This window comes from Impatiens glandulifera, chromosome 6 (assembly GCF_907164915.1).
Source record: "Impatiens glandulifera chromosome 6, dImpGla2.1, whole genome shotgun sequence".
Lineage (NCBI taxonomy): Eukaryota > Viridiplantae > Streptophyta > Magnoliopsida > Ericales > Balsaminaceae > Impatiens > Impatiens glandulifera.
Genome location: NC_061867.1, coordinates 50,857,037 through 50,929,125, shown reverse-complemented (window position 1 = coordinate 50,929,125; position 72,089 = coordinate 50,857,037). Strand labels below are relative to the sequence as shown.

The window sequence follows — 72,089 nt, the reverse complement described above, 5'->3', positions numbered from 1 at the left end:
TGGATTGAGGAAGTCATGTGCGAGCATAAGGAGGCTCTCGAAGTGTTGAGCACGGTGGTCAATAAGGTGACGTTATTGGATGAGGTAGATGAAAAGTTAGAGAACAAGGTCATGGGGATCATTAACAATTCGAATCATAGCATTCGTGACGAAGTACTGAGATCGGTGCAAGGGGAGATTAATGATATCCGAAAGGAAGTACTTGAGACAATAAGAGGAGAAGCCCATGCAATGATCGACACTCTCCGAAGGGAAATGAAGGGGAGGCTCTATGCGATGGGAGGTCAGATGGGTTGAATGGAGGGGAACTTCGGGGTGCGACACCTCATCGAATGGATGTTTCCAAGACAACTCCATTCAAAGGCTCAAGGAGTGCAAGGGAAGCTGAGGACTTCCTTTGGAACATGAAACGGTATTTTCAGGCATCATTGCACCAAGTTGCAAACGACCTCTTTCTTCCTGATAGAGATGAAGTTTTTTTTTGGTGGAGAAAGCGTGAAGAAGACATTGAACGAGATATGTTGAGGTTGGATACATGTGAAGACTCTAAGACCGAGTTTAAGTGTCAATTCTTCTTAGAGAACGCCGATTTTGAGGCACGAAAGCGGCTAAGTCGACTTGCGCACAATAGGACCATCAAGAGTATGTGAAAGAGTTCCAAGAATTGATGCTCGAATTACTTAGTCTAACGAAACAAGAAGCTTTGTTTGCGTTTGTTAACAGCCTAAAAACTTGGGCACAATTAGAGCTGCAGAGAGCCAATGTGCATAACGTCTCTGATCGAGCTCAAGGTGTTCGTGGATAGGCCGAAGTTCATCAGAGATATTGAGGATAAAGTGGGGGAGACTGTCCTTATGATAAGGAGAAAGGTGGGAGAGACCACCCACCCGAAGAAGTGGCGTGCACATAACAACTCAAGGAGGTAACCCGACAAATTGGGTAAGCCAAAAGTTTGTCATATTTATGGTGTTCATAATCACATAAAGTTTATGTGCCCATTTAAGGGGTAAAAGGTTATAGAGGTTAAAGGAACCAAGCCCTCATAGGAAGAGGAAGGGACTCGAGTGGGATCCTTAAGATTACTCTATCTTGTGAAGCTTAGTGTTACAGAACCGATCAAGGGAACAATGAGGGGCTCGATGTTTGTGGATGCCTTGATCGAGGGAATTCACATCAAAACACTAGTGGATATTGGAGATACTCATAATTTCATGTGTGAAGGAGTGTCTAAGGCGTTGGGTCTTTGCATCCACCCAACGAGAGGGACAGTAAAGTCCGTGAATACAACAGCCAAACCGGTGACCAGGGAGGCTAAGAAAGTGCTCATCAGGATCAGAGACTAGAAGGGAATAGTCTCATTTACGTTAGTCCCTATGGATGACTACGATGTAGTGTCAGGACTACAGTGGTTCGATCAGGTACGTGCTTGTATAATGTCTTATTCAGATTCCTTAATCATTTTGGATCACAGGAAGACTAGTGTGATACCAACAAGAAGAGAATCATAAGGAACGAGCATGTTCTCGGCAATGTGGTTCAGCCGAGGTCACAAACGTTGTAAAGAGACATTTATCACCTTTTCTAGGATAGATGATGGGACGGGTCCAAGAGAAAAAAGGAAGTACCCGAGGAAGTCCAGATAACGTGTATGGAGGCCTTCGAGGGGCTCAAGGCCAAAAACACAACACAACCATCAACTCCACAAAGTTTGACCACAAGTTACATTGGTCAATGTCAGTCTTCCTTCACTCTCGTTAAATCTTTAGGAGAGGAAGTAGATCTTGCTCGGGAATCTTTGGACGAAGACACCAAAAAAATGAAGAGTATCGGTCCAAGGTTAGGCCGAGGACGGCCACGACTTAGGTGGGGGAGAATGTTATGGCTCATTACTGTCACGACCCTGAGTCTTTTTTAATATTTTATTTTATTAAATAGAATATTTAAAAAATATATATATTATTAACAAGGTTGTTGAACTTACATAATCAACTAGTACCACTTCTAAATATTTTTTTACTAACAAAAGTTTGAATTTTGTTAAATTAAACAAATTGATGACTTATACAATAGAATGAGACTCCTCACGTTATGTGTATCGTCAAACCAAATTATAGAACAAGAAATATAATCTTATTTTAACCATTGCCGATACAATTACTATAAAAGATTTTTTCTCCTTTAGATTAACAAAAGAGAGAACACTTTGCTCTACATTGATATAGACTATGTTATCCTCGATACTTATTTATACATTATATGTAGAATTAGTATGTCCAACGATTGTAACAGTTCTCAAAAATTTAATAGTAAAATATGAGATCTTATTTACTGAGGATGTCATTGCCGGGTAATGGAGATCTTTTGGAGACATTTTGATCCCTTTCAGGCACTTCTTTTTTCTTTTGAATGCCCTTCTCAATTTAATTCCTTGGGAACCTAAACCACAAAAACATTTTGAGTAAAAAGAAACATATATGAAAAAGAAAAATATCTAGAGTATAAAAAAACATATATGGAAAAAACAAATATCAAAGTTGAAAGTTTTACAACATTCTCTAAATATTTTAAAGATAAGTAATGTAGACACCTCATTATTTAAACCCCAAAATTAAAATAAGTCTGTGCGGTCTAATATGATGATCATACTAGATTATTGGGCCGGGAAAATAAAAATTAGAAATACTTTTCAGAATTGGCTCAGAATGACCCTTTAATAGCAGTCCAAACACCAATTTCCAAAAATACTTAAGTTTCAGATGATCTAACACCTTTAGATGAACTGTTTTGGAATATCGTAAACTTTGAGTATAATATTGTTGTTAGAGAAAATGTACAAAAACACTTATTTTTAGGCTTGTTCTTGCATCCAAACGTCACTTTTCATAAATAAAAAGTTTGAATTCAGGAGACCTGATACGTTCAGATTAACTAATTTGAAAAATTATAAATTCTGAGTATAATATAGTTGTGTGCAATTTTGTTTAGGCTTTTAAAAGGGAAAATGTGTCAAAACCGAGTTAATTTGGTCGGGTCAAGACCGAGTCAACGAAATTCAACCTAATGAGCTCCCACGCGTCTAGGCTCCTTTAAAATAAATGGGTGACGCCATGTTGACGCCAAGCGCACCATATTTGAAAAATGCCAAAAATGCATGTTTTTGCATTAGTTTGTTGAAGGAAGTTCAACTAAGATCAAAAACTTCAAAAATTCTCCTAAATCGCAATACTCAATGGATTTTGATGGTCTTAGATATTTTGGAAAGCTTGAAGAGTCTTCTATAAATCCCATTTAAATTCAAATTTGAATCGAAGCTCTTATTTCTAAGAAATCAGTATTGCAAGACAATGTGACCAGAATAGGATCAAACTCAATATACTTGCGGTTAGAAATTCATAAATTGAGCCATAAGGATTCATAATTGGATTTCTACATATAGTTGGAAATCTAAGACACAAACCGATCGAATGACATCGGTTCCCGCGTATCCATTCGACAATTAATATGGTCTACACTCTACACATCTCGACAACTTGACGTAATTACACCAACTTCAATCTTAGAGCAAACTAAAGCTTGGTGTTGCTTTAAAAGTTCATATCAAGAACTACTAGTGGAAATATTTTTTAGTGGGCTTTCTATTGATAACAAGCAATACTCATGGCTCTACCTACAGTCCACGCCAGGTCGCCCGTACGCTAGACTATTCATTTAAAGACCAATGACGTTCCATCATGAATTGCATTGAACTATGTATTATCTTGAACGTCTTGGGGGAAAACAAAATATTTAGTCAACCTCAATACCTTTCCAATGCACCCTAGTTCAAGCTCAAAGTTGATATGAGTCAAAAGTTATAGCCATTTGAAGTTTTAATTGATCAAAGTTGGTTGAAAACAAAACTCAAGAAAGACTTAACTTTAAAAATGTGTAACTTGGCTTACACTTGATCATTTGTATTGATTCAAAGCTCAATGTGTAGCATGACCGGTTATATACAAGTTAGAAATCAACCCAGACTCAGGTGAGTGGACAAATAAGTTACCAGTTTTCTAAGATCCTAAATTCCAAAGTTACCCTTACCCAAGCGTATTTAAGGATATAACATCATTCATTTGAGGCACGGTTGATCATTTCCAAAGTTTAAAGACTACACTAGAGAGATATTAGGCTTGAGAGTAAAGTAACCAATTTAAGAACATGGATAAGGTGATTTCGGCAAGAGATCTTCTTCGACGAGTCTGATTCAACTGTTGCTTCTTCTGGTTCTTCTACTCATTTAGGTAGATCTCCCTAGTTCCTACATTTTGTAATACATTAAAGACGTCGATTCTATAAATCGTCGTCGCTTCAATCATCAGTTCATTCAATTAAATAATTTATCAAATTGTGTTTTTATATTTTCATTTTTGAATTGCGTGCTGACTACTTCATTTACCTTAGCGGCTAGTGTCATAGGTAGATTGTGCCTAGTTTAGAAAGAGGCTATGTCTTGACTAGCCTCGAATCTTAGATTCTAATCTTCGCTAATCTACACATTTTGGTCGTTAGAGGAAGAATTGTCGATCAATTCTCCAAGCAAGCCAAACCAATATTTTATGTATCGAAGGCTTAGTTGGAGTTCACGAATGTAGGGAAGACATTGTCTAAGTCTCTAAGACTATGACGAGAAAGCCTCGACGAGCGACATGCTGTAGACAAAAATTGTCGATCAATTTCTCGATCCGCAGGGGAATTGTCCTTCGATTCCTATACAATTCCCATTCTAATAACGACGGTAAATTACCGTCGTTATTGGTTATTTTCCGTCGCTAAAAGGTATTGGTGACAGCAAACTATAAAACTAGCCCGGATAGATTTTTGTAATAAAAAATTAGTCTGAGTAGGTTTCAAATCCTGGCTCCGCCCTGATTCTAATGAATCAAAATTACTATCCACGCTCTCCAATACCTTGGCGAGTCTCTATAGCGACGAGCTCCAATAATTTGATGCGATGACGAGACCAAATGACGTCTCTAACGGAGTAACGAAATCCATATTGGAAAATAGAGCTTGCTGTTGTTCTTCTCATTTGAATTCTATTTGCATCCAGACGACTTCTTAAACAACGAAGAAAGGATTCTGAGGCGATTCTTGACTTAACAGCGTCCAACCCTCCAAACCTCAGGTAAATCCATGTGCAATGAAGCAAACAGGCGAAGTCGGAAGCAGTAAGGAGGAAGGTGGCCTATAGCATTTTCCAGAATTTGTCCCTTCCGAATTCCCGAACCTTTGAAGGATGTTCATTTAGGCCCTCAAAGTTTCTAATCTTTATAAATAATCTGATAACTTTAATTCTAAATTAATTTATTAATTTAGAATTAAATTGGCCCTCAAACTTTCTACCTATGTTCTATTTCAACCATAAAATTCCAATTTCGGATTATTTTCAATAATTCCGAAACAATTCGACTATTGAACTATTTGTTCACGTCTAATTCGACCCCCAAATTTTATATATGTCCAATTTTGTCTATAAAGTTCCAATTTCAACATTCTTTTAAATTCTTTAGTTCTATTTTCACACCAAACAAATTTGTTTCATAAATTGGAGCCTCTAAACCATTTTATAAAAAATCCAAAATTTCAGGGATGGTTCAAAATATTATTTTCTACAAAAATATTATTTTTTTCATAATATTTGCCCGTATGGAAAATGACATAATTTGAAATGCTCATATCTTGAGATATACAATTCGGAAAATTACAAAATATCTATAGCGGATTCAAAAAATTATTTTTGACCTTCAAAATAAAATTCAGAATTTTTGGAACACTTTTGGAATATACTAATTCTAACGGTGTCATATCGAGAGTCTTGCTATTTTGAAAATCAAAACTCGAGTGCAATGTATTCCTAAATATATGGTCGACATGCACAAAGACTTTCAAATTTTTCCAACATTTTTGAGAAAATTCTTGATTTCGCTTGTTTCACTGACGAGACTCCAATTCTTTTGTCAATCCTTAATCCACATTTTTCTACATTCTCCTTTCCTTTTACAAGGATTCATAATTCTACAAACAATCTTGAAGCAACATGCAAATTGGAAAATTCACATTGAGGTTGTCATGTTCCCGAGAAGCATTTTAGCGTTTCATTATATTGTCTTTTGTCTAGAGAAAATATATCAAGAGTTTAAAGTCACCTTTGAACTAAGCATATGGTTATTCTGCGATTAGACTCGAGACATGATAATGAAAACTTAAAGAATTCTAATGGCTTGATGTCAACTCTCGTCTAAATCTAATTGAATCTTAGAGTCATCATTAAGGAATGAATATGGTTAATCACTTAGATTATACATAGAATTAAGATATACACGAGCAAAAGAATTATGAACTCAGAATGTAACGTGTAACATACCTTTACAAATAACTGGCCAACTACATTCGAGTAGAGATTATCCATCGGGAATACGTAACCAAGCATCGAATCTTTAATCCGTGAATATTATGTTTTTTCCTGTAATGTATTTGTAAAGTAACTAAAGTGAGGACTATTAAAGTCAAAAAGAGGTGTAGGTGAAGAGCTTAGTGTAGATGAAGTGTAGATGAAGAGTTTTGTGTGGACGAACAAGATTGAAGATATTCATGAGGTGGAAGAGAAAATCCATATAGGTAAGTAAGAGATGAAAAGTTTTGGAAGGGATTCTCTAAATATTACCACTAAGGTTTATGTTATTAATTAAAAATTTACAATTATAATCTAATGGTAGATTAAATAAGTTATTTGCATTAAATATTTTTATCGTATAAAAGCTTATGGATATAATCCCTTAGACTTAATTAGGATGTAAATACATGTACAATTAGAAAAGTTGTGTAACTTACTTTATAAATGACAGTTTTTTCAAATATGCAAATAATTAGTCATATGTAACATAAGTTGCTAACCAAAAGCTTAACAACTTTTCACAAATTATAATCAAATAATTATTTTGCATCTTCTATGCAATTTCTGCTCAACCTATAATCAAATCATTACTTTTGCATCTTTTATGTAAAGTTACATTGCGAATTCCGTTACAATTTTATCTTCCAAATTTTGTTACAATTTTATCTCTCAATTTTTTAATATTCAAATACGTTATGGTTGTATGTTTATTACGCAGTTACAACCTATTTAGCATTAAAAAAATGATTGTTGCAAACAAAATTATAAATTATAAAAATTTATATTAGTTAGCGACCTTATTTGCATTAATTGTTATATTTCTGTTTTTTTTTTGTTATGTTTTATTTATTTAAAATCTAAAAGAGAAACTGAAATACATTTTAAAAACTACTTACTCTTTTAACAACATTTTCACACAAAAATTGAATTTTTAGATTTGTATCATTTGTGTTGATAAACAAATTACAATAGTGTACTTACAAATTACTTAATTAATTACAAATCGTAAAAATATGCATTAAGCCCATTTTCGTTACAAAATAGGTTGTTATTCAAAAAAAAAAATTAAGTCACAGCAATATTTATTTTTAAGAGTTTAATGTAGAAAGTAGACAGTGTTTGTTAACATTTATAACTAGTCAATTCATTAAGAAAGATAATTAAATATTAAATAAGATGTATCCAAATATATATATATATATATATATATATATAATATATTCCACTAAGTCGAGAAATACACAAATAAAAAATTATGAGATTTTACGAGAAAAATTATGCGACGATTCTTTGTCGTGAGATTTATTCTTAAAATAAAAAAGAGTTAAAAAGACCTATATTAAATCTACCATCATATTCCCAATTTCGGTTAAGATTTGACGAGATGGTTAATTATGAGATTTAACTATAAAGACTATAAAGTCTAAACTTGTTTTAAAAGACTTTTTGTTTCAAAGAGAATAATCTATGTAAGTGCAAGATAGGGAAAAAATCGTGAGTGGTTATATCGCGTGCACAAAGTTAAAAATTAAAATTTTATTAAATTGATCCAAATTATGTTTAACGAGTAAAAAATATGTTAAGAATGTAAAATTATATTAATCGGCTACAATGGTATTGTTCAGGTTCGGGTACTTATCGGTTTCGAATAGATATTTCACGTATGTAACCCCCAGAAAACCCTTGTGGGCCCGGAGTGGCGGGAGGTTCGATAATTTCAACATTGGATTGCGTGTCAAGAATCTTTTTAAAATAACACATTATTTTAAAAGATTTTGAATAATTCCTGACAATTTTTGAAATTAATTAAACATAATTAATTTGGGGTTTAAATTTAAATAATCCTGGGATTTTAAATAATGAAATAACGATTTAATTTTATGAAAAATCTGTGTTTTAAATTAATTTAAAATAATTAATTAAAAAAATTATTTATTTGAATAAAGAGTCGACAATTGATTTTTTTTTTAAATCAATAAAAATGCTTACGTGTACAACCGTATTTTTAGTAGAGTTTCGTTTTGGTTCGAGTTTTGTGATAATCGAGAAAGGGATTTTGCGCTTTGTCCTCTGTATCCGTTTAAAACGGTCTCTACTTTGTAAATTTGTTTTTTGAAAACCGATTATATAACGTTGTATTTTAACCGATTATTTTTTTGATCCTAGATATGTGTAAGTTTGTGCGTATTTAAAGAATTTTAACAACAATTATTTAAATGTTGGTACATGTTGCTGATGATGACTAGGGAGGAAAATAGTTGAAGAACATCAGTATATAAAGGCATTAAGGTTTAAACATAAATCTCAAACAAGCCTCTAACAAAATATTTTGTATGAAAATATCCCAAAAATATTTTGAAATCATTTTCTAATTTTTTGGATTTTTAAGAAAATGGTTTAGGGTTCCAAAATTACAAAAATAATTTTAGATTTTTAAAATGGGAACCAAAAAGGCCTTAGGACCGGTGTCCTAGGTCTTGGGTTCGTTTTCTCGGTCGGGGACTAAGAAGCCCTCGGTCTTGGTCGGAGACCCCTCGGTCTGGATTTAGGATGCTCGGTCGGGGTGTTAGGGCCTCTCGGTCCTAAGCTAGAATTCTAAGTTGGGTGCCGGAAATCTCGGTCGGACGCCTTACTCCTAGGTTCAGGAGTTCTTGGTCGGGTGCGAGACTCCTCAGTCCTAGGTCTGACTTCTCGGTCTGATGTAAAAATCTTCAGTCGGATATCTCAGTCCTAGATGAAGAACATCGGTCGGACGTATTGATCCTCAAGAACATCAAAATTACAGGTTTTACAATCTTGATGGAGGCATCCAATGGCATTGGCAACTTCACAAAGCTCCTAGGAACATTTAAAACATCCCAAAGTATCAATCGACCTAGGTGATGATCAATTCATTCAAAACAGTTTATGATCAAAAATTGGCACGAACGGAAAGAAAGACATGATTAACACGGTATCAAGATTGTGGTACGCTTGTTGTTGTCACGGTTGCTAGTCGCTCATGGTCAATTGTCAAATCAAGAACGTGCGCACGATCCGCACGATCGGCACGATCGACATAATCGGCACAAACGACACGGTATCGGCTCATTTAGCTAGGTTGGTAATTCATCTGCAAAACTTGGTTGAAAGGTTAGAGTTTCTGGTTTACCCTATTCTGTAATATTTAGGGTTTCTAGTGTACCCTGTTTTATAATTGTTTTGCTTTGTTGATGTGTTTTGTTCTTCATTAAAATGGAAGAAAGAAAAGTAATAAGAATAAGGAAGTCAAATAATTTGCGATGGAAGGTTTAAAGGAGACAGCTAAAAAGGAAATTGATAGTATTGCTGAAAAAATTATCTAGGACAAAACTTGAATGCAAGAAAGGTAATGAACCAATTACTGATAAAAATTCTGAAGAAAATGTAACAGGAAAATAGGGGGAAAAGGAATGAATATGGAAGATTGAGTATAATGAAAGAACAAATCTCTTTGGGCTTCAAAATCAAATCACAAAGTTAGTGATGCGTGCAAAAAAATGAGAGATTGTGTTCAACAAAGAGAAAATGAAACAAACAATCGTTCAATTGAATATACACTATCTTCAAGACTATAACCTACTAGAGAATGAAGAATACGAAAAGATAGTAAATTGGTCAGTGGAAACAATGAGGGAGCTAATGAAATCACCAAAATCAAAGACATATACTATCATGAGCAATTTCATATGGAAAGTAAATAGAGTCTAGAAAAAATGCAGAAAAGAAAGCAGATCATTATGCATACAAATGTCAAATCTACATGTGTGAGTTTAAAACAAAAGTTGATATTCTCAACTCTCCTTTTGAATTTAAATTGTCCACTGAAGTGGATGAGAAATGCGTTAAAGAATGGGAAAATGTAGTTGTTCGGAACTACGTAGGAAAAAAACCGTGTATCTTTCCCAATCATCAAGGAATTACTAATGAAACAATGAGAACATAAGGGACTGAAGAAGTTTTTGCAAATATTCATGATCTCTATTTTCTACAATTCAAAAAGGAACAAACTTGGATAATATTCTGATATTTGATTCAACTGTATGAAGCTGGAGAGATTGTCTGAAGAATTGAGCCTTCTAAGCAAGTCAAAGGAAACAGCTCAAATATGGTTTAAGCTTAGGAACATCTCAGCACACATGTATAATGCAGAAGTTCTAAGTCACTTTGCTAGTCTATTTGGGAAACCATTATATATGGACCTAATTACAGAGGGAGGAGAGCACCTTAATTTTTCTAGAATAAGCATTGAAGTGCATTCTCAAAGTACACTACGAAAGAACATGACAATTGTTGATAGGAATGGAAATCCCACAGTCATGGAAATCTCATATGAATGAAGTCCAAGTATGTGTATTTTCTGTAATACTTTCAAACATGTTAGTACTAAATTTGCAAAACCAATTGAGAAAAGGCAGTAAATCCTAAAAGCCTAGGAAGTGAAAAATTAGGAATATGAAAGGGAAGAATAAAGAATGAAAGAGAATATTGTGGAAGTCAAGGATAGTGATAAAGAAGACGAAAATGAGGAAAATACAGAGGAAAAATGCAAGGAATAATCAAATAATGAAGAAAGTAATAAAATTGAAGAAACAAATGATGTTGAAGAAGTTCAATCTGAAGACAATGAAGAGGAACAAGTAAAAGAAGAAAGCAAAGAAATAATAGAGGAGAAGAATGAGGAGTAAACTATGGTTTTTGATCATCAAGTCCGTAAAACTGAAACAAAGAAAATCATTGATAAAAGTAATGAAATTCTGATAAAGAATTCTTTTTATCATATCAGTACATGTTCATACAGAGGTAGGTTAAACAATGAGAGCAGACATACATCATCATCTACTACAACTCAATGACCTTTCGTGAAGTATGAGCGAGGAAAGGGACGTGGAAGAAAGCAACATGGACTACAAGGAGTATATAGAAATAACAACAAATATTGGGAACGTTAATTATAATATTTGATTGTACTGTTGTTTGATTTCTACCATTCAGAAACTCTAGGGTCGTTTTTTTATCATCTTATAATCAAAACTAGGGTTTGTTTAGTTTTGATTCTTAACCCTTCTACTTTTTGTGCTTCTTAATGAAATGATGTTAAACTGTTTTCCCAAAAAATAATGTATAAATTAATTGATCATATCTCCTTACCATATTCTTATTAATTATGACGCTTAATTAATTTAAGAATGTATATACTATAATTAATTATTTTAAATCTGAAACCATATATTTCAATTGTAATTAATTTTAATTACTATTAATAAATATAATCATTATTTTTTTAAAAATTAAAACCTAACTTTTTTTTAGTTACATTTTTATTTATTATTAATAATAATTTTAACAACCAACAAACCTTTAATTAAAAAGAAAACAAATTATTATTTTCTAATTTATTTTCAAGATAACATTTATATATTGAATATAAAAATTTTCTTGAGAAAATTTATATATAACCTATATTAACTTATAAAAATAAAATTTTGACAATAAAATAATAATAATGATTAACATATATATACGTGTATAATTTTAACTTGTCAAAATGAGTCATCATCTCTTTAGCAAAATCGCAACTCGTATTTCTGAAACATTAAAGACAAATATTTTTACGGCAAAAACTACTAAATAACTTAGCACACGGAACCTGTTTTAAGATTGTTAGATATTTTTGTCTTTAAATAAACATAAAATATATATACATATGATGTTACAAAATAATTAATCAAATACAATGCATATAAAGAATGATATTCTGAATAAGTGGTTGATTCGATACATCTGTTTAGCACATTTCTCTTAAAACAGATTCAATGTTTCCCTTAGGCTAGAGCTTATCGTAGATAGATGTCTCTCAGGATACAACGAATCTAGTGGTTATTCAACATGAGAATCACTAAGCAGGAAACTTGACAAAGTACATGAATCGATCATCGAGTTTCAATAGAAATACAACGAGTCAAGTACTCGAAGAACACTCGATTGAGTGAACAACTCGAAAAACACTCGATTGAGTGAATAACTCGAAAAACACTCAAGAAGCAAAGAAAGATTTTTCGAGTTCTAGAGAGATAATTAGATTAATGAGACAAGAGATATATTAAGAGTTCTAATGAGATAAATATATTTGGAAATTAAATCATCACAATAAATTCATTTATCAATCCAACGAATTTATCTTCTTACCTCGATCAATGGCTGACAATTCGATGGTCTTCGAGATGGTATAGTTCCATTCCAGATAGTAGGGATCGATTGTCTTGTCTGAGGAATTACAAGTGGACGATTAAGCAAGCTTCCTTTAAGGTCTTTTTTACCCATCTCTGTATAGGCTAAACTATCAACCGAAAATTCTCTAGGTTCGCCCTCTTCTCTTGGCCACTCCAATAACTGTAATTTCACCTCTGCCCCGATTGATAATCCAAAAACTTGACGACGAGATTCCTCTGAGAATCGGGTACAAGAACGTATTGTCGCTGTAATTAACGTCGAGGACTAATTCATTCAACGATTGCCACATTCCTAGACTCTTGCCATTTCTAGACTATTGGCGTTCAATCTTATCCATTGACATATTAGATCTTATTTATTTACTAACATTAAATTTTACCAAAAAATCACATTTTAATTTTGTATGAATTTATATTTATTTAAATTAAATTACATTTAATTTATTTATCTAAATTTTCATTTTCATTTAATCCTTCTACTAATAAATCATACCATTGATGTCAAATACAAGATAATTGAGCTTCTAACTCTCTATGATATATCATAAAACCATATTAAAGAATGTGTAGTGTGATTTTGGTTAAGGATGAGAATTATAAATAAGATGTCAAAAAACATATCATAAATCTTTTATTCAAGTTACCGGATAATATATCCGTTTACATAAATCAAATCAGGGACGACGCATACAAGAGAATTGGGCTTCTAACTCTATGAGTACCGTCAGACCAGATTAAAGAACATGAAATATGATTTTGGTTTAACCATTGTCCACTAACGGTCACCAAAAAAGATTTCTTCTCTTTCAGATTAACAAAAGAGAGGATGCTTGGCTTCACACTAATATGGACCATGCTATCACCCGTAACGGTTTCGGCGTGATATGTAGAGTTACTATTTCCAACATTTGTGACAACTCTCAAGAATGTAACGGTGAAATTCGAGTTCTTATGCACCGATGTAGTCATTGTTGGGTAATTGAGATCTTTTGGAGATGATGTTGTAATTCCCTTTGGACAATTATATTTTCCTTTGAACATTTTTATCAGCTTATCTCCTTCTGAGCCAAGACTACAAAACATTTTGAAATAGTCGTCTATAGATGTCTCATACACGAGTCCAGGATTTAGAGCTTTCACTGGATCTATATGCCCTGCTCCGTGACCAAGTTCGTCGTCTAAATTGTAATTTGAATTCATATTCCAAGCTACAAACCAGTCATTGAATCAAATATACATGACCAGTGTCATTACTTATTTTGATCTTGGTTAAATGCAAATTAAATTTAAATTACTAAAATTATCAATTATTTAATTATTTACCCGAAGTCATGAGCGAAGATTTGATGGCGGAAAAAGACCAATCAGGATGTTTTGATTTCACATACGCCACTGCACCAGCAACATGTGGACACGCCATGGAAGTTCCGGTCATCAAGTTGTATTTAGACTTGAATGTTTTAGAATCTGATCCGTAGGATGAAGGATTCAGTGATGGTATAAATGCCGCTAAAATATATGTGCCCGGTGCGGTTATATCTGGCTGTAAGGTATAGAAGAACAATATTATATATATGATTAGTTAGATGCACAATAAAACTAATGACAGTTGAATTGTTATGTGATCAACAAGTGATAAAAAAATTAACTAGATCCATTCTTGTATAATTATATATTATAATACCTTTAAGATTTCAGGAAAAATTCTATTAGGTCCTCTGCTCGAATAAGAGGCGATTAAAGGAGTATTATTCTCAACCATCTCACTCTTTGTTATGCGTCCCATGTGCACCGTCTTGGAATTGAGATAAGACGTAAGATACAGAAAGCTAGAGTCATTCAATATTGCTGTGGGTAGAGCTACAACCCCGTAAACTGATGTTTCATTTGTTCGAAGAACAACCCCGCTTGCACCGACTCTTTCTGCAGTTGAAATAGCTGAAAACATAGATGTTTCGAAAGAATCGCATACTATGATTTTTCCCTTTACCAAGTGAGGATCTACACAATCGGGCATGCATTGCCTATATATTATCGGCCAGATTTAAGAAAGAAGCATTTATATATATATATATTTATATCAATAATAATATAAATGTGAAATTTAATTACATGGTACTTGATTCATTGCATCTAAGGCCGACACTTGTTCCATAGACCAAATTTGTGTTGTTGCTCATATCAAAAGCATTCACGGTAGTACTCTGAATCAATCAATCAATCATGAAAACATATTAATATTATTAGTATGATAATTGTAAACATCTCACATTTAATTAGTTATAATAAATATACAGATGTACTAATTTTTCATTTAACTAACATCACTACAACACAATTTCACTAATTGTTTTTATACATATATATATATATATACTTACTTACCATGAGTGTTTTACCATTTCCAAGGATAAGCTTGTTTTTTAGTGTTCTGTCGGTACTTGCGGCTACTGTGAAAACCCATGGCGCAAAGCTGTCTGTCGTTGCAAACCCGAATCTTCCTTCATTTCCAGCCGAATTTACAGTTAAAATACCTTGTTCTATTGCATGAAATGATCCAATAGAAATCACATCATTACTCAACTTTGGTTGTGGAAAATCAGCACCAACAGAAATGGTAATAATGTCAACTTTGTCGGCAATTGCATCATCAAATGCAGCTAAAATAAAATCACTTTTACAAGCTGCTGAACACACTCTATACACAGCAATTCTTGCCGTCGGAACGCCTCCTCTAGCAGTTCCATTTGCTATACCAAAAAAACTGGCGTTTTTCAATACCCTTCCGATTGCTGTAGAGGCTGTGTGAGTCCCATGTCCATTAATATCCCTTGCAGACTTATGTTCTGGGTTCTCGGCATAATATCTCGCTCCAATTATTTTTCTATATTAATATATATAATAAACTTTTAATAAATTAATGATTACAAAATATATTGAAATAAATAAATAAATAAAAGGAACAAGTACCTGTTACATGTGAAGTCTTTTCCACCAGCACAAACACCCTTCCATTTTTTAGGAACAGGGCCTAAACCATGATCGGAAAAACTATCTGACTCGGGTGTTACACCACTGTCAAAGTGTCCAATTATAATATTACTCTCAATAATCGGATTTCGCGAAACATTTAGTGACAAACCAATATAATCCCAAGATCGTGTGGTCTGAATTTGCAGTTGTTGTCTTTTGAAAACAGATACAACCCCTTTTGTGGCTGCATGTAACGATAAAAACAGAAGTTTTTAAGGTGGTAAATTACTTAACTAGATATATCATAGCATTTAAATAAAATACCTACATTTCAATTTTAACACTTCTTCTGGGGTGAGATTCGCAACAAAACCATTAAAACTTCTTTTATAACTTCTCAATAATATTTTCCCAGCAATACTGTTGCAATATGGACATATGAGTTGAATGTCAATAATAATAATAATAATAATAATAATAATAATAATAATAATGTTTTATAGGCATCTTAAACACAAGAAATATTTATCTATTAATGGGGTATGATATGTGAGCTTACATACAAACCTGTTTCTTAGGATTATAGTATAATTAATCAATATTTCTTTTGTTTAATATATAAAGATATTAATTAAATCTAAAAGTATTTACTAAATAACATTTTTTTTTTAAATTGACAAACAAGCCAAAACATCTTAATTCATAAATCAATATAAAGAATAATTTCAATTAACACATTATAGCTAGTACACATAATGAAAAAATAATTTTAAAAAATGCAATAAATTAACCACATACATTTTGCTATGCCCTATATCTTGGATCATACTAATATGGTTGGAACGAGCTAAATATTCTCCTTCTGGAAGACTTCCCATATAAACGATGTGTACCTAAAAAAAATAAACAAAATTTTATATTAATATAATTTACATGGTTGACATTAAAATAATCTGTGCACAATAATATATGATAGAAACATAAAAGAATCTATACCTCTCTATGATCTTCCATGTATTCAAAAGACGAATCAATCATAGAAAATATAAAAAGTATTTGAATAATATTGTATAACAGATGTTTAACACAAGATCTCGTCATAATAAAATTATCTATCTTTTTACGAGTTTCAAGCAATATTATTAGTCAATTTATTTTAAATCTGTTAAATAATGGATATCTAATACTTGTATATGGAAATAATTGTTTGTGCTTTTACAAAATGATTTTACTAACAATAATAAAATAATAATTAATGATATTACTAATAATGATTTAAATTTTATTAAATATTACAATAATATTTTTTTCCAGATTAGAAAAGTCCCAATCAATATATACTATTTCATTTACTTCTTTTCCAAATTAATTAAAGAAATTAAAGTTAATTATCATTTTATTGATTTCTTACCATAATGGTATAAATTAAACAAGGAATATCTTTCCATATAATTCAAGATTTGATTTTAGGAATCAATATTTTTTTAATAAACCAATAAATAGATTTTATAAATATAAAAGTGCAAAATTTTCTCCCACAATTTAATTTGATTTTAAATTACCCTGTGCAGTGGATCTTCCCAATCTGATACAAAAAAGGATAATTTTCATCTCCTTCATTATTTTCCATCCGTTTGAGATATTGAATATATTATTTTCTTTAATTATTTTCCATTTATGTTACCTTCTTCAAGTAACTTTTCACTTTTTTAATCAAGCCATTTTAAATTATTGAATTACAGTAAGTCTTTTTTTTGGGATAAATTTAAAAAATCAAGTATAAATACAATATTAGTTTCAAACAATTATTTTTATTAAATAAAAATGTCATATTTAATTTTGTTTATAAATATTAATAATATATAATAATTGTTTCAAATATAGTTTTATAACTAATTAAATAAATGTTAACAAAAATATAAGGATTAATTGATATTTTTACCGCCTGTAAAAAAAAGTTAACTATGTTCTTATTGGGAAATTTGACGAAATGACCTTAATAATCGCTCTATTTGCATCCGTGGTCACTCGATAATTTAAATTGCTCTAGTGACCACTTTATTTTTTTTTTACGAAAATACTCTTATCGCGTAACGCGAAAGGACTTTATATAAATACTCAAATTTTTTCATTTCATTTATTTCTCTTCTCTCTCTACTCCTTTTTCTCTCTTAGACGGCGACGGCGGCGGCAGAACACATCATACAAATCGATAATACCAAAACCCTAAATCGATTTATAATGTGTTCATCATATAGATTTATGTTCTTATTTCCATTATCTTCATTTCAAACTCTAACCCTAAATAAATTTATGTTCTTATTTCCATTATCTTCATTTCAAAACTCTAAATCAATTTATGTTCTTATTTTCATTATCTTCGTTTCAAACCCTAAATAGATTGATGTTCTTATTCAAACCCTAAATTGATTTAAAATGTTCTTATTGTTCATATTGGTTCATATTTTGTTTATCTTATTGTTCATATTGGTTTTACTATTCGTTGTTCATATTGTCGATGATGATATTTGTAGATAATCTCATCGATGATCATATGGGTTCCATTTCAAGGAAGATTCATTTTTCGCTTCGCGTTTCGCTAAGTACTTTACGTTTTACTAAGTACTTCGCGTTTCGCTAAGTACTTCGCATTCCGCTAAGTAAGTTCTTCGCATTTCGCTAAGTAAGTACTTCGCGTTTCTCTAAGGGTCAAGATTTTTTTTATTTATAGTTAATCATGACTTCATTTGACAAGGTATCTACATCACTCATAGTTTTGAAGAGAATCAGTTTTAACAAAATAAACCTTAATAGATTTTACATAGAAACATTTAGATTCTTCAGAAAAGACCTTTGAAGAAGTCATCATTGAGCTCCAGGTAAGAAAAAATGGTTTAAAATCGATTTCGGTAGTCATTAAGCTAACAAAATCGATTTCAAATCATCCTCATTACGTAGAGCTCAATGATCGCTTTTCAAAGGCCTTTTCTGAAGAATCTAAATGTTTCCATGTAAAATTAATAAGATTTATTTTGTTAACACAGTTCTCTTCAAAACCATGACTTTGTTGTTGATACATTGTCAAACGAGAGAAATTATCTATAAAAAATGAAAAAAAAATTGTATTTAACGTTTCGCTAAGGATTTTGTGTTTCTCTAAGGACTTTCTGTCTCGCTAAGGAAGTCGAAGAGGCGCGCGTAGGAAGTCGAAGTGGCGCGCGTAGGAAGTCGAAGAGGCGTGCGTTTCTGCACGCGCTATACCTTATTTATAATCATTTTTGTGCGCGATGAACATTTCTTTTCTTCTCTCCCTCGCAAAGGCCTCGTCTCTCTCTAGCCTCTGTTAACTTAACTGCTCCATGCCTTAACGATTATTCCTTCTTGTCTTCTCGTCCATCATTAATCAAGTTTGTATAGTTTTTTGGTTTAAACCATCATATGTTAAGTTTTAGGGTTTTTACTCGTCTTATGTTTCTAGTTTTTGGTTACCTTCTTAGGTTTTTGGTTTTTGCTCGTCTTATGTTAAGTTTTATGTTCATGGTTTCTCAATGGGCATATATGGGTTTAGGGAATATTCATATATGGGTTTAGGGTTTCACTAAGTACTTTGTATTTCGCTAAGTACTTTGCGTTTCTCTAAGTATTTCGCATTTTGCTAAGTACTTAGGGTTTGCGATGGTATTTGTATTTGTTCTTACATTTTTGTTGTTGTTCCTTTTGTAGATAGAAGAAACCACAGTTACTGAGTTTCCTAGTAGGATTTCTTGGAAAAGTGTTCTCTGCCTCAAGAAGATTGCTAACAAGTTCGATACAATGGATCTTTTGGAGAGGGTTTATAATACCCAAATCAGATATTTATTCACAGTCTTAGTCTTGCAGTTCTCAAGAACTATTGTACATTATATGTTGCTTAGGAGGGTAAGCTCAAACTCGAAGGAGATTACATTCATGGTCAATGGGTAGGAACTTGTATTTGGTATGAAGGAGTATGCCTTGGTTACATGCCTAAACTTCGGCAGATTTCCTGAGATGAACGAAGAAGAATGTCGAGGTTGTCCACCTCTCTCGGTGAAATATTTTAAAGGGAAAACGAGTGTACGAATGAAAGAGTTGGAGACTACTTTTATGAAATGCAATGATAAGGAAGATGCATGGAAGATGAGGTTGGTATGCCTGATTTTCCAGTACCTATTTGCATTTGACCCAAGGAGGGTGGTATTTCCAAAAATCCTCCACATGGTGAAAGACAAAGAAACTTTCCTCCGATTTTCATGGGGGAAGGTCACCTTTAGAGCCACTCTCAAGGGTTTGAACAAGAACATGAAACGTTTCATTTTCTTATATTATAACAAGAAGAAAAAGATTAATGATCCTTATACTCCTTTTGCTTACAACATTTATGGGTTTGCACTGGAATTTCAAGTGTGGACATTCGATGTCATCAAAAGCTTTGTCCCTAAATTTGCCAAAAGGAATGAGCTTAATGAGCCTCTATGCCCAAGGTTGTTAGTCTATCATTCCAACAGGAAGAACACTTTGATCGAGATAAAGTTTATCCTTGAGACCACGGATCTGACTAAGATGGAAGAGTCCTCCTAGAGAAGAGACGAGTCAACTGATGAATTTTTTGAAGGATTTACAGAAGAGAAGATATGCAAAGATGAAGTTGATGATGATGAAGATCAAGAACCTACTCCTAAACCTTCCACCAGGAAGAGAAAGGCTGGAGCTACTCTCAAAGAAGCAGTCAACCTGAAGAGGAAGCTTGCTTATGAATCGAGTCCTCCCAATGCCAGCATTCCTAGTCCCCCCACCGCAATGTCATGTTTTGCATTACCTCCAACACCTTCTGTTGGATGTAAATGTGATGATCTGAATGAGGAGCTAAAAGAGTTAAAAACAGAGTTAAAGGAGGACCTCAAAGAGCTGAAAACAGAGTTCATCAAAGAGCTGAAAATCACCATCAAAGAAACTCAAGAAACTCACCATGCTTATATGAAAAAGTTGGTTATTAGTATGTCCGAACAGTTATTAGCCAAATCTAACCAAAAGATGGCCATTTTAATGCCAAATTAGATAATATGGAGGAGAAGAAGAAGAAGAAGAAGAAGAAGAGCAAGGTGGACAAGAAGAAGGAGAAGATTGAGGTTAGATATTGAAATTTGTACTTAACGTTTCGCTAAGGACTTCGCGTATCACTAAGTACTTCGCGTAACGCTAAGGCCTTCGTGTAACGTGAATGCCTTAACGATACGCGAAGGCCTTCACATTACGCGAAGGCCTTAGCGTTACACGAAGTCGAATGTTGTTCATATCTGACCACAATGTTGTTCTATTTTGCAGAAAATGATGGAGATGAAGGCGAATAAAAGTGAGGGGATGATGGTGATGAAGACGAATGAAAGTGAGGGGATGATAGTGAAGGATGAGAAGAAGGATATGAAGGTCGATGAAGTGGATAAGAGTGTGAAGGATGAGAAGAAGGATATGAAGGTCGATGAAGTGGATAAGAGTGTGGAGGGTGTGGAGATGGAGTTGAAGGATGAGGAGAAGGATGTGAAGGTGGATGGTGTGGAGAATGAGGAGAATGAGGAGAGTGTGGATGTGAAGGTGAAGGATGAGAAGAGTGTGGAGGCTATGGAGGATGGGGAGAGTGTGGATGTGAAGGTGAAGGATGAGAAGAGTGTGAAGGCTGTGGAGGATGAGGATAGTGTGGGCGTGAAGGTGAAGGATGAGAAGAGTGGGGAGGTTAAGAAGGAGAAGAGTGGGGAGATTGAGAAGGATGAGAAGCTCACCGATATGATGCAACAAGTAATTGAGAATAAGAAAAAGAAGAAGAAGAAGGAGACGAAGGTTGAAGATGACGATGATGATTTCAAATTATACAACACTCCTACTAAAGCAACAGTTGTGCAAAATAGAAGAGTGAGGAAGCCGAACAAAGATGACTCGTACACCAACCCTTCTTTGTCAAAACTGGCAAAGACAAATGATTCATTAACAATCAATCCCCTTCAAAAATTTGAAGATGATTTGTTGGTTGAAGTAAAAAATTGGTTGAAAGATCCAAAAACCAAGGATGAGAAAAAGCATGTGTATACTTGTGAAGTAGGGAAGGAGGTGTTTCTTAGAGTTCTAACCAATTTCACATGGCTTCAAGATACTATAAGTCGTGCAATTCATAATTCATTAATGTTATTCTAACAATGTTGTTTGGTATATACTCAATGTTTTCCCATTGTGTAGAAAATCGACGCATTATGCCACTTGTTGCGAAAAAGTATTGCAGAATATCCAAGACATATAAAAATTCTAAAGTAACAATAGGGGATTTCTTAAGATAAGGCGAGAGTACAACACTTTTAAAAAAGATCCTGAAAATTATTCTCTCGCAGAATTTGAAGATTACTTCTTGTGTGTAGAACATAGATATATGCCTGATTGGGCATCAATCGACGATATATACGTGCCTCTAAACATTATCAATAAGCACTGGGTAATGTGTGTAGCTCGTCTACAAAATAATCACATTGACGTTTATGACTGTGATTCTTATCTTTTTAAGAATATGGATCCATACTTGAGACCGTTGTGTGAAATGATTCCACGTTTATTTACAAAAGGAGTCTTTAATGCTCATCTACAAAGGTTTCCTAACTTCAACTTCCAAACCATGACATTCAAAAGGTTTCTACACCCCAAAGGCAAAAATACAGCAACTAAGGTAGGGGAAGTCCTCATAGCAACCGAGAGAGGGTACTGTGGTGTATTCATCTTATGTATATAGAATACTTGACTGCTAACCAAACTGTACAGAAGGTGATCTCAGATGAAATGGAGTTTTGAAGACAGAAGATTGCGGTCAGGTTATTCCATCAAATTATAGAACCATAGTATTGTAATCTTGAAGTGAATTTTGGAGAGAACTTGAAGTTACTTGTAATGTAAATGTAATGTTAAAATATTTGTAGTTTAATTTTGTGTATATTCTATTCATTACATTGGATGATACTTTGAATGACTTCACGTTTCGCGAAGGACTTCACGTCTCGCGAAGGACTTCATGTCTCGCAAATTGATAGTCTAAGTTTTATTTAAATGTAAAACATACCAAGATTCATACCAAAGAAATGAACATGAACTTTACATAACATACCAAAGAATTGGAAGATACTTTCAAGTGAAATTTCAAGCCTGCACTTCAGACTTGAAGATAACCTTCAATGTAAAACCATTGTGTGTGAAGAAACTTCAAGGCTGAATAGCAGTAAGGAAGGATACTCAAACTAAATTGTGTATCCTTACTTGCCTGCTATCCAGACTTGAAGATAACCTTCAATGTACAACCATTGGGTGTATGTGTAACTTTACCTCTATTTATAAAAACATAAAAACAAGTGTAACTTTAATTTTAACTTTAAACTTTAACTTTAAATTTAAACTTTAACTTTAAACTTCGTGTTTCGCTAAGTACTTCGTGTTTCTCTAAGTACTTCGCGTTTCGCTAAGTACTTCGCGTTTCATTAAGTACTTCGCATTTCGCTAAGTAAAGTAAAGGAAGAATACTAAATTTAAAACCTTAGGAAACCTTCAGTTGAAAACCTGGCCTCATGAATCATGCTTGAAATTCTTGTGTCATCTCTATGACCGTGCCTTGATCAGTACACGAATCAGGAAAAATGAAGTCATTCTTTGACCAAAAGGTTTACATACAAGATATACGTGATGGTGAGACAAAATTGACCGGTAAAGGGGAGTTCAACTACATGATGGCAACCACATGACTACACAACATATTTACATACATACCAATAAACAACACAAAAGGCTCATACTACAACTTACCAATAAACTTTAACATAAAAAGAAACATAATGCATGAAACATATTACAACTTATCCCAAACCACCACAATTCAATTCAATTAACAACATAAGGAACACTACAACTTATCACCACAATCTTAAATGTTTCAAGCTAAAGGCTCATACTGTTGATATGATGACTCATGCTGTTGAGATGATGATGCTCTTATAGTAGATGGTGCATACATCATTTCTTTGCATGTTTCCCTATTATATCCTAGTCCAGCACATGAGTTGCATCGTCTTGGAACCTTACGGACCTCACCTTGGGATGACCTACGCTTTGTTTGTGGTCGCCCTTTCTTAACCTTAACAGGTGGTTTAGACCTTAATTTCGGGAATATCCCAATCGTCTTCATCACCAACAGGATAACATCTCTCCGCATATGCATTCATCCAAGATTCAGTTGTGTAATACTTGTCAGCATGGAAAATAGAACAATTAAACAATTGGTTAAATAGATTGAACATGTGAGCTAGATAATACCTTGAACATAAATCATAAGAAACCAAATTGCGGTGACGGGAAGTAGTCATTGCATGCGTACAAGGAAGACCGGAAACTTCAAATACCCTACAAGTGTAGTTCATGTCTTTCAAATAGACTTTAAAATGGGACTCATTGTCATGCACATAAAACTCGAATCGGTTAAGCGATGATATTGTATAGAATCTGGCCTTCTCAAATCCCTCACGTAATAACTTTTCATAAGTTGGAGATAAAAGTTCTTGGTAGTTGGACGCTTTTTCTCTTTTATCATTAAACCAATGTTGTATTGTGAATCTTAAATACTCAGTAATTGCAGAAATGGGATACTTTCTAGCTTCCCTACTCTGACTATTAAAACTCAGCATAATTTCTTGTGAGTTGATTATATTGCTTACCGGGGGAAAATGCTCTACTCCATCTTTGGATTCCAATTTCTTTCAAATAGGTAGAAATCATTTTATCTTTAACCCTGATCTTGTCAAAAAGCCGATTAAAGTTGGAGATTGTGTACGCACGAGAAGCAAAATCAAACTCCATATGACATTTATCATTTTTGAATTTGGCCATAATATTCATCTTTATGTGATATGTGCACGCACCGTGGTCTGCTTCTAGAAAAACAACACACAGCGCATTGGCGATGCTTGGGTGTCTATTGGATACGAAGACGAGATCATTAACTAATTCAATTGCTTCTCATAGTTTTTGCATAAAATAAGTCCAGGAGTTATTATTCTCTTAATCAACAACGCCGAATGCGACAGGATATAGTTGCTCATTCGCATCTAATGCAATAGCCACCAATAGTTGACATCTCACCTTGTGCTTAAGAAAATTGGCATCAACGCACAATACAGGACGAAAAAAGGCTTTGAACCCCTAATTGAGAGTCCTAGGGACATGAACATATACTTGAAGTGGCCAAGCTCATCTGTCTGGATGTCTGTTATGGTACCCGGATTATTATTCTTCAACATGTAAAGGTATGATGACAATTTTTCATAGGAATCCTCTATCGTTCCTCGCACCGCCATTAAAGTCATTTCCCTTGCCCTCCAAGCCTTATTATAAGTCAAATATATCACATAAGTTGTTTGCAAGTCTTCAATTATTTTCTTAGGCAAGTGGTTATAGTGATGGTCCATGTACTTACTCTTCATGCACTGCCCAATAACCCATGCTGGTGTTTGCATTTTTTTCTCTAGCCTCGACAAAATCGAGCATGAGTGTTGTGGTTCAAATTTCCGGATCTCAAATATCTTAGATAATTTACATTTCACAGCACGTAATCCCACTTACATGTCTCATCCAAACATTTCACATACCAAAGATGTTTTCTTGACTTCTCCACTTTGAATTCAAAATGATTAGTCATAGCATATTTATATAGCCTCAACTGAATTTCTTTTTTATTATCAAAAAACGCACCGACTTCCAATACGGTTTCACTACCTTTTTTTGGGAAAAAGGTTTCACTACTTAATGTTAACGCAAATGAGGGGTCTGTCGGTGATGTGTCGGTCGGGTCTGTCGATGGTGTACCCATTGATGATCTTCTTGCACTAGATGGTGTACCCATTGATGATCTTCTTACACTAAATAGTGTACCCATTGATGCTTTTGCACTAGTTGGTGTACCCATTGATGCTCTTCTTGCAGTATATGGTGTAGGTATTGATGCTCTTGCACTAGATGGTATAGCAATTGATTCTCTTGCTCTAGATGGTGTAGGTATTGCACTAGTAATAGCATGCAATTCTTGAGTAAGTGGGATGTGAGGTAAAGAGTTTTCTCCTGCTTCATTTTGACTTTCAAAAACATCCGAGGGTACAACTTCTGGTACAATTTTTTGAGTAAGTAATGGTGGTAGTATACTTTCTTGAGTTGGGTATGTAAGTAGTGGTATCTTTCCTTTAGTAAATGGTGACTTCTCTATTATAGAGACACACAATGGTGACACAGTTCGACCCGAAATCAAGCGTGATAAATATGTGCTCGCATCCTCATCTTGATTAATAACAACAGGGGAAGGATTTGTGATACGCGGAATATCATACTTGACTTGCAACACTAAATCATATGTAAATTTATGCACATTAAGTCTATCATAGATGATCTCAACTAACTCGGCAAACGTAGTAGTTTGGGGTAAATCCAATATTTTGATTAAAGTGGCATGAAAATACATTATACCATCAACATCAAATTTTCACTCTCCATTATAGAAAACGAATACTTCAGCTGGAATAAAAAACATGAATGAATGGATAAATAATACTATTTAAGTGAAGTGAAAAGGGAAGTCTTTCGCGTAACAGAAATTTCTTCGCGTAACGGGAAGTCCTTCGCATAACGGGAAGACTTCCCGTTACGCGAAGGGCTTCACGAAACGCGAAGTCTCATCGGATAAACAATAAACAACAACAGTGCATGTGATTCGAAGATGCAGAAACCGAACCACAATAAACATGAAGTCTCATTTGATAAACGTACCATGTGGAACAGTGCTCGTGCTCGTCGTGCTCATTGTCGCTGCCGTCGTCGAAGATTGTCGTCGCCGTTTAGGGTTAGAGAGAAGGTGAAGAAGAGCATGAAGAGAGAGAATGAGAAGAAGAGAAATGAAAAAATATGCTGAAATTATATTAAATAGAAAGGATATTCTGAATTTTTCACACTTTTTCACTTCACGAAACGCGAAGTCCCTTTGCGTTACGCGATAAGGGTATTTTCGTTCAAAAATAAATAAAAGTGGTCACGAGAGAAATAAAAATTAAGGGGTGACCACGGATGCAAATAAGTGATTTTTTTGGGTCATTTCGTCAAATTTCCCTTTTTATCTATTTATCATATGGAGTATTTGGCTAGAGAGAAATATCGACTAAATATTTTTCGAGATCCGCATTTTATCAAATCAACTGTGACAAATTGTGACAAGTTAATTGAATTTAAGATATTTATTTTTCATACTTAACTAATTTAAAGTTTTATCATATATGTTCAAATGACAAACATTGAGCAATCTTTAAGAACGCATATTCCCTTCTTTACTGTTTTTTTTAAATAAAATAAATAATATTAAAACCTAGACTTAGGTCTGATTGAGCCTAATTAATTTATTCATCCTTATAATAAAACATTCATGAGCTTTGGACTATTGGTTGGGCTAAGCTAATTTATTTACCAAATAAATAAAAAGTAAAATGAGGCAAACTTTATAAGTGGGCTCAGTTAGGCCCAAATCAGGCCCATGTCTAGGTTTGAATATTATTATTATTTATTTTTAAAAAGAAGAGGCGCACATAATTTTTATACAGCCAGTATCTTTTTTAGAATATTTTGTTTCAAAACAAGCCTGATCCATTATATTTTTTGTGTGTAAAATTCAAAATTATCATTTATTAATACTAAACACTAGTGTCATCTTACCAAATCTAATCTGTAGATTATTTGTTAAGTATTTAAGAAAATAATATGAATATTTAGTCCAATCATTGGACCTGATCGGTGTGAGGATGGTACACATATAAACGACATACCTTTCTCAACCCCATAAGTTGGATTATGACGAATAATACATTTATCATTCTTGTCTCGTTCTCATTTGAAATTTTTTTTTATAAAATTTCACATTCTATTTGATTTCAAAAAATTCCTGCAGAATATCGTTTTATAAATTTATACTATATTTTATTTGAAAAAAAAATTATGATAAAATTATAAATTATTAATATAATATATTAAAAAATTATATTATTATAAATTTAAAACTCATATAAAATATGAAATATAAATAAGTATATATTTAATTTTGTTTATTAGTGTTTTAATCATAATTGAGACAGAACAAATATCATTCTTAGTCAATTACCCGTGAAACATAAAAATTGTTATAATGGAAAATTTTGAATAAAAAACCACATATTGGACACTAATCAACTTACCTATTCAATCATTAAATTTTTCGCCTAAATTGTCTGAAGAACTAATGTATTTTTATTAAGTTACACAATTGAATGGTTAAAACCTTCCTCATTCTAACCTTCCACTGTGAAGAGAAAGAATGGGCTTTAATTTGATAAATTAAAATCTCACCCACTATTGGATGAGGTAGATAGAAAAAGATTAAATTAATCTATATATATAATGATGCTTAATTTTTAAAGTGTCCGGATTGCCGTGTCGAGAGCTGTGGTTAATTTGGATACTTGGGTCGGATTGTGAGTTGACCCGTCTTTAAATTTAAAACGGTTAAAAATAAAATTAAAAATGCTAGAGGTATGTTTCGAACTTGCAACCTAAGAAAACAAGTACAACTCTTTAACCAACTAGGCTACAAAGACTTTATATTTTAAATTCAACACAAAATTTGATAAATGCGGGACGTTTTAATATTAATATAAGTTCAACTTTTTAACTAACTAATCTATATATATATAATGATGCTTAATTTTTAAAGTGTCCGGATTGCCGGGTCGAGAGCTGTGGTTAATTTGGATACTTGGGTCGGATTGTGGGTTGACCCGCCTTTAAATTTAAAACGGTTAAAAATAAAATTAAAAATGCTAGAGGTATGTTTCGAACTTGCAACCTAACAAAAACAAGTACAACTCTTTAACCAACTAGCTACATATACTTTAAATTTTATATTCAACACCAAATTTGATAAACGCGGGACGTTTTAATATTAATATAAGTTTAACTTTTTAACTAACTAATCTATATATATATATAATGATGCTTAATTTTTAAAGTGTCCGGATTGCCGGGTCGAGAGCTGTGGTTAATTTGGATACTTGGGTCGGATTGTGGGTTGACCCGCCTTTAAATTTAAAACGGTTAAAAATAAAATTAAAAATGCTAGAAGTATGTTTCGAACTTGCAACCTAACAAAAACAAGTACAACTCTTTAACCAATTAGCTACAAAGACTTTATATTTTATATTTAACACCAAATTTGATAAACGCGGAACGTTTTAATATTAATATAAGTTCAACTTTTTAACTAACTAATCTATATATATATATATATATATATATATATATATATATATATATATATATATATATATATATAATGATGCTTAATTTTTAAAGTGTCCGGATTGCCGGGTCGAGAGCTGTGGTTAATTTGGATACTTGGGTCGGATTGTGGGTTGACCCGCCTTTAAATTTAAAACGATTAAAAATAAAATTAAAAATGCTAGAGGTATGTTTCGAACTTACAACCTAACAAAATAAATACAACTCTTTAACCAACTAGGCTACAAAAACTTTATATTTTAAATTAAACACCAAATTTGATAAACGCGGGACGTTTTAATATTAATATAAGTTCAACTTTTTAACTAACTAATCTATATATATATATATAATGATGCTTAATTTTTAAAGTGTCCGGATTGCCGGGTCGAGAGCTGTGGTTAATTTGGATACTTGGGTCGGATTGTGGGTTGACCCGCCTTTAAATTTAAAACGGTTAAAAATAAAATTAAAAATGCTAGAGGTATGTTTCGAACTTACAACCTAACAAAATAAATACAACTCTTTAACCAACTAGGCTACAAAAACTTTATATTTTAAATTAAACACCAAATTTGATAAACGCGGGACGTTTTAATATTAATATAAGTTCAACTTTTTAACTAACTAATCTATATATATAATGATGCTTAATTTTTAAATAGATACTTGGGTCGGATTGTGGGTTGACCCACCCATAAATTTAAAACGATTAAAAATAAAATTAAAAATGTTATCCGTAATTTTTTTTTCACGGTTTTTTATATTATTAATCGTGAAAATGCACGGGCTAGATGCTAGTTCAATTAAGAACCAAATCTCACTGACTCTAAGGTAGCATTTTGAAAAGTATTATTTTGTTATAATTATCACTGTAATTTTTTTTAATTAAAAAGTGAATGTAATTTTGTTTGTACTTATTTAATATTAAAATATAACTAAAATGCTTTTTAATTTAGTGGGTGTGAAAAATTATACTTATTTATACATTATTAAAAACTTTTTAAATAAAATTTTATTGCAAATGATTTTTTTTTTCACTTTATTTAGGCTAACCGTGATTGTTCTTATTCTAATGCCAACATGATTGGTGTCCAAAATTTCTTTAAGATAGATATTGAAAAATATTGATTCTTTAATAATATTGAACTAGTTGAGTCAAATTTGACATTTTTTTTCTCAATTACAAAATAAACTTGTTTATAAGAGAATTGTTTTTATTCATTTTAAAGAATTTGACTTATTTATTTATAAATATAAATGAATTCTTTATTTATTTTTAAATATATAGGCTAGATGAATTAATTTTGCTCGGTCAAGCCCAAGTCTTGGTATAATTTATTTTTATTTTTTTTAGATGGATAGATAAATTAACTGGGCTTTGTCAGGCCCATGTCTAGGTTTGATTGTTATTATTTAGAATTGTGTGCTTCTAGATAAACATCTTATTCTGAAATAAAATAAACTTCAATAGAAAATATAATGCAATTTATTATTATTGTTAACCATAGTTACTTAATTATATTTGATTTTAATTACAGTTTATTTTACTGATTCTATATAAGCATATCTTATTAGTTTATTCTCTTATTAGTTTATATGATTAGACCACGGTGAAGTTGATTATAAGAACAACTGTTATATGTATATATGCATTTAAAATAAATGATATACAAAACAAATATACATATATAAAAATTTGAAATTTAAAAGAATTTTTTTAGAAAGACTAAACATAAAAAAAAAAATTAAAAACTAGAAAAACTATTTAATTAATTTTCTTATTAAAATTGTAAATCAAATTATTACTAAGATCAGTAAAATCTAGAAAGAAAAACAGAGAAATGAAAAATATAAAAATGGATCAGGCTTGTTCCTAAAAAAATTGGCTAGCCCTTTTTTTAAAAATAAAATAAAATAAATATTATTAAAACCTAGACTTAGGCCTGATTGAGCCCAATTAATTTATCCATCCTTATAATAAAACATTCATGAGCTTTGGACTTTTTGGTTGGGCTCAGCTAATTTATTTACCTAATAAATAATAAATAAAATGAGGCAAACTTTATAAGAATAATTTAGATAAATTGTGGCCTAAGTCAGGCCCAAGTCTAGGTTTGAATTATTATTTATTTTTAAAAATAAGGGCCCACAAAATTTTTATAGAACCAATATATTTTAGATCCATTCTATTTTTTTTGTGTGTGAAGTTCAAAATTGTCATTTATTTGAAAAAGACCCAACACTAGTGTCATTCTACAGATTATTTGTTAAGTTATTAAAAAAACAATATGAATATTTACATCCCTAATTGGTGTTAGGCGATCTCCAACACTAAACTTATACCAAAGCCACTTTTCCACTCCAATGGAACGACAAACTCAAACCCAAAACGAGTATTTCTTATTTCCCACTTTAATCGAAAAATTCATTTTCAAACTCATTTTAGTGTAAATGTCTCATCAAACAGTCAATCTTCTCCGACCGAAAACCCATTCTCAAACCCAAAAAAATATTCTTATAATATTCTTTCTTTCATCAACTTTTATAACTTTTTAATAATTACTCCATATATTACAATATTATAGATTACACACAATATTTTAATATCACCTCATTATTTTAAATTTAATTTTAAATAAATTAATAGAAATTTATTAAAAGTTCAAAAATCACAATACACAAACTAAATAAAAAACTAATGTTCATTATTATAATGTTTTTGAACATCATTGTAATATTTGAACATTATTATAACTTTTGAATATTATAATAATTTTTTTTTAACATTATTATAATTTTTTTGAATATTAATATAAATTTATGTTGTACAAAAATTATTATATAAATAAATTAAAATAATAAATTATATAAATAAGTTTAATGTATAAAATGGACTTAAATTAAGTGTAGTGGTTAAATTTAAAAAACAAAAAAAGTTTTGAGTTTCATGAATTGGCAGAGAAAGAAAATGAACCCATTTTGGGTTTGGGTATTGGTATCGGTTGGAGTGAAAATGGGGTTTTGGGTATGAGTTCGATGTTCGGTTGGAGTTGCTCTAAGATCATCTCCAACCATGCTTTATACTCAAACTCAAAATGGGTTTTCAATCATATTTTCTTCCAACCGACAACCACTCTCAAACCCAAAATGGGTTTTCAGTATTTTCTCTCTCTTGACCATTTCCAACCCATAAACCCATTTTCAAACTCAAAATGCAGTAAACGTCATATCAAACAGTAATTCAACTTAAACCCAAAAACTCATTTCCAAACTTAAAAGAATATTCTTAGAATATTCCTTTCTTACACTAACTTTTTAACTTTATTAATATTATCTATGTATTTATCAACTTCACATATTTAACTTCAATCTTTTTTTATTCATTTAATAAAATTAATTATGTATCAATAATTCATACACAACAAAATAATTCAATAATACATTTAAATAAACAAACATTATTAATAAACAATAAAAAAAATATATGTTTATTCCTAACGTAAAAATATAAAATAAATTAGATAAAATTTTAAATATAATATAATATAATGATTTAATTATATATTTAAAAATATTATAACTTTTTATCTTAAAATGAAAAAAAAATTGAAGGATCAATTTGCATTATAGATATATAAGGTTATATATATATAAAAAAAAAAATAGATTAAGGGCCATTTTGAAAAAATGGTCAAAATGGGGGAATGAATAGTACAACGCAAACGGAGGAGAGAGACATCAAAAACGTATTTTGCGTTTGCGAATGGTGTCCGGTTGGAGAAAAAAAGGGCACGCATAATGGGATTTGCGTGCTCGTTGGAGTTGCTCTTATAAACGCAAATATGTGTTTGCACTATTCACAATCGCAAAACTTTTTCTTTTTTTATAATAATGTTAAAAAATTATAATAATGAACAATATTTAATGATATTTTTTTAATAATGTTTTTTATCAAACAGTATTATTTTGTACAATATTTTTTATAATATATATATTTTTTATTATTGAATTTTTATAATTAATTTACAATCAAATTAAAATAATGTGGTGATATTAAAATATTATGATAAAATTTATAACATTGAAAAATATATGGGTGATATTAAAAAGTTATAAAAGTTAATGTAAGAAAGAATATATTATAAGAATATTCTTTTAGGTTTGAGAATGAATTTTTTGGTTGGAGAAGAATTACTATTTGATGTGACATTTACTGTTTGAAAATGAGTTTTCGGTTGGAGATGGTCTAAATTCATAAATGCGCAGACATAATAAATTTTATAAAATTTTAACATTGCCCTTAAGTTTATAAATATTTTAGTTTGAATATTTAACTTTTTATATTATTTATTTCAACATTTAATTTAATCTTTTAACTTTTAATTTAAGTAAATTTTATATTTAATTTTTTATATAATTTATTTTTATATATAATTTTTTATTTTTATCATATATATATATATATATATATATATATATATATATATATATATATATATATATATATATATATTTATATTTTTTAAATATCATAAATTTATAATAATGAACAATATTAAAAAAATAACAAAAACAATTAAGAAAAATACATAAAATGCTTACAATAATACACAAAATACAAAGTACTTCATAAACTAAAATAATACACAAATACAAAAAAAATAAAAATACACTACAAATGATAAAACAAACCATCAATATTTAATAATTCTGCAAATCAACATTACTTCCTCCAATATTATTAAAATATTGTCCAAATACATCGGTTTGAAATGCATTCGATTGGACTTGTTAAGCTCTTTTCTCAAAAATGCGTTTGTTCGGCTATAACATATGCACGAATCCTGAGATATTTTTATAGAACTCACATCTTCAATATATGCACTATGCACGATCCTGATCTTTTAATGAGTTTTTATAATTAATTTACAATTAAATATAAAATAATGGGATGATATTAAAATATTGTACTATAATTTATAACATTTAATTTATAACATTGTAAAATATATTGAGTGATATTAAAAAGTGATAAAAGTTGATGTAAGAAAGAATATTATAAGATTATTTTTTAGGGTTTGAGAATGAATTTTTCGGTTGGAGAAGAATTATTATTTGATGTGACATTTACACCAAAATGAGTTTGAAAATAGTTTTTTTATTAAAGACTCTACCATTAAAGAGCAACACACTTAGTCTCTTGATTTTCATATTCCATCTATTAAGTGTATTTAAAATCTTTACATATTCTAACATTTTAGTTTCCCTTATTTTTGTATAAATTCATACTCTTGTAATTGTAATAACACACAAAAATACATTCTTAATCTACAGCAAGTTCTTGCTTACTTATCTATTCTAACTTGGTATCAGAGCCATTATTCGGTTTTAACAAACCTCTGTATCTATGGCCTCTTCTTCATTTTCTTTCGCTTCAACCACTCATCTCTTCCACAATCTCACATCCATTAAACTCGATCACAAAAACTTTCTTATTTGGAAATCTCAAATCTTACCTACCCTAAAAGGTTATGGTCTCTATCTATATGTTACTGGAACTAATTTTGCCCCTAAAGTCTTTCTCCAAGTCGATGTTGCTGACGAATCTAGTGTCCTCACTCCAAATCATGCTTTTACCATCTGGGAGGAGCAAGATCAGAGGATCCTTTCATGGCTTCTCTCCACCCTTTCAGAATCCATCCTAGCCCAAGTGGTTGGTGAATCATGCACTACATCTAAAGCCCTTTGGTCTGCTTTAGAACGCAGATTCGCCTCTCAATCTCAAGTTCGTCTAATGCATCTTCGTCTTCAACTTCAGACAGTAAAGAAGGGCTCACTTCCAATGGCTGAATATTTACAAAAAATAAATAAAATTAATCATCGATAGTCTCGCTGGTGCTGGGCAAAACATATCTCAACAAGATTTCATCATTTATGCTTTGGGAGGACTCGGTCCTGAATACAAATCTCTCACAGTAGTGGTAACCACACGCATCGACCCTATCGTTATCGAAGACCTCCAAGGAATGCTCCTTACACATGAGATTCGTCTTGAATCACTCCACTCTAACTCTTCAACCACTAATCTTGATTTTTGATCGAGAGGGATTTCGAAACCATCCCACTTCCAACGATCGTGACGTTCGATCTCCTCTCCAAGTGATTATATTGTAGAAAATGAAACTGTCAATAGATTGAGCTCCCATAATTCCAATGGATATCAAATAAATGGGCCTTCAAGTTCATCTAAATTTTCACACTCTGATCGGGCTTCTACTATCGGGTTAGGGGGTCCTTCTACAAATGGACCTTCTATTTTGGGTCGTGGGCCTCGTGGGCCCAATATAAATAAAATATAATGTCAATTGTGTGATCGTTTTGGTCATGCGACTAAAGTTTATCGATCAGGTTTGTTTTGTAATATTTGCAACTTTACAAGTCATTCGACTGAAACTTGTCGACGTCATCAAAATCAAAATTCAACGATACACTCTTCTATGATGGCTACACCTTCTTCTGTTTATAACTCGGCCTGGTATCCCGACTCTGGTGCTACTAACCATCTCACGACGAACCTAGACAATCTTAGCATCTCAACTCCATATAATGGTACAGAAACTATTAAAATGGGAGACGTTAACCCTCTTCCTATTTCTAATATTGGGTAATCATTCATTCCATGTTCCAATAAAAACCTTCATCTATGTAATATATTGCATGTCCCATTAATAACAAAAAATCTTCTAAGTGTTTCCAAATTTTCTGCCGATAATAATATCTTTTTTGAATTTCATCCAAATTATTGTATTGTCAAGGATCAGGTCATGAAGAGGGAACTCCTTCGCGGAACACTTAAAAATGGGCTATATCGCCTAAACTCAATCGTCAACCCTCCGCCCACTCATCAAGCTCTTATTGGAACTCGTTCATCGTAAACTCTTGGCATCATCGTCTTGAACACCCTTCATTATCAACATCAACCTTTATTATGTCTTCTTTTCATTTACCTATTATTGGCAATAAGAAATTAAGTTTTTGTGAATCTTGTCAATATGGAAAAGCACACAAAATTCCTTTTCCTATTTCTCAATCTCGTTGTAAGCCTCCATTAGAATTAATACATTCTGACGTTTGGGGTCCTTCTCCTCTTTTCTCTACTAACGGTTTTCGATATTTTGTCCATTTTATCGATGACTACAGCTGCTTTACTTGGTTATATCCTATCTATAAAAAATTTGATGTCTTGCCAACTTTTATTAAATTTAAGACACTTGTTGAAAATCAATTCAACACATCTATTAAAACTCTACAATCTTATTGGGGAGGCAAATATAGGAGTCTGAAATCTTATCTTGAAACTCATGGAATCCAACATTGTCTATCATGTCCTCATACAAGTGAACAAAATATTATTGATGAACGCAAGATTCGCCACCTTACAGAAATGAGTCTCACTCTTCTTTCTCATGCTTATATGCTCCTATCTTATTGGGATGATGCGTTTCTAACAAGTACGTATCTCATTAATCTTCTTCCTTCAAATGGTAAGCATCGTCAATCTCCCTTTGAAATTCTTTTTAATTGTCCTCCTAACTATCTATTCCTTAAAACTTTTTGATGTTTTTGCTTTCTTCTCACTCGATCATATAACTCTCACAAAATTGATTTTCGAACTCTAAAATGTATTTTTCTTGGCTATAGTCCAAATCACAAAGGCTATCGTTGTCTACACCTTCCTTCTGGCAGAATATATATCTCTCGTCACGTCACTTTTGATGAACAAACATTTCCATTTAAAAGTATATTATCAAAATCTACCAATCTTTCTACACCATCAGTCTCTCCAATATCGCACTTTCCTTTTCTTCCACGGTCATCACCACCAATCTCCCCAATTTTAACATCACAAATCCATGTAGTACCATCCTTTACAACATCCGAACACTCATCATCATCATCAAACTCCAACCATCCATCTTCACCAATCAAATCGCCAACATCAAACTCCTATCAACCATCATCAGCAACCAATTCATCTTCAATCAATCATTCTACTCCCATATGTGGACTTCCCACCGTTATACATGCTCCTAAATGTTCTTCTCATCATATGATCACACGTTCCAAAACTCATGCCCTTCACAATGCTAACATTTCCACCATCTCCACCTCTCCACCCACATGTTTCTCCACCGCCAATAAAGATACTCAATGACGTTCTGCCATGGCAAATGAGTTTAATGCTCTAATTCAAAATAAGACGTGGTCTCTTATTCCTCGATCCTCGCAGAATATCGTGGGTTGCAAATGGGTTTTCAAAATCAAACAAAGAGTCGATGGTTCCATTGAACGTAATAAGGCTCGTTTAGTTGCAAAGGGATTTCATCAACAAGAAGGCATTGACTATCTTGAAACACTCAGCCCAGTTGTCAAACATATTACCATCTGAACCATCCTCTCACTTGTCGTCACTCGTCAATGGCCTATTCATCAACTCGGTGTTAGCAATGTCTTTCTACATGGAACTCTACACGAGGAAGTTTTTATGTCTCAACCGCCTAGGTTCACTCATCCTGATTATCCTAATCATGTGTGCAAACTTCACAAAGCACTCTATGGACTCAAACAAGCTCCCCGTGAATGGTATACTACCTTGAAATCCGCTCTTCTTTCCATTGGTTTTCAAGAATCCAAAAATGATTCTTCTTTATTCATGTACCACTCTCCACAAATTATATTGTTATTTCTTGTCTACATGGATGATATTATATTCACTAGTAATTCTTCATCTCACATCTCCTCAATCATCTCTCAACTTAACCACATTTTCCCCCTTAAAGATTTAGGTCCACTATACTATTTTCTCGGAATTGAAGCTCATCGATCTACCTCCAACATTTTTCTCTCTCAATCAAAATATATCAATGACATTCTTATTCGAGTCAATATGAGTGACTCAAAACCTCTTAATACTCCAATCTCTTCTGGGTCATCTTTATCTTTATCTCGCCATGATGGCGACACTCTTCCTGAACCATTTTTGTATCGCAGCATTATTGGTGCTCTCCAATATTTGACGCATACTCGACCTGAACTAGTATTTGTTGTCAACCGTGCCTGCCAATTCATGCAGTCTCCTACCACCATTCATTGGTCTGCAGTAAAAAGAATACTCTCCTACCTTCGTCATACTCCTCATCATGGACTTCTCATTCGTCCATCATCTTCTCTCGATATATATCTGCCTTTACTGACTCCGACTGGGTTGGTTGTCCGGACGATCGTCGCTCCACAATTGGCTACTGCATATTTCTTGGTGATAATCTTATCTCTTGGAATTCAAAGAAACAACAAGTTGTTGCTCGGTCTAGTACCGAGTCTAAGTGTCGAGCTCTAGCTCATAACACTGTTGAACTCATCTGGCTCCAATCCTTGCTACGTAAACTTTGTATCTCCCCACTTCAACCTCCCACTCTATGGTATGACAACATTGGTGCTGCATTTCTGTCAGCCAATCCAATTTTTCATGCTCGTACGAAACATATAAAGATTTATTTTCACTTTGTTCGCGAACGTGTTGCTCAAAAAGCTCTTTACATCCGATATATACCTATTGATGATCAATTTGCCGACATCCTCACCAAAGGACTTCCGTCAAACCGATTTGCTTTATTACGTAACAAACTCACGGTGTGTGCCTCCCCGTTTCGTTTGAGGGAAGGTATTAAAGACTCTACCATTAAAGAGCAACACACTTAGTCTCTTAGTTTTCATATTCCATCTATTAAGTGTATTTAAAATCTTTACATATTCTAACCTTTTAGTTTCCCTTATTTTTGTATAAATTCATACTCTTGTAATTGTAATAACACACATAAATACATTATTAATCTACAACAAGTTCTTGCTTACTTATATATTCTAACTTGTTTCAATTGGAGATGGTCTTAGGATGTTATATAAAAAATTATTGTGGATCGAAGAAGGATGGTACACATGGGGATTGGGGCGGGGACGAAGGCTCGAAACCCTGTTGTCATCCTTAATCCCATAAATACGAATAGCAATTAGGCGGATTATGACAAATAATGTGTTTAACATCCTCGTTCTACTCTCATTCGGGATTATTTTTATAAACATTCACGTTCCATTTGATTTCAAAAATCCCCGCGAAATATCGTATTATACTATATTTCTTAAAAAATAAAGTTTTCTATCATAAAATTATAAATTTTTAATATAATAAATTAAAAATTCATATTTTTATAAAAAATAAATTTAAAACTCGTATTAAATATGAAAGATAAATAAATATATTAGTGATTTATATATTTAATTGTTTTATTAGTGTTTGAAATATAATTGAGACGAAGAGCAAATGTCATCCTAACTCAACTACTGATCAAACTTAGAAAATTGTTATAATAGGAAAATTCAAATTGAACCCCCCCCCCTAATTGTCACCAACAAGCAAATGGCTCGATAAATATTAATCAACTTGCCTATTCAATCATTCAATTTTCACCTAAATTGTCAAAAGGTCAATGAAATGCACAACAACTTGAAATCAAAGATCATTCATATCACTTATTTAATTGATTAAACCAGAATAATATAATATTTGAAAAACTAATTTATTTTTATTAAGTTACATAGTTTAAGGTTAAAACCTACCTCATTCTAACCATCAATGTGAAGAGGAGAGAATCATGGTTTGATCGACGAACGGAGTGGATATTTTTTTTTAAACAATCATATAAACCAACTTTTTATAAATTTTTATAATAGCAATTTGATGTGATAAATTAGAATCTCACACACTATTGACTGAGATAGATTTAGAAAAATATTCTGATGACTAAAGGAAAACTTTCTTTGAATTTGCTCAAGATCTTTGAAAATCATCATGTTTCAGCAGTAACATAGCATATTGTTCCATGGGGTGGAAAAAGAAGTGTTTCCATAACTCTACACCCAGACAATTCTGTTTCACTTAATCCCTCTTTCATGGTCCCATATCTTTCTGACTAAGGAATGAGAAATCTTAAAAAAAATGCTAAATTAATTCAATTAAGAATTAAATCTCACACGGTTGACTCTAAGGTAGCATTTTGAAATATATTATTTTGTTATAATTATCACTATAATTATTTTTTAAAATTATAAAATTGAAAAAGTGGATGTTGAACCTTAACCAAGAAATCAAACAAGAATTCTAGAAAGAAATATGAAGAACAGTGAGTTATATTGATTGATGAAAATCCAAAATTTTTTGTTACATTGTAAATATTAGAATTGGGGATCGGGACATATCCGATCCTCATATGGTAAAAACTATAAATGAGTCTTTGAACTAATATTACAACTTAAAGAAAAAGAATAAACTTTATAAAGTCTTGTTTGAAACTGAAAATATTAAATATGTAAGAAAATAAAGATTATTAGTATAAACTAATAATTAAATAAATATATAACTTACAAAGATGTAATTTTCTTTGTAGTTATTTAATATTAAAATAAAACTAAAATGTTTTTTTAATTTAGTGGATATGAAAAATTATACTTATTTTTCTATTATAAAAACCTTTTAAATAGAATTTTATTGCAAATGATTTTTTATTTTAGGCTAACCGTGACTTATTATTATGCCAACATCGAGTTAGTGTTCAAAATTTGTTATATTAGATGGATAGATAAATTAAATGGGCTCAGTTAGGCCCAAGTCGTGCTTTGATTTTTTTATTTATATTTTTATACCTAAAACATTAAATTATTTAAAAATATTTGTTTAAATGATTAAAATAATAATAATATTTTTTTGAATAGACGTTATATCAACCCAGTCCCAAATTAATTATTTAAAAATAAATGACTAATTAAAGAAGTTTTTTCTTTATTAAAATGAAACAAATGAAATAAATATGTTATTGTGAAACTAACCTAATGTGTTTATTTTGTAGAGAAAATAAAATAAAAATCAAATAAGCCTTAAATTATTATTAATTTTTTTTAGAAAGAGGCTGCTAAAATTGGTCTGCTAAATATTATGGGCCTCTAGATACACATCTTATTTTGAAGTAAAATGAACTCATCCTATAAAATCAAATTTATTCGGTTTAGTAAGAATTAAAGCAATTGACCCATTTAAAAATGGGTTGGATTTATATGATTGGACCACCATGAAGTTGATTATAAGAAACATTGTTATATCTTATATGTATATATGCATTTAAAAGAAATGATATACAAAACAAATATACATATATAAAAATTTAAAAGAAATTTTTTAAAAAGACTAAACATAAAAAAAACAATTATTATAAAACTATAAATAACTATTTAATTAATTTTGTTTTTTAAATTATAAATCAAATTATTGCTAAGATCAGTAAAATCTATAAAGAAAAACATAAAAATAAAATATATAATAATGAATCAGGCTTGTTCCTAAAAAATTAGCTGGTCCTTTTTTTTAAATAAAATAATATTAAAACCTAGACTTAGGCCTGAGCCCAATTAATTTATCCATCCTTATAATAAAACATTCATGAGCTTTGGACTTTTTGGTTTGGATCAGCTAATTTATTTACCTAATAAATATTAAATAATATAAGGCAAACTTTATAAGAATAATTTAGATAAATTTTGGCCCAAGTCAGGCCCAAGTCTAGGTTTGATTATTATTATTATTTATTTTTTAAAATAAGGGCCCACAAAATTTTCATAGAGCTAATATCTTTTAGATCCATTCTATTTTGTTATGTGTTTCAAAATTGTCATTTATTTGAAAAAGAATAAACACTAGTGTCATCCTATCAAATCTACATATTATTTAGATGTATCACCCTCCCTAATCGGTGTGAGCATGTTATATAAAAAAATTATTGCGGATGGGTAAGGATGGTACACATATGGGGACTGGGACAAAGACTCGAAACCCTTTTGTTATCCTTAATCTCATAAATACGGATAGCAATTAGGAGGATTATGACGAATAATGCGTTTAACAAAATGTCACGAGTTCGATTTCATCTTGAAGCGTTTTGAGTTTAAGCGTAGGACTGTTGGGTGTCATGTTAATTCTCCTTTATTAAAAAAAACATCCTTGTTCCACTCTCATTCGAGATTATTTTTATAAACTTCCATTCGATTTCAAAAATTCCTGCGAAATATTGTATTATCCTGTATTTTCTTAAAAAATTAAAAAAATTTATGATAAAATAATAAATTTTAATATAATATTATAAAAAATTCATATTATTATAAAAAAATAAATTTAAAACTTATATAAAATATAAAAGATAAATAAGTATATTAATAATGTTATATATTTAATTGTGTTGATTAATGTTTGAAACATAATTGAGACAGAAAAACAAATGTCATCCACGATCAACTACCAGTTAAACTTAGAAATATAAGATTTCAATCATGCACCCTATAATTGCGACAATAAAACCCCTAAAAAAACACATCACACAAGAATTTTCAGCTGCATAACCCAGAATGTTCGGTTAATCTAGTGAGATTGAAGAACTAAGGTTTGCTGTATAATTGTCAATGGGGAGTTCTTAATGTTTGAATCTATGCGACCATAATATTCTTACCATCGTGATTTGTACTCCTATCTATGCTGAGAGTACAGGGTGTAAACTATTTGCACAATAATACACACTGTGACCTATTGTTGAATTTGTCAATAGGCAAAAATGTCAAGAAACTTGAAGTTAGCTGGGAAGCAAAGCACCCTTCAAAGAATATATAAACACATTTTTTTGCTAATACTTTTATTTGACCTAGACCTTGTGTTAACCCACACTCATCTTCTACATCTTGGGATAAAACTTCAAATTTTCAAACTGCCAACCCAAAACTAAGAACAACCCAGAAAACTCTTTTAAAAAAAAAAACTCTAAAGGAGGCTAAAACAAACTTGAGTAATAGACTATAAGCAATAATAGTCTGGGATTAACAAAAACAACTGTAAACTTGTTCTAAGCAATAATAGTCTGGAATTAACACAAACAAATTTAAACTTCGTCTTAAGCAATAATAGTCTGGGATTAACTTAAGACGACTACCAGTTGTCTTTACATGCCACATCACACACAACATTCCTTCATTTACTACTCAAAGGTTTCTTCTTCGGTGGGCATTGGTAACAATGAGAATGAGTAACAACAAGGTCCATAGTAATCTTACGACAACGCCACAAACATAAAAGCTTTGCATCCATGGACATATTACATACTACCATTAATGTGCTAAAACCCAAAGTTTTTCTTTCTTATATAGCCACCATTGACCTACAGAAACAACAACAAAAGAGGGGCAAATAAGAAATGATTGGCAATTTAATAGTACATCATAATCAATCAATAAACTATAAACCCACCTGAATTACTGTTGACAGCTGGAGGAACATTTATCAAGAAAAAATTTAAATGTCAACGGCAGTAGATAGCCTGGTCAATGTGTGGAGGAATTTGCTTTATTTCTGTCCCAAGTTCTTGTTCAATCCTGTACCTGGTGTGTGATGAAGTTCAAAGTTAAAACCACAGATAAAAGAAAAACTTCTCCAAATTAAACAACTTGATAAAAAAAGATAAGCTATAGCTAACATACAGATTGAAACGGTCCTCGTAAGTTATAAGATTGACAGCTAACCCTAGATGCCCGTACCTCCCTGATCGTCCAACCTGGAAATGACGAGAATAACTGTTTCAGTAAAAAAGAAAAACTACAAGGAAAACTATAATAATATCCAACATACCCTGTGGAGATAAGTTTCTGAGTTTTTAGGAAAATCAAAATTGATTACAACGTTTACTGCTTGAATGTCGATCCCCCTGGTAAAAAGATCTGCAATTCCAAACACATAACAAAATGATCCAACCGAGAGTTCAGGAAAGTATATTGTTTTAGATAAATCTTGGAATATCCAAAATTTTAATCCAATCCATATTTTTAGTTGGGATTTGATTGGGTTAATCTGTGAATTAACCCATAGTAGTTGTTCACCCCTAATAGGAGAAGTGGGTATATTGCAATTAGAATAATGACCAAAGGAGCCAATAAATAATGTGACTATTGAACGATATTGCTCCAAGAAAACGTTTATCTACAAAAAAGAAAACCATAAAAGCAATATATGACAACTACTATGCTTGGGCCTTGTTTGATCTGGGGTTACTTGAATAAACAGGTGGTTATTTTCAAATAACACTGTTTGATGTAGGTTATAAAAATCCAGGTTAATTGAGTAAGAAGACATTATAATTTAAACTTTTTTAAAGAGTATTATGCTTGGTGATTTGAATGGTGTGATGCTGAGTGGATTGTTACTGGAATATTGGATTATTTGAAAACAATCCCAAATAACCCACATCACACAAGGCCCTGAACTTTCCTCTAAGGAATACTAAGAATTGATCTAAAAAACAACTTTTTAAGCAAGATAGCCAAAAAAAAATTACTAGTTTGCGCTATTAGAAGACAGCATTGTGTCATACCAGTGCATACGAGATTTCTGCAAGCACCATTACGAAAATCATGAAACACTCTGTTTCGATGATCTTGAAGCATCTTGGCATGAATATAGAAGCAAGAATACCCAAGCTCAGTAATTTTCTTTGCAAGCAATTCCACTCGATTCACCGAATTGCAGAAAATGATGGATTGGTTTATTTGAAGCTGTATAAATAGCAACATGAAGCATTAATCTACAAATTGACAATGAGGAAAAATGAAAAGTAGAAGAACAAGAACCTTTGAGAAAAGAGTGTTTAGACAGTGAAGTTTCTGCCTCTCTTCAACAAAAGCATAATATTGTGTTATACCCTTAAGGGTAAGCTCGTCCATGAGATTAATAACATATGACTTCCCCAAGTATCTATCTTTAAAGTCTTTCACAGTAACAGGGAATGTAGCTGAGAACATCAGTATTTGGCGATTTGCAGGTAAGAAACTTATGAGATGCTCCACCGAAGGTTGAAACTCTGGAGATAAAAGCTTATCAGCCTGAAAAGGAATAAACGTCATCATTTGTTTCAAGAAACCAAACTGTGTTGGCATAAGTGACGAGGAAATCACATAAAAATGCATCATCTATACCAAAAGCCACAAGCATCCAACAAAAAATGCACTATGTTAAATCATGTACCGGCTTGTCAAAAAAAAGGTTAATTATGTTCGTATCTATCATGTGGAGCATTTGGCTGGAGAGAAATATCCGCCAAGTACATCTCGAGTTCCACATTTTATCAAACCAACTTCCGTATCAAGTTACTTGAATTTAAGATATTTTCATTTCGTACATTCAGTATTTATTTTTCACACTTAACTAATTCACATTTAATTTTCAGTTTTATCAAAGCACCCAAAATATCGGTTCAAACCGTAAACTAAATAACTGGCTTATAGATAATAGTTGATGTAGAGAAACAAATAAACAGTACCTCATCCATGACAAACATTGAGCAATCTTTAAGAACGCATATTCCCTTCTTTGCAAGATCCAGAATTCTTCCAGGAGTCCCAACAAGCAGGTGAACTGGTTGGTACAAACGCATAATATCATCCTTTAAGCTGGTTCCTCCAGTGGTAACCATTACTTGGACTTTCAAATGTTTCCCAAGCTCTTTGCAAACTTGAGACGTCTGCAAGGCCAGCTCTCTTGTTGGAACAATTATGACAACTGCGCATTAAACAAACTTTTGAACATTACAGCCTGACAAAATTATTCAATTCCCAGAAATCATTGCCATTTTACATTATGTAAATAAGCCTCAAGTAGAAAATACAAAAAATGATGAGGAGTTCAGCTGTCAGATTCCTAGGGTTTGTTAGGTTCTACACTCAAATCAATAATTAAGATGTCAAACTATCAGTACTTTATTCTTTATAACATTTTATAATATTAAGTCCAATTGATATTTTAGTCACTTAATCCACATTTTATCAAACGAGTTATTTTCCTAAAAACGGTTTATATATAAAAAAAATAATCAAACAAGCTCTAGATATTACTCATTGATTGAGAAGAAGACCTTGAATGACATTATTATCCTGATCAATCTTCTCCAAGGCAGGGATGCAGAAGGCAGCTGTTTTCCCAGTTCCATTTTTCGCTCTAGCAAGGATATCACTTCCAGTTAAAGCAATAGGAATGCTTTCTTCTTGAATAGGCGATGGTCTTTCAAAGCCCTTTTCATAGATTCCCATAAGAAGCTCACGTTTTAGAAAATAGTCTTCAAATTCATTTCCTTTAGTAGCTGTGACATCCTAGAAGAAAATATTTCACACAAATTAAATCAGAAGTTAATACACAACATACAACTCCCAATTCGAAAAATTATTAGTTTCCAAATGGGGATTACGTCATACACGAAAAAATGTCACCCCGTAAGCATACCTCAGTTCTGAATCGAGTATCTGGAGACGGAAGGTTTAGTTGAGACTTCCAATCTTGTGAACTGAATAGTATTCAACAAAAGATCATTAGCAGACAATCAGTTTACAAACTCAAATGCATCAAGATGCAGAATGAAACAGGCATAGCACATATTGTGCTCACAATGAAGATACCAATCCAATCTCTGCAATTGATGGCTAAAACAACAGATTATTGTGAAGAAATCCATTTAACATCAACAACTGAAATCTATCTAATAAGTTTCTAACACCATTGAAAAGAGCAGAGGATGACTAACTACTATGGAATCCAAACACTAAACCCTAATAAGTTGCCATTTGGCAAAGTTCAGTCAAAAACAAACATCACCCAACTTAGAACAAGCAAGAAAACAGCAGAATCTGAGCTATAAGTAGAGAAATCATACCTTGCCTGAACAGCTTCCGACTGCACAGTCTTATCAACTTCAACGAGGTTAGAATTTGCAGGCAATTGATTCCTCCCCAGCCACTGCTGTTGATTCTGGAACTGTTGGTGACTTGGCGGTGGACCACCTCTCTGCACGTATTGCTGCTGGACATTCCTCGGCTGAAAATTAGGGTTTCCAGACATATTTCCTCCACGGCCAGCACTTGGGCCACCCATCCCCGGCGGATATCGACCTCGACCACTCATTACAACAAATCAAAGTTATTACAAAATCTGAAAAACGAATATCTGGGATCTCAGAGCTAGCTCCGAATCTATGGCTTATTGAATATCTAAAGCGAAATCTTGCTGAAAAAAAAAACTATTTTGAGGAAACAGTCCAAAATAGAATAGAAAACAAAACTCTCTGTGTGAGCCAAGGAAATTCTTGAAGAATCTTTCTTCACCGTGCCGGAGACAAATCGAGAGGAATCTGAGATTATGAAACCGGTCTGCCCATTCTGCACCAGTAAAAATGAAACCTTGATTTTGGGTTTTCACTAATTCATTTGACTCATTTGACCCCTTGAGAATAAGGACAAACAATTTCTTGTAGTTGACTGAGATAAGATAGGCTAGGACTTTCATTGTGACACATTAACTTTATCCTAAAACATTGTTAATGGTTTCGTTAGGGTTCAGTTACGAACCCTAACGGATCCGTTTATAATCGTTAAATGGAACGACGTCGTATATAATTAATGTCACATAAGGATCTATTTATAATCGTTAAATGAAACGACGTCGTATATAATTAATGTGACATAATGAGGGCGCAAGATAAGAAACAGTAAATACAACCTCTCTTAGTCTTCAATGAATAGTGTATGAAATCGAGAGAAGAGGGTCAGGGTTAAGATTTGAAAATGTTACATCTTAGATGAATGAATCCTTTTATAATTACTTACAAAAAAAAAATATCGAAATAAAAATTGGGATGATTTTGTTTGTATATTTGGTAAGGTAAAGGATGAAAATAAGTTCCTTTATTTTTTTCCCACCAAAATTATAATTTAGTTGAATAAAACTGTTTTTTTTTTTTAAATATATACATTTGTATCTTTCTCACTCTAATTTAAACATATCATATTTTAACTCATACTAAATTTGTTATATTGTATATTTATATTTCATACTAGTATTATGCTAATGGAATACATAATTATATTTTGAATTTTATAAAACTCAATAAAATGTTGTGATGTCTAAATTATAATAAAATATAATTATGATGTTAATAAATTATTTTTTTTCTCAAGGAGGGAGATAATATAAAAAAATAATCATATTTTAATGATACCAATTTTGTTATGTTAAATTAAACATTTATATTTCATAATAGTGTTCTGCTTATGTTATACACAATTATATTTTCAATTTTATAAAATCATAATAGTAATAGGCTCTATATAATGTTGTGAATTGTGATGTCTAAATTATAATAAAATGTGAGTGATGATAATTTTAAAATATTATTGCATATTAATTACAGTTATAAAATAGATAAATTATTATGTCTATTAGAACATTGATATTTCATATAATCTCTAGCCTATTAGCCTATATTATTAAAAAATGGCATAATTACAATTTGATCATAATTATTTTCATATGCAAATTCTTTAATTTTATTTGGAAAAAAAAGACAGTAAACATGGTATAAAATTATAACATTTTTACTTAAATCTTCTGATTCTAACTTAAAATGTTTTTAAAGATAAAATGTAAAAAATAATTGTAAAATCCATTCATCCCTATTTTTACCCTAATCTGCTCATGTCTAGAGCTAAAACTTGTATTTATAAAGTTGAATACAATTTACAACATTTAATAATCATTACAAAATAATTACCATAAGAACTAAAAACAGAATAAGCCACCACTTTCAACATAATAATAGTATGGAATTATCGGTTTTCACCAAAATCTATTAATTTTGGCAAATACTTGCACCTGAAAACAACCCAGTAGCCGAACTCCAACTTTCACCGCCACTCCATACTGAATCATAATAAATCGATGAGAAAGCTTACACAGTTTGCTTGAATGTAAGAAAAAAATGACGACAAGTTTTAGTATCAAACCTTTTGCGGTTGGCTCGATCCAAGGGCCGTTGAATATGTTTAAGATGCTACATGACTCACTGTACATCAGGTCTGGTAGTAGCTTTGGTGTTAGCAAGAAACACCTGCATACAACAAGACAAGAAGCATTAATATACTCTACAAACGTTTATAGTAGTTTAAATGATTTCTTATTTAAAATATTTACACATATGGCTGAGGAAAAAACCTTATTGTTGAATGAAAAAGTGAGTTTTGGGGATTATATGGGTTAAATTACTAAAATGTACTTCTACAAACAAGCGATATAATTGATCTTCTGGTCAATGAGAGCTCAAAATGTTGATTTGGAGAGATCTAAAAACTATAAAAAAATGTAAGTAATATGATAGGTTGGATCTATATATAGAAACTCATTGACGATTTTCCTAAACGAGATCCAAAATCCAAATAGAGATATATTTCAGTCATCTAATGCTCAAAACTAAAATCCAAACTACAGTTATCTTACTGTGGTGTGTTTGGTTGGCTGGCAACTCTGACTAATTGTTGGAACATCTTTCTTTCATTTATGGGGTCCATACCTGAGATATAATTGAAATAAATAGTTTGTTATACTCATTGAAATATCAAGAGGATAAAAAAACTACAAAGGAAAAACAGCATACCTTGATTTATCTCATCAACAACCCTAAATGGGCAGTTAGTAAGGTCTTGTAGAGAAACAAGGTAAAGAATGGTCGACACTGATCGTTCCTAGAAATATATATAGTTGACCGAGTGCTGAAATTAGCCATCAATTGAATAATGATGAAATGAACAAATAATTGGATTAATTTCAATGAATTATTACCCCTCCCGATTGATGGTGAGCACTGAGAACCTGAAGCTGTCCTGTTTTCCTGATGGAATTGTCAAACGCAAACACAATAAACAAGTCATGAACATAACTGAATAAAATATTAAGTAGATTATTTTTAGCAGCCCAGACATTACTAGGAAAAATATATAAAAGATCAAATTAATTAGATTAAAAGATGCAGATGTTGTCTCCCCCTTCTCCATGTGTGACATACTAGGGTTTCATTGTTAGTGGACAGAGCAGGTAAACATAATTAGATAGGATTAGTATAAATAGAGTAGTTAACTTATATTAATGTTATTCTTGTTGATAGACTCTTTATCTATAATATATTTTCCATTTTCTCATCTCCCTTCTTGGTATATGAAACCCTAACCATAAGGGTTTGTCTCAACATGTCACCAATATCATTTCAGACAGCAAAATAATTGTAGATTCATTTTATCTTATCTGGGCTAATTTGGGACTTCTTATTTTCCTATTAAATAAAAAGAATTCAGAAAAATAAATCTAATGTGTCACCAAGATGACTGAACCAGATTAAGTGGAGAGAAGTGATAATACCTGAACTTCACTTTGATATGTATCCCGTACTTGTCAAAGTCCACCTCATGTTCATCTGAAAATATATATATAATTCAGGTAAAAATGTTTGGAAAATATAAGGATGTATGGTTTTGGAGGATAATGTAGATATACCTAATGAAACTTCGCCTGCTATAGCCATTTCCTGAAAATTTCGACCAAATGTCACATTTATTTGAGATATAAGATTTCTCAAAGTTGGAAGCCATTTTCCCTACAGTAAGGAAAAAACAGACCGGGTGAGTAAACAAAATGCAAGAAGCAATTTTTAGGAAACATTTTGTTAGATCAACTTTCATTTTCATCATATGATTACACATGGTCATCAATTAAAGCTCAGTTATAAGAATTCCAATATCAATAGAAACACTGGTTGAACCACTAACAGGATTCAGCTATACAGTAAAAATGCTGTCTCCTCACCTTTATACTATTTATTTCATCCAAACATTTTTTCAGCCCTTTGTCATCCAATTCTTGCTTAGTGGAAAGTTCTCGTATCTGTACAGCCAAAGAAACTGCTACATAAAGCACCATGTGATGTTACAATTAAAAATTGATAGAAATTGTCTTTACTTGTTTCTGCCTGCTTTCATATTCTTGAAGAATGTTATGGTTTAGGGAAAGAATTGAATTGGCTTGAGAGGCAAGATCTTGAATTGCAGCTTCTAACTCCTCAATAGTACCAGGCATCTGTCACAACATTCAAAAACATAGAAAATACTTCAATTTCAGAATGACTTGGAAAGCTTCCACTTTTATAGAATGGTTTAACAGTAAAAGGATTTAGACATGCAAACAACTAAAGCAATAAGTGTTTCCAAATTGGGCCGATATAACATAAGCTAATCATGAGTTGCACTATAGTAGTATGTGGGTTTTCCCTCGTACTATAACATCAGTGATGAAGTGATCGATTTCACATGCCCATTTTTACTTTGCTGGGCATTGCAGTAGCATTAACATCTTGATGCAGATTGAGTTAGGTGAAAAACAAGCTCTCAGTAGATGTGTTTTCTATACAAAAGTATACAACAGAATCACTGAAGCAAATTATCAAACCTCGCGAAATGCTTGATCGAGTTCAGGGGTAATTATAGCAACAGATTCTGCACGCCTCTTAGCAATTGACAATTGATTTCGACAATCTTCCACCTTCTTTTTACCTTATACCAAGATATAAAAGTATTAGCAACTTAACAGCATTAATACTTCTGCAGAAATATGTTCCACTTAAGAAATGGAAGTCAATTGAAATTCATTCATCCAAAACAATAAATTTATAAATTGAAGTATACTACAACCATGCAGTTCATACATTAATTACATATGCTGGAAAGAGATTGCTAGAGGAAGACACCAAAGTGGAAATAAGTAGGGCAATCTTAATTTTGTTATGTAATAGTTAGGCCCATTAAGAGTAGTATATAATGGGTAAGATTAAGGTTAGGATTGAGTATGAATTGAATGAATATCGAGAATGTAAAACTCATGTCCGACTATGGAGGATTCTCCAAGTCTCTCATCTAAATTCTTAGACCATTCCTTTCCCACCTCTTCTTGCATTCTATTATCCCATCTCATTCTAACTGTTACACAAATTCAACTTTTAGGGGCCATAATCTTTTAACACCAACTTCCAGATCTAAATAGAGAAATGTGAGTTTTTATAGATAATACACAAAGCTTTTATCACAAATTCCCCTTCAATTCTGCCTTAGCTAATTAATAATCAGCAATGAACTATCAATTATTCTAACTTAATACAAAGTTATGCAATAAAGCCCATTCTTGCCCATAAACTTTGTATCGTTGCTCGATTATACCCTATACTTTGTTTACGCCATGTTTCATCTGAGCTATGTCAATATGCTCATATATGCCTATTATATCCCATGAACTATTGTGATGAGAATGATAAATAGATAGGGTGTGATGATATAATCCCTAGAACAACCTAACTCATGTAGGACCAACTGGCCTCAATAACCAACTAAATACCTTTCCCTAGATTTCTTTTGTTAATGATCTGGCAGAAGTTGTTATGTGAAGGACTATATAGGAAGGGTAGCTTCATGTTATTTAACATGAATAGAATTATGTGGTATCTTCTCTTCTATATCAATCTAGGTCTCACATATTTTCTCGATGTCTCACCCTTCTTCATACATCCTATATTGTTCACCTTATAAATTTGCATAGTTGGCATTTCCCTTGGGATATATTAGGACATTGGCAAAGTTCAGTGGCAAAAATGGCGTAAACAAAGTACAAGATAGAAAACGAACAACCGTGCAAAGTTCATGGATAATAATGAATGCATTTTTCAAAGGTTATGTAGAATAACAAATCTATATTTTCAGAAGGTTACTTGGTAAGGCAAGATTCTGGGTTTGTCAGCATACTTAGTACTAAGGCCGCCTGACTGATGTAATACATATCAATTCAAATAATTCACATAGAAAGGACATGTATTATGTTAGTTAGAGATTACTAACAATTGTCAAGGTGTAAAGCAGCTTGCTCAGCTAACTTCTCTTGTTGTCTGCCATTGATCTCCATTTCTCTAATCTGATATGCAATTTAAACATCAATTAGCATAAATATGAGTATATACAAAAAAGAATAGGCCTCAAAGTGTGGCTAACAATTGCTAATGAAAATAACTTAGTCATGCAATTAACATACAGAAAGGAATCAAGTGCAGTAACAAAATTATAAAAAAACAATCATCTTCAAACTGCTATCCCCAGAAAATGGAAAAGACAAAGTAATGCATCTTAAAAAATAACAGCTATCAATTGTCATAATTGTACACAAGCCATTTTCATTACAATTTCTTTTATAAAACTTCAACTTGCATAACTTTATTATGAATCCTCGAAGAAATAACTCGATCATTAACACAAAACAAAGACTACCAATTTTGAGTTTCCACTGATTAATTGTTATAAGTTTCTCATCAGTACCAATAAATTTACCCTACAAGGTGTTGTAAGCTATCCAAAAAAAGAAACCCATGACCAAGTTTGTCTTACTTCTTTACCAAAATAAAAATAAAAATAAATGGGAAACTATAACTGAGATGAGATTTCCAGATTCTAAGAAGATAGGCGTATCAACAACAACTTACAAATTAAACAAAGTAAAAATTGTTGTAAAGACCTTTGGTAGCTTACTTGACTATAGGTTTCCTCAAAAGACTAAGATTAATATTAAGATAAATCATTTCTTAAAGCTTATGATAAATATACAATGCTTCCCCATCTCATGTTAATTGTTTCCATTTCAGAACAAATTAGGAATCAGATATTTCCATGTTACCCCTCTAAATATGGACTAAAAATAGATCTCGAATTCTTAAAGAATATAAAAATGTCTCTGTTTATTGTTTTGTCCAAAAATATGTGCTTTTTCAGCAACAAATCCAGTGCAAGAGGTTGGTTGGCTGATTATCCTCAGTATCTGAGGTCACAAGAGAACAACCTAATTCCTTAACAAGAAATATGTGGTCTCCAATGCATGAAGTACCAGCATCATTAGCATACACAAATTGACTACCTTTGCCTCAAGTTGGAGAGAAGCCATGTTATTTTCAGTATAAGTTCTTCTGTGAGAAACAGCTTTAACCAGAAGATCCTGGAAAAGAAGAAGATATGATAATGAATTAAAATTAAGTTCAATGAAGTAGTTTATAAAACAAAGAATAAAACCACTAACACACGATTGTCACCCCAGTCCAAGATTTTTTTTTTTGCAAAATATTTTCCACAGAGCTAGAACAGAAATTTACCTTTATTTCAATTACACATTTTAACCTCTCAACTAAAAAAGAAGCAGCAAGCTCATCCAGCTTTGCTATTGCCGAGTGCAAGTCTTCCTCCCGTTCCAAAGATTTCAAGTTTATCTTTCTTTGATCTAGGATAAGCAGAGTGGATGATATTGGATCTTAAGGTACCACTCACAAGCTTGAAATAAACTATATAAGGTCATATTAAAACTTACTAACGCGGTTTTCAATTTCTTTCCGTTTTCTCATCTCAATACTTGCATGGCTTGTAATGTCCTCCTACAATACAAATAATCATTTTCATAAACAAACAGAACATAGAGAATGTGGAATCAATGATTCTACTAGAAATGTGACACTCGACAGATAAGAGGTTAGGTGTATATAGGGGCTTTCTTTGGAACAACATCCTCAGATGTAAACAATTCCAGAAGAAGGATGGGCGAGGAAATAGAAAGAGACCAACAATTAATACCAGCACACCTATGAAGAGATTCTAAAAGTAACCAATCTTTAAAAAAGTAGGAATCAAACAAGACCACATTAAAATGTCAGTTATAACACACAATCAGTCACATAGGACATTACTCGAAACAAGCTCGCTGAGTATTTATTTCAGGGATTATGCAGGTTCATCAACAGAACAGAGCCCTTGATGAAGAGCTCTTTATCTATCAATAAAATGACAGTGAATACTATGGGCCGGGTTACTGAAAACATTTTCAAAGGTGTTCTTTCCCACAATAATAAGCACAGGAAAATCCTCCTAGCTTGTCCTAACTGTTGAATAATGCATTCACTACGTTGTATGGTGACTCTCACATAATACTATATTGAAGAAAACCTTTACTGTAACTAATCTTCTCAAGTATTGTTTCTTCCCAGGCTACAAATGTACTCACCTACCACAATTATCAATAAAACACACAGCATAATGCCACCAAAATGCCAATCCCTTAATCTAAAAGCAGATATAGAATCACAATGAACTATGATATATAGAGAGAATAAAGGTATAACTTTTCAAAACTTCTGTGAACAGAAGCTAGGAATATCACAGAATCAAGATTCCGATACCCTAAGATTATTGCACCATGATATCACATATTAGTTCCTAAGACATACAGACCGGTTGACTCCTAATGTTTGAAGGTCAAAAGATATTTCCAAAGACTAATAATGAAGATTGAGAAGATCAAATTGTTATTAGCTTACTCGTTTTCTCGCCAACTTGGCCTCTTCATCTTCAGCAAGTGTTATCTCACTTTGAAGTGATCTCAAGCTCGAATCCAATGTTTTGACCAACTCAGTCAACTCTTTTATCCTAGAAGTAAGCTTCTCAAGTTCCCCAGTATCCTGTTCTGGAATATATGATTGCATTTTCAGATTACCACAGACAAAAATGAGGTTTGTTATTGATGTAATAGAAGGAATCCCCAGTCACATACGGCACAAAATAAGACGAGAACGGTCCACAGATTCCACAGATGCTGAAATATGACCACCATATCTGGATCTAGACCAACGGTAGTGGTTTTCTGGGGTCCAAAGGTCCATAATACCCAAGTTCTTTACCTCATTAGCTCGCTGATCAGCTTCCTTGGAGCCAATATACTAGGAAAAGAATATGAGGAAGATTAAAAATGACAATGCAGGAAATGTATTATCATATGAGATTCTTATATATGATGCGGAAAACATACAGAGTGGTCAAGCCCAAATTGGCCAACTAGAACTTCTTTCACAGCATGTGGTGCGTCAAAAACTTGGTCAAGCCTTGAGTGTATACCAAGAGCATGCATCTTTTACGAGTGAATAGTTAATACCATGACTGTTGACCAGACAAACATATAAATGCAGGCTAAATAAAATCCAGTAATTGACATACCTTGTCAGTCAAATTATAAGGATTAACATCACTACTTTCATCTTCCACATGATTTATGATTGGGACACCCATTGACCCAATGTTTCTAAATAAGATATCACGATCACCAGAATCTTGAGTTATGAAAGCCTATAATTCAAAATAAAGGGGACAATTGTATCTCAGATTTTCTTAATGTTGAAATTCTCATTAATCAGTCAGTACTAAGCTAAGCATTCCTGTAAAGGACATTACTGGACAAAACATAAACGCAATTACAGCGCAATATCAAACCCAAAGAACAGGAGAACTGAATGGGAAAAAAAGGAAATGGTACAATCATTAGCTAGTACTCTACTCAATTTACATGATGCAGAATTTTGAAGAATAAAAGTGTGTATTTTATTCAATGAGGTAGTACCCTTCAAATACAAATGTACATGATACTAATCAACCAATATATTTCCCAAATAATAAGGAATAATCATCTTCCTAATATCTAGGACTTGACTTAGGGGACATGTATCCTTCTGATTAATTTGAATATCCTCTAATTCAAATATTCTCAATCCATGAGAACTTTGTATTTGATGGACTTTTTAATAAGGCAAGTGTGAAATAGTTTGAACCAAAATATTCCTCAAAGAGTGTGGTTTTAAGCAATAATGGAAGAGAAATTGGAAATGTAAAAAAGTAGGTAAGGATAGTTTAGAAGTTGCAAGTGTTTAAGAAGGTATTGAAATCTTATAAATTGGGTTGTTTATAGGGAACAATGACCCATATATCAGGAAGGAGGGAATACCATAAAAATTACAAGGCATGCCTGAATGTTAGAGATCTGGAGTCAAAGTGATTTCTATAAAAATAACTTGATCACATAGCCAACAATTAGAAGTAATAAATGGAGCTTCATAGGCTTTAAATCTGGTACTTGGCTGGGATCAGTAAAGTAAGAATAGGCAAAAACAGGAGAATAAATGAGATCACCTTCCAGATGTAGTGTGGAACATGGCCTTCTAAGTAGTCAGCATGTTTCTTGTTAGAGACTTTCACCTGGTATCCAAATTCAAAGATCATAACAACCTAAATTCAGTATATAGCCGAAGGAAAAAACACCACACATTATATTGTGTACCTCAAGCAACACTGGGCCAAAGACTTCCTTATTGAACTCCTGGCGATGTTCTTGCACCCAATTGTAAGCTTCACGTATCCTTTCGGCTCCAGAATTTTGTAATGCCTGCAAAAGTTTAATGTTTGTATCCTCCATGTCTCTTAATCTGCAATGGATTTATAGTGAGGATTCCTTGAGTTCATTTGCCTACAAGGAAGGTGAACAAATAAATTTTACTTTAAAAAAATTACCTGTCCTTATGTTGCCTTAAGGCTCCATTAGTTTGATTCAGACTTCTTTCCTGCTCAGACTTTTGCAGCCTCTTTTCCCTGGTAGACTGTCCCAACTCCACAATCTGAGCTGACAGTCTTGCCTGGTGCAAATCATTAATGACCACAGTGAAGAAACTAAAAAAGCAATAACAATTGTATTCCGTAATTTTAAACTCTAAACAACCAAGATAATGAGCAATTGAGGATAATAGGGATGCTAACAGAGTATTAAATAGAAAACAATTGGATAGTGCATAGGACCCTTTTCTGATTTGCACTTATGAAAATATGTGAACTTCAAAAAAGTTGCAAGTATGGGAATAGCTCCTTAAATCCAACAGAACTCCATCACAACGAATTTGATAGCTAACTTAGATCCTAGGGACCACAAATCTCATATCAAATTAATCAACGACTAGATTATCATATATTTCTTTTGTTTCCTGTAATCAATTTGCAACTTCCAACACATGTAACCAATTCAGTACCTCTAAAAGTAAGGAGATAAATATTAGGTTTTCTAGCTCTGATTCCATAGTAAACCAAACTATCTCAACCAACAAAAAAATACAGATGAATCATGATTACCAGCTCCTCCTTAGGATGTTTAAAAGGAGGCAGGTTAGCTAGCACAGTTTCTGCAGCTGCAAGATCTTCTTTAGCCTTTAGTATTCTTTCTTGACGAGATTCTTCTTGCCTCTTCAATTCTTCTATTTCATTATATTTGCCGCTAACTTGCACTCCCTGTTCGTTATTAGAATAAAATTGATATAGGCGCAGCTTCTATGGCATATCCAGACTACACGAGTAATGAGAAATAAAAAACATTATTAAATTATCACAAGAACAAACCAATGAATTATCCTTCTGCAGGAGTTGTGTACGTTTCTTTGCAAATTCGCCCAGCAAACCATCAAGTTGTTTGCATTTAGCAGCCAATGTTGCTTTCTCTTTCTTTTGTTTGCTATAACAAATTGCATAACAGAAATTCAAACAGTAATAAAGAACTGGAATATCAATTTTGTAAGAAAAAAAAGTGAAGTGATACAGGAAAGGTTTAGACCCATGTACGTGGATATTTCATCTTCCTACTCAATGGACAATGACAAATGGAAGAAATAGAATGTCTAGAAAAGGGACATAAAGCAGACAATTCTAAGAGTTCTCCCTCATAGTTCCTATAGTTTTCTTACAGGACCATCTACCACCAATACTTTGTGTTTGCAATCATCACATTTTTTAAGAGTACCACCAGGCTCCAGCATATAGAATATATATGTTCCTATCTAAGTTATATAGTAATGTCCAAATTCACCTGATGATTACACACTTCACAGGTTTGGACATATTCACAACTTCTAAGAGAACTTTCAATCAAAACTTGTGTTCCCCACATGAACAAGATAAAAAATGGTGGGGTATTTGCAAAAGAAAAATGTGTATCAGAAAATGTTGTCAATTGACTATTTGATCCTTCCCTATACAGTTAGACATGCAATCTTGCTATATATAAGTGTGTATCCTTCTTTACTGATGAATATGACCTTACCCAACTATTATTAATCATCTAGTTAAACCTAAACCTGTATATCTGGAAGCTCAAGGCGCAAACAACACTATATGATCAGTACAACTGAAGATATGTGAGATCAGATATAGAGGCACATACTCTATTGGTTCTTTGAGTTTATCCCAAGTTTTGACAGCTTCCTCTAACTTCTTTTTTGCATCATTCTCCTCCCTTTTAGCTTCAAGATATTTAGTCTTTTCCATATCGTACTCTAGCCATGGCAATTTTTTCTTCATAGACTCAACCTACGATCAACATGGAAAGTAATCTAACTGTATTTTGAACAAGAGAAATGAAAAGACAGTATACGGAGGAAACCTTTTCCAAAAGTTCTTCTCTTTGGCGAACACGCTTAACATCTCTTTCCTGCTCAGCATTTAGTGCCTTTAGCTGATCCAAATATTCTTTGTTTCTTTGAATGGCCTAAAAGTGCATGCAAGAAGACAACAATAAAAAAATGGTTGCTAAAGATATGAGTGAAAATTTTATGCAAAATGGTTCTGTAAAACAAACTCGTTCAAGCTTCTTTAGGTCAGAGCTTTTATCGATAAGAGCGCGATGCTGGACTGGAAGTTGGGGATCACCTACAGCCTTTTCTGTCTCCTCTAGAAGCTGTATTGGAGTTAATTTGGCAAACTCGCAGACCCTGTCTTGTGGTAAAAACTAAAAAACATCCAAGACCAAATAGTAAAAAGATTGGAAGACAAAAATAGATGATAAATGAAGCCATAATACTATGTCAGGAAGAAGCAAGAAACATGACTTAAATCAACAATGAATATGAATTTATCTAATAAAATAGGAAAGATCATATCCCACAGAAGTGCATATTTGTAAATTGCAGTTCACGCAAGCAAAGTTGAAGAACTCACTTGGGTCAAGTTGTTTACTTGGATATTAAATCTTTTAATTACTTCGAGGACATCTTTTTTGGTGACCAATTTTCCTGACAGAAATCATGCGCAAGTAATCAAAAAAGCATTCATTGAAATATATCCTCAGACACAACTTACAAACAACAAAAAAATGAAATTTGAAAGAAGATCAATTAGTGAACCAGAAACACTCAAAAATGTAAGGCATCACACGCAAGTTAAGAACAAAAATAAAACTGAATCAAACAATATCATGTGTCCTAATAAGAACAGAAATTATAGGCATTCACCATGCATACAAGCTGAACAAAAAGATTGATTCACTTTCTAAATTTTTTGCCTTTTAGATAAAGGCAACCTAGGAAAAGGTGTACATGTAAAAGCTTACAAAGTAACAGATTCAGTAACACCAATTTTATGAACAAGAGAAAAAAAACTGAGAAAATATAACTGAGCTGTGAGAGTTCTAGGGTCTCTAGACTCTCTACATCTATATTCTAGGGACTTCTTCCCCAATGAGATTTCTTTGAAGTTAGATGCAGCGCCAAGAACAAATCTTTCTCAAGGTTATTTTTTCTACAAGAAAAATAAGGAGATTGTTGTTAATAAACTAAGGCTGCACTACAAAGACTGCTGGGAGGATTACCTGTCACTTGCCTACTTATTTAATTCATGGATTATATATAAACAGCTAGATAAAAATAGGTAGCTGTTTCATTCTTTAAATGGCAGGATAATTATGTAATGTATTACAGACAGCTCTTGGCACCTCAAACAGATTACTCAAGGATGACAAGTTGTGATGTTAACATCATATCTAATTCAACCCTCTTCAAATTCAAAGCTACAATCCTCTTCTGCAGTCTGGTTACATTTTTGTTCACAGTACATTATGATAGTCATAGTCATCAGTCGTATTCTTTCCACGGGTACAAATAATTTTCAAATGAACCTTCTTGAATTTGGCATCACAAATAAAGGCAATCAAGTCAGTCCTTTCCCGTTTCCCAAAAAGGATCACAATGTGAGCAGAAAAGCAGTTATAAGTTAGTCTAGTGAATCCATTTGAATTGCCCCATTGATGTCAATGTAATGATTTGAACTAGTGTTGATTGCTTATAAATTAAAGGAGATAAGACCTCGCATTTTGGACTTTATGTAAACTTAATTTGCCTCAATAATAAAGGCAAACCATTAGTATACCATTAAACAGCCATTCGGACTTGTTCCGAGTATCCATTTTGCGAGTAATAGTGAGGATTTCCCCCTCACTTTCTCCTTTCAATGAAATCTTGACATAGCACGACTCCTCTCCACGTTTGACAAAAGCTCCAATACTTGAAGCCCTTCCAAGTAGCTTCATGAACAAACATGTCAACATAGTAGTTTCTAAGAAAGAAACCACAAAATAAACCTCCACATACCTGGGGTTCACCACCAAGTCCCAACGCAATTGCACAAACAAGGGAGCTCTTACCAGAACCATTTGGCCCAACTACAAGATTCAAGCGCGATGCTGGTTTGCACGTTAAGCTACTGAACGTCATAAAATTATGAAGCTCGATTTCAATTATACTCCCAGGCAAGTAATCATCTTCTCCTCTAACATAAACATAAACATTAGGTTAATCGAAAGTTTGAGAAGATGAATAAAACACGTAAATTGAACATCTTCATCCTCCAAATCACGGATTTACAGAAGAAAAACATATATTTTATGTCAATACAGAATCATACGAACCTGCTGGTTTTGGAGCGTTTTCGACGAGGCTCTTCCATTGAGTTGAAGGGGGCTTCACGTACTTGTGTAAAATCGAGTTCCCTGAGAATCTTTACATCAAAAAGTGAGATTTGATGGAGATGATCAAAGCTAGGGTTTCGGCAAAGAAGAAGATGACCCTGACAGTAGAGAGAGTTCGTACAGCGAGAAAAATTGGCGCGAATAAGATAGGCCCTTAATTAATTATATATTATTCTAATAAATATTTAAACTCACTTTTATTTTTAATTATTTTTATTATTTTTATTATTTTATATAAAATCTTTTTATTTTAGTTATTTTAATAAATAAATAAAATACAGTATTTACATGAGAAAAAACATTTTTTATTAGTTTTAAGATTTTGAATTTATTATTATGTTTTTGTTTATATAATTTATTTGAAAATAGTTATAATTTATCAAGTTATAATTGTTAAAGTAATTTTTATTATTTAATAAATTTAGTCATAATTTAAATATTATGATGTGATTTAATTTATGACTTTGATATTTTATTATCTTTATTAACTTTTTTTTTTTAGTTTCAAACAATTTAATATTTTTAAAATTAATTTTTATATAACATGTTTAATTAAAATTAAATATCTATAGATTTTTTTTAAAATATATGGATCTCTATTTAAAAATGATGATAGTATTTTAATTGAAATGTACTAAGTTATCTAAATGGGTTATCTTTTTTTAAATATTAGTATAATTTGTCCAATGGATATATTAAATAATAATAACAATTAAGCTTAAAAATTAATATAAAAAATAAAAATATATATATTTAAACTAAAAAAAATTGTATAGAAAGAGATGTGAATCTAATTTAGTTACACTTTTAATAGCAAACTTAACTATTACAACATATCTAAAATTATTTCTCAATTTCTCCCAAACTCCATACACAAATGTGTTTTAAAAAAAAAAAATCGCAATTCATCATTATACTTGTATTTATAAAAACAAACTATTACCAAATCAACAAAGACTATTCCCATTAATTTTTCTTATTCAATGTAAGATCTATCCCTATCTAAATACTAGATCATCATCACTTGGTCAAACACTTAAGCTCAATTTGTAGATCATGAGCGCTTCAATAATGATAGAATCATTCATCATTCCATTTCGATAAATGAATAGTCCCTTTTAACTACTCTATTTGGACAAATTTCACGAATCTCTCACCTTATCTACTATTTATGTAAATCTCACAAACTATCTTGAGTTAATTTTTATCTTTCATAACTATATTTGAGAACCACTGCATAGAACAAGCCTCAAGATGACATGCATGATAGTTAAGGGAAAAATCTCTTTATCAACATTTCTTGTGATTTATTACCAAAATGAAATAGATGTCCCAATTGTAGCATTATTAATTAAAGAGTTAACTATAGTTAAACTGTTTTCTCGAACTTTTGTCTCGATCCCAATCTCTTTTAATATTATACAACATGGTCCAAACATTAGCGCAGAAGCACATACACAAAATGTTTTGTGGATTGATTCTCTATCCGATCTATTGTTTAAAAAAACATTCTAATGTTTAGACCACAAATGCTTGCAAAATGATTATTCTAACCATACAATTTTGTTTAACAAGTATCCCGATGTATTTTTTTTGCCCAAAGAAAAAATAAATAAAAAGCATATTTTTTGTGTTTGTTTAGCCATATAGAGATAATTACACCTCAATTAACAAGTGCGTCGGAGTCGAAACCCAAGTCTATTGTTTAGAAGACAATTATCCAAAAAATGAAAATAAAAACAGTCGGAGTCGAAACCCGAGTCTATTAGGCCTTGTTCGGTTGTGGGTTTTTTAAAAAACCAAGAGAGAGAAAAATTGGATGATATGTGATGATTTTGAGAAAATAATGATTATTTTTTGTAAAAATACTTAAAGGGTATTGATATTTATAAATAAAATAAAAAATAATAATTTAAAATAGAAGGTATTTTTGTATTTTGGTTAATGATATAAGTGATGTGATTGGTGAGAAGTTATTGATTGGAAAATGGATTTTGTGTGGGTTGGAGACAATTATCCAAAAAAATGAAAATAAAAACAATTGCGTCTGCCGGGAGTCGAACCCGGGTCTATTGCTTGGAAGGCAATTATCCTAACCGTTGGACTACAAACGCTTATATTTAATAAATACCATATTATTTTTAAAATGTTAATGATTTGTTTCGTCGCCTAAAATGTTATATAAAAGTATTTTTGAGACATTATTGTTAGTTCTTTTAACTTGTTCTATCTAATTTATATGTCATTATAAAACTCAAATGAGAATACTTTTGGAATCATCCAATCAGTTTTCAATTGGTTAAATCTAAAAACAAAATCTAATTATAACAATGAAACTATGGATTCGAAATCGTCTATTACTCATATATGTAGACAATTATGTACAATAAATTTTCAAATATTGACAATTTAATTTGCATGTCGATAGATATTTTGTATTTGTTCAATCTACTTTAACTCCCCATTTATCAAAAGTCAAAGTCAAATCTATTGCTTATGAGAATTTATCTTAATTGTTATATTATAAACACTTACCTCTTTTAACTTCATTTTTTTGAAATAACACTAACAGAAAGAAACACTCTAAAATATAATTACTAGACTACAATTGTTAAGTTATTCCAAATTTTATAATATTTATTTACAATTCAATTTATATATCCAACAAATTATAATTATTGTTAAATTGTTGTAATTAGAACAAGCTAATTGTTGAGTTGTAATTTGTTATTAATTAATAAAAAAAAAGTATCTTTAATGGTTTATATTGTTTTAAATATTGAGAATTATAATTTATTTTGATGGGTAGGTTAATGTTTACTTGTTATGATTAAGAATATTTAAATATATATAAAAAAATATTTTCTCTTTCTTTAGGAAAAAGTTAATAGAAAAATTGAAAATACATTCATTATTCTTAAATCTTATTTATGAATTTTTCAAGTAGACGAGGATATTTTATTTTTCTTTTCACCAATACAATTTGAGTTTGTGTTGTATTTTGTTTGATGAGACATCTTATTTAGCTGAATCGATTGTTTTATTTTGAATTTTTGTGATCCGGATAATTCTCTCAATTTTCAATGGATCATTTACTATTCATACCTTCCGATTGTGTTGATTATGCTTTCTCGAGTCCGTGTCTATCCTCTTTTTAGCAGCAAATGAGATGAAATTATCGAATTTGGAGTTGTTTTTCTTGTTTTCAATAACGAGTTATTTGATTTGATATTTAATATGGAGGTCTTTTTACAAGTATCCTCTTATTATTTGTACAAATTTCTTACTATTTCGGGCATATATATATATATGTCAATTATCATTTGGCAAAACCTATTCTGACATTATTTACTAACCATCGACTAAGGATAATTTTAACTGTCGCTTAGAATACTTGGTAGAGATTTTTTTGATACCGTTTCATTGGTTCATTCGGCTTGCTCTACTTCAACATTTATCGTTTAAAAATTTAAATAAGTTCGATATTAGAGTGACACTTAACAAATTGCATGAATTTTAATTTTGATAATTTTTATTACAATTTAATAGGTATATCATCCATTTTTGTAATGATATTGTGTAGGTAATAATACTATAAGTAATTTAGATTACAAAGTCACTTTTTATCGAAGTACATAAAATAAAAATTAAACTATTGATTCTAAAATTCTGTTTGAGATTGTAAAATAAACAAATATTCACTTCCATACCACACCAAAATGAGGATTGACAAAATGAAAAAGACGAATATTTTCCATTTCTTTATAGTGTTTCTGATTTCCAGATGATTTTGTTTTTCAATTTAATAATAAATTTGTAGATATATTCTCATGGTTAACAAATTTTCAATTTATCATTGAAATTACTGAAATTAATTTTACTATCTCAATATTTTATAATTATGAAATTAATAAAAATCTTTAATATTTATCATTGAATTTAATGAAATTAATTTTACTATCTCCATATCTTATAATTTTAAAGTTAATATGAGTATTTAGTTTTACAAAATAAATTAAATTAATGAAAATATCTCGACGCAAATAATATTCTTTGAGTTGTCTTGTCACAAATACGGAAATCATCGAGACAATTTATTGATGACATAAAAGAGTAGTACAATAATATTTTTAGTTAGGAATGCAATTACAAGGTGTAAAATTGTAATGAGCACCAGGAGGCATATAACAATCTCCACCATTTCTAAGCCCCATTCTTATGCAAGTTTCATAGCAGTTCTGGGCGCTCACACACGGCCCTCCATATATAGATTTTTCTCCATATATAATTTTTTTTTCACCATCTTTTATGCTGTAGACAGAACCAACACAAATGCACAATAAGCAAATAATGATGAATGAAGATCTTACTTGAGAAATTGTCATTGTCAAATATTCTCTCTAGAGATCTTGTTTAGTTCTTTGTAGTTGTAAATTAATACAATATGAAATCAAATATTTATAGGTGAAGATACATATAAACTCTAAGAACTAGTTTGGTTTTGGATTATTCAAATAACCCAAAAAAATAAATATCACTTCACTTAGTATTATCCATCAAATCAATCCATTCATTAACTAAAATATTTTATATTTTAAATTATTATTTATTTTATTTATACATATTAATACTTTTTAATTTTTTTTTTTTAAAAATCAATACCTCCTCAAAATCATTATCAATTATCATTATTTCCCTCACTAAGTTATTTCAATAACCACATCCAAACAAGGCCATAATATATATTATTAATAAAAAAATATCATTAATGCCTTTTCTAATATTTTATAAACTACTTTTTTAGATTGTGTGAATCCCTGTTTATATTATTATTATTATATTGATAAAAAAATTATCTTCAAATTTTTTAATATTAATTTTTTTTTCATTCCCAACCAATATCATTCATGTTCATAGAAAAAAAAGTTTAACTACACATCTTATCTTTAAATATTGCAAGATATACAGTAGGTTTGATATTGATAAGATGACAATTTCCTTTTAAGGATTTGTTTGATATTTAATTATTGAGATAAAAATAAAACTCAATCATCTTATCAAATATCTAATCAATCATTTTATTAATTTAAATATCAAAATTATCTTTTATTTTTTTAAAATATAAATTAATTATTAAATAAAAATATAAAAAAGAAGAATAATTTGGTAAAAAAAAAATTTAAAATATTTTTTTTAAAATTTTAATCAAACAAGATTTTTTAGGAAAAAACCACTCCCTTAAACAAGCCCTAAAGGGTAAGAGTATTTATGATATGTGTTTTTGATTTATTTTTTTATTTTTGTCAAGAAACTTTATTTCATACAGAAAATTGATTTTTTTTTGGGTTTTAATTGATTTAATTAAGAATTTTTTTTATTATAAAAAAATTAATTGATAAAATAACGTAAAAATATTTTAATACTTTAGTTTTAAAGTTAGTGATTTAATAATTAAAATAATAATTATATAATAAAATAAAAAATTATAAATAAAATCTAGGCCTAGTTTGGCAAGAGATTATTTAAATAATCGAATTATTTAAAAATATAATGACTATGATAATTCTAAGTAAGTGATTTTTTTTGTAAAGATTTAGAAGATATTAATATATAATTATACAATAAAATTTTAAATTTTAAAATATATAATATTTTAATTAATGAATTAAGAGGGTGAAGTAATCTAAATATTTAATGTTTTTGGTGAATAATTTTGACCATGCATTGTATTAGTGTGTAAATATTAATTTTTTTTATTATACTTATTTATAAATTTAATTATATTAAGTAGTTTAATTTAATTTTAAATGAAAAATAAATATAAAGATATAAACAAAGTTATTTCAATTTTTATTAAATAAAAGGTTCAATTTTTTTTATATGTATCAATTGCTAACAAACTGTAAATGTGTTCCTAAAATTAAAAATATAATAGTATTGTGTTGATACAATTAAAATATATTATTTTTCTAAAAAAACATAAAAAATGATAACTTTAAATAAATAATATTACATTTATTTATAGTTCATCTTTATATATATATATATATATATATATATATATATATATATATATATATATATATTAATAAATAACTTTATATTTATTTATAATTTATTCTTTCATAATACTTTTATTTTTTTCACTCTTTTTATTCTAGATTCCCTTTATTAAAAGAATATATAAATTTAATTCTTATTTGTTTTTATAAATAAAATATATTATATTAGGTAATTTTAACAATATATTGATATATAAAATATATACCTATATTTATAACCTTAATAAAAATATTTATTATAAAAAATTATATTAAAAAAAATATTTTTAATAAATAATTTATCAGAATATATATAAATAAATAATCATATCTTGTATAAACTTGTATTATTTTATTTTATGATGATGCAAAATTATATATTAAATAATATATATATATATATATATATAATTTTATATAATAATTATTTATTATGTATTATATTATAATTAATATTAAATTGATCAAAATTTGATATTTAAAAAATATTATAACATTTTATTTATCTATATATGTTTTTAGAGATAATATATATAAGTTTATATATAATAGTATAAAAAAATATGTAAAACATGTATTAAAAACATAATATATATATATATATATATATATATATATATATATATATATATATATATATATAATTGTGGTGAAATATTATATTTATCTATATCAATATAATAAAAATAACTAAAAATATTTATATTTATATATAAATAGAAATAAATTAATACATATAAGTATTGATAATATATATATATATAATTGTCCAATGGATATATTAAATAATAATAACAATTAAGCTTAAAAAATTAATATAAAAATAAGATTATATATATATATATATATATATATATATATATATTTTAACTTATAAAATGTTCTTAAAGAGACGTGAATCTAATCTAATTACCCTTTTAATAACGAAGTTAACTAACAACATCAAATATCAAATGTGTTTTAAAAAAACATCAACAAGTTTTTTTCTCATTAATTTTTCTTATTTAATATAAGATTTATCACTATTTAAATACTACTATCATCATCATCATGGTCAAACACTTAAACGCATTCCTCGTCAAATGAATAGGCTTTTGATTATGCAAAACGGCCCTTTCCAATCTACCATGGCGACAGTGACCGAGTCAACTTAAGCCCATCCGAACCTAACAATATTCTTTTTATATATGTATTTAGAGAAAAAGAGAGCAAAGCTATAGATGGATGAGACCAACATATTGGGGCTATTAGTATTATTTGCCTAATTTTTTTTTATAATTTGGGTTCTTTATAAAAGTTCATAAAATCATATGGTCTTTGTATTCCGTAAAAGGAGGTTGACCAGGGATCGAGATTTTGCATTTCGGAGATCTCAAAGGGCCAAGTATTTCCTCGTGTGCCCCATGTTAGGCCTATGTGGTTGGGTCGTTATCTTCCTCAAAGTCTTCATAAAGCGAGACTTATTCTTGAGCTTGATGACCAATAGGATGGGATTTAATGGGGTAACTATAACCGGAGGTGGTTGGTTAGGTATTTGAGAGGAAGAAGGCATATTTTGGGATGCACGCAGAATTTGCTGATTAGCCAAAACACTAGTTGTTAGTGCGAAGTAGCTCCATTACATGTTGCAAAGCTGCCTTCATTTCCCTAAATTATGTGGATGAGACCGTTTCAGGTCTTGGAAGTTCTTCGGCCATTTGATGGCGTGTAAAACGTCCGGTTTTTGAATATCTCTTTTTGGGGGCTGTGTCGGCTTATCGCAATTGTGGATTGTTGCGAAGAGAAAGAGGTGAGGGTTTTGCACTTGTATAAAAGTACAAATGTAACGCATATGCACATGAGTATGAACCTAAAAAGAGTGAACATCTCATTTTGTGATTCATAAACAAACATAGAGTTGTATATAAACATACTTGCATAGTTTGTTACAGACATTACTCTCTTGTTTGTATTTACAGAGAGTCTAAAAGGAAAAAAGTGTTGTTAGTGGTGATAGGCTTTAGGCCGGTCTTAGTCGGGTGTCGCACTAGTAATTTCTTCTTCTTCATTGTCCTAAACATATTCGTATTCTTAGAGAATAACATTCAGGTACTTGTTATGATTCTCAGTGATATTCATTTGGAAGGCGTCATACCATTTCTCAAGATATCCCATATAGGCCTTGTGGTCGATGGGCCTATCTACGCGATGGCAGCTTCTATGAAGCTATAGATGAATTGTTTGAACAAACTATGAGTGTAATAGTAAGTAACCCATTCCAGACCTATGAGTACAATCATGGGATTGTCATCCATCTTAAAAGCCATCTTCTTGATGGGATACCAATGAAGATTTTTCCTAATTTCTTCGTTGATTTACATTAAAGGTCCAGACATAGCTTCCTTCATTCTTCGATACTGAAGAGAAGGAGACATGATTTATCCATGATATACTTAGTGGCAAATGCTTCCTTTTGCTCATCGTGGGATCGAGGCATGAGTTATTCAATCCCATTGTTATTTCTGCAAGAATGATACTTGAGGGGTCTTTATTTTTCCTGCGTAAATGGTATGTCACTTCTAGAATTCTTGAGGAGGATTTACTGTTTGATGGGACCATGAAGAAATGGTCTAGTAGGACTGTCATGGTTATCATGGAAGATCCCAAAGTCAACCAAATTTCTCCATTTTTTTAATCTTGGTCAAGTTGGAAAGTCGAGTTAGGTTTTTGTAAGGATGATGTCAGACATCTTGGAGTAACCGTACTCTTCTTGTAGAAGCTTTCACAGGGACATAGATTCCACAAATGGCTTTAAATGTAGCACATTTTGTTATCCATCATGAGAATTGCCCGAATTCTTCAATGGTGGCACATATGCCTTTCACCTAGGAAGTAGGCACTTTTTTACGGGGCTCCATCTCCTTTGTAATTCCATCATGAAGGTGGTTTTCACTTCGAATTTTATGAACCACATGATGGGAGTGATTCCATAGTTTCGATAGTTCCCTTCATTTTCATGGAACTCATCGATCCATATAACAAGCGCAACATCCGTCAGCATGGACATTGTTTGTTGCATTTCAAAATATTTACAAGCATGTGTCTGTTTTGTAAAGAAGGAACATGTTTTGAAAGATGTTCACTTAGACTATACATGCTTACACATAATACATATATAGTAGTCGTGTAAGGGCTGTATTGGAGAGGTTTTGATTATTTGGGCACGATAGACAACCGATCGGGTTTGAGTATCTAGGTTTTTTGTTTTAAAGGGAATCATAAGAGAGTTTCATTTGCTGATAGTGGAAGGGGTAAAACCGCCTGCCATAAACTAAGAAATATCAACTCAATTGGGAATTTATCCCAACCTCCACAATGACTGCGTCCTATCGGACGACTCATCGCCAAAGGGTGGGTCGATCACATGCATTCTAGTTTTTCCTCTCGCATCATCGCTCGGCTTGTAATAAGTTGTCATTCCTCATTGACAATTTTGCACATAGGTGAAGAAGTATTGAACCCGGTCGTGTACTTCTTTGCAAGTAGGGTAGGATGAGTGTGATGTACCCTTTATGCACATAAGCATGTAATAGGGATAAAACTTATGTGTTCGTTAGGTGTTGTACCTTTCGAGACATGTTTATTTGGGTGAAAAATGTGATACAATTATTTTTAGAAAAACCAAGTTTATGTTTTCGAGTTAAACATTTAATCCCCACTAGAGTCGCCAAAAAGTTGTAACCCCACGAATCCCATAGTAGCGGGTGTGGTCGACACGTGGTATGCGGGCTTAGAGTGGATTGAGGTTCAATGACTTCACATTAGTTTGCGTGCCAAAAATGTTTTTAAAATAAAATATTTTTTTTAAAAGATTTTTAAAGTACTTGATAGCTTTAAAATCAATTATGTAAAAATAATTAATTTTATTCAAATTTTAATAATTTGGGGATTTGTTATAATCAAATTACAATTTGATAAAACCCTGTTTAAATTAATTAAACATAATTAATTTAAGAAAGATTATTTATTTAAATGACAGAGTCACCAATTGATTTTAAGAAAATCAATAAAAAGGGTGTACGAGTACAAACGTATTTTGCATTAAGTTTCGTTTAGTTCAAAGTTGGTGATACTCGGGAAAGGACTTTCTCTATGTCCTCCGTACTCGTTATATAATGGTCTCTACTTTATAAACTTTGATTTTTGAAAATCGGTTGTATAATGTTTGAGTTTTAACCGATTACTCTTCTAGTCTTAGTCATACTTCTAGGTTGAATCATTATTTAAAATATTAAAACAACAATATTAAAATGTTGGTACCTATTGCGGATGATCGTTAGGAAGGATTATACCTA

General features: G+C 31.4%; 3 protein-coding genes and 1 non-coding gene across 4 annotated transcripts; all 4 read right to left on the bottom strand.

The window, feature by feature from the left end:
* Positions 1-4,927: 4,927 nt before the first annotated feature.
* On the bottom strand, positions 4,928-16,671 carry LOC124943796 (subtilisin-like protease SBT4.6). The gene is made up of 11 exons (XM_047484267.1): positions 16,654-16,671; positions 16,456-16,550; positions 15,986-16,077; positions 15,655-15,901; positions 15,070-15,568; positions 14,797-14,888; positions 14,369-14,708; positions 14,008-14,227; positions 13,407-13,892; positions 12,641-12,900; positions 4,928-5,224 (listed from the first exon to the last, which is right to left on the bottom strand). Exons 1-11 carry the CDS (start codon positions 16,669-16,671, stop codon positions 4,928-4,930), a joined length of 2,646 nt encoding a protein of 881 aa, XP_047340223.1.
* A 26,288-nt stretch (positions 16,672-42,959) lies between these two features.
* On the bottom strand, positions 42,960-47,413 carry LOC124941714 (DEAD-box ATP-dependent RNA helicase 8-like). The gene is made up of 10 exons (XM_047482063.1): positions 46,875-47,413; positions 46,448-46,508; positions 46,083-46,317; positions 45,492-45,730; positions 44,803-45,054; positions 44,547-44,727; positions 43,808-43,896; positions 43,660-43,733; positions 43,430-43,560; positions 42,960-43,340 (listed from the first exon to the last, which is right to left on the bottom strand). The coding sequence occupies exons 1-9, from the start codon at positions 47,120-47,122 to the stop codon at positions 43,482-43,484; spliced, it is 1,458 nt and encodes a 485-aa protein (XP_047338019.1). The 5' UTR covers positions 47,123-47,413; the 3' UTR covers positions 42,960-43,340; positions 43,430-43,481.
* A 1,268-nt stretch (positions 47,414-48,681) lies between these two features.
* Positions 48,682-61,841, bottom strand: LOC124941424 (structural maintenance of chromosomes protein 5). The gene is made up of 30 exons (XM_047481751.1): positions 61,655-61,841; positions 61,338-61,515; positions 61,117-61,270; positions 59,911-59,984; positions 59,552-59,701; positions 59,357-59,461; positions 59,138-59,283; positions 58,321-58,432; positions 58,057-58,212; positions 57,448-57,569; positions 57,218-57,362; positions 57,070-57,135; positions 56,104-56,232; positions 55,919-56,017; positions 55,664-55,829; positions 55,431-55,576; positions 54,431-54,494; positions 54,219-54,343; positions 53,987-54,064; positions 52,924-52,996; positions 51,488-51,591; positions 51,002-51,118; positions 50,849-50,926; positions 50,540-50,639; positions 50,405-50,459; positions 49,832-49,880; positions 49,647-49,734; positions 49,490-49,562; positions 49,000-49,103; positions 48,682-48,916 (listed from the first exon to the last, which is right to left on the bottom strand). Exons 1-30 carry the CDS (start codon positions 61,690-61,692, stop codon positions 48,846-48,848), a joined length of 3,165 nt encoding a protein of 1,054 aa, XP_047337707.1. The 5' UTR covers positions 61,693-61,841; the 3' UTR covers positions 48,682-48,845.
* Positions 61,842-63,756: 1,915 nt separating this feature from the next.
* TRNAG-UCC lies at positions 63,757-63,828 on the bottom strand. The gene has a single exon. It is a non-coding gene; the product is annotated as a tRNA-Gly (tRNA).
* Between the last annotated feature and the right edge of the window lie 8,261 nt (positions 63,829-72,089).

Excerpts from the sequence above, each read along its gene's own strand:
- LOC124943796 (XM_047484267.1), bottom strand. Across the intron at positions 14,889-15,069 it reads GAAATGGTAAAACACTCATG|AGTACTACCGTGAATGCTTT; the intron begins GTAAGTAAGTAT and ends TGATTGATTCAG. Across the intron at positions 14,228-14,368 it reads TTTTTCCTGAAATCTTAAAG|CCAGATATAACCGCACCGGG; the intron begins GTATTATAATAT and ends TATACCTTACAG.
- LOC124941714 (XM_047482063.1), bottom strand. The coding sequence starts at position 47,122 with ATGAGTGGTCGAGGTCGATATCCGCCGGGGATGGGTGGCCCAAGTGCT. Across the intron at positions 46,509-46,874 it reads TCGGAAGCTGTTCAGGCAAG|TTCACAAGATTGGAAGTCTC; the intron begins GTATGATTTCTC and ends AATACTATTCAG. Across the intron at positions 46,318-46,447 it reads ATACTCGATTCAGAACTGAG|GATGTCACAGCTACTAAAGG; the intron begins GTATGCTTACGG and ends ATTTTCTTCTAG.
- LOC124941424 (XM_047481751.1), bottom strand. The coding sequence starts at position 61,692 with ATGGAAGAGCCTCGTCGAAAACGCTCCAAAACCAGCAG. Across the intron at positions 54,495-55,430 it reads CCAAGTTGGCGAGAAAACGA|GAGGACATTACAAGCCATGC; the intron begins GTAAGCTAATAA and ends TTTGTATTGTAG. Across the intron at positions 50,927-51,001 it reads ATGAAAGCAGGCAGAAACAA|ATACGAGAACTTTCCACTAA; the intron begins GTAAAGACAATT and ends TTGGCTGTACAG.